Source organism: Manis javanica, chromosome 17, assembly GCF_040802235.1.
Source record: "Manis javanica isolate MJ-LG chromosome 17, MJ_LKY, whole genome shotgun sequence".
Lineage (NCBI taxonomy): Eukaryota > Metazoa > Chordata > Mammalia > Pholidota > Manidae > Manis > Manis javanica.
Genome location: NC_133172.1, coordinates 8,604,115 through 8,673,070, shown reverse-complemented (window position 1 = coordinate 8,673,070; position 68,956 = coordinate 8,604,115). Strand labels below are relative to the sequence as shown.

Below are 68,956 nucleotides of genomic sequence, written 5' to 3'. Positions count from 1 at the left end.
TTCTCAACTCCAAGTGTGAAAATTATTAATAAAGGAAAACCTAACTGACATGGAGTCGGGAGGCCAGCAGGGGGAGCGCTCGTGCCGTTCCACTCCTCAACTGCGGACCCAAAGGAGAGGGACTTCGCAAGCCCACACCGCTTTAGCTACTTTACAACCCCAGCAGGAGGAAGGAAGATGTCCTCCTCTCCAGGGAGCAGCCCAGCCAATGAGGAACGGTCACAATTCAGCCAAGGAGAAGCCACTGTACTTCAAACTCCCAGTTTCCTTCAATGGCCTTTTGTTTGTAACAGCCCTGTCAACTCCCGCCTTTCCTCTATGAAAGATCAGTCCTGTCCTTTGTTCTCCAGACTTGCCCATGGCTTTGCTACAGCTTGCTTACCCTGAATTGCAATTCTCTGTTATTCCTGAATAAACCCATTTTCGCTGGTAAAATAACTGACAGTTTTATTTTTGAGGGTAACACTAGCAACAGAAATCCAAGTCACACTAGTTGAAGCGTAACAGCCATGTTATTGTAACACAATTTGGTAGCTTAAAGAAAAAGAGAATCAACTTTTCTTTCCCATAGCAGCTCCAGGGTGAATGGTCAGGCCAGTAGGGCGGCTGTGCACCTGGCAGTCATCCAGGTGCCCAGGTTCCTTCAGGTTGTTTCTCCAGCGTAGTCCTGGAGCCAGCAGTATCACCTGAATATTTATAGGAAATGCACATTCCCAGGTTCCACCCCAGACCTACTGAGTCACAAGCTCTGGAAGTGGAGCCCAGCAAACTGTGTGCTAATAAACCTTCCCAGTGATTTAAATGCACACTTTGAGAGCCGCCATGTTACGGCACTGTCGTAACTAAAACTAGGTCACTGCCAACTCTGGGAAATCTAGTGCAAGGGAAAAAGGAGAAAGTCCAGAACAAGAGATTGCTGGTAAGCAAGTAAAGAGAAAGTGGCACAGATCATTTCTGCTTGTATGTCGTTAGGGAAGATCCAGTCATGTGTCCATAGCTAGCCTCAAGAGAGGCTGGGCAATGTAGTCTCCAGCCAGGCGGCACCAGGAGAAGTGGAGATGGGCTTTTCAGTGGACCAAAGTTTGCAATAGCAGCCTTCCTACTTCTCAGAGTCTTACGCTCTTCCTGGTTACCTGAAAATAGAAATGAAAGGTTTCCAGGTACCAGTACTCCTCATTGGTAACTCCCCAGTGCCCTGCCAAAAGGATCCTTCAAGGCCTTGTTTTAGCCATTTGGTGACAAGAGGCCAGGGGTGGCTGCAGGCACGAAGCATAGAACCTGGAAGGGATATGTGAGAAGGGGAAGTCTTTAAGAAGGTGAGGGGTGTACCTGCCATCCTTCCCAGTGTAGCTCTGGCAGTCATCAGCCTCAGTCTTCTCTGGGTCCTTATGAATAACAAATAAGGCCTTCTTCCCAGGGCAGCACCTCTGGGTGGGTCCCTGAATGACTTGGTGCAGCCCACAGCAACTCACATCAGAATTGCTCAAGTCAAGATCTGCCATCTCTGAAATCTGATCACCAGCACCAAATCTGGGACTGGGAAACCTCAGCCAGTATGAGACCCAAGGGGAAGTTCCTAGTCTGTAAAATATGGGTCCCTTCTAATACCACTGCCAGACCCTCCTTTGCCAGCTCAAATCCACACTTATTAGTAGAGTCTACAAGGCTGTATATGTCTAGCTCCTGCATAATAATCCAAAATGGGACAGAAACTGCTTTCTGTTCATTCAAATACATTTCCTCCCTTAGAATAAGATGCTCATGATGGTCCAGTTAGAAACAACATCTGCCAGTTTCCTTTGTTAGGTATGGCTGTATGCCTAAGTCAGGTCCTCATCAACTTGAGTGATGGGCACAACCTCTTGTTAGCTCTTTTTAAGTGAAGATGCTGTTCCTTGATTTCTTCTTTCTTCCTTTCTCCTGGCTGAGGAACAATTGCAACAGGAGCCTAACTAAATATAGAAACCATTTGTTGAATATCTAAAAGCAAATACACTAGCCTAAATGACCTCATGAAGAAAAGGTATCTACCTTTTCCAAAAGACGGTGACCCAGACCAGTCACCTACTTTTGGACAGAGAGAGAGAAAAAAAGTCTATCTTAGTAAAGGCACAGAATTTTGTTAGACTTTCTCACTGTCATAAACTCTCTCTTTTGTATTTTCCATCCTTTATTTTGTCTCTTGATCAGTCTGGGTATTTTCTAGGTCTGAATTCCAGTTCACTGATCCTATCTTCTACTGTATCTAGTCTGTTGTTAAACATGTATACTGAATTCTTTATTTCAGTTATGGTAATTTACATTCTATAATTGCCTACCTCTTCATCTAATTTCAGCATTTTTCCCTCTTTTGTCTTGAACATATTAGTTATAGTGATTTGAGATACTTGTGCACTAACTCCAATATCAGAACTACCCATGGTATGTTTATATGTTTTTTCTCTTGATTTTCAGTTATTTGGCCTTGCCACGGGTATGCTTGGCTATTGAATGATAGGCATTGAGTACAAAAAATTGCACAGGTTCTGGAGGATATTCTTTCTCTTCTGTGTAGATAGAGTGGGGAAGATAACTTTAACTGAGTGAAAAACTGGCTGAATCTAGGCTGACTTACAGTTTGGAAGGGCTCTATGTATATCTAGTGGATTTCCAATTTTGAGCCTGGGATATTAACTGGGGCTCTGCAGTCCTGGCAACTCTTTAACTCCACTTGTCTCCTTAGCATCATGACTCTGCTGAAAACTCCACTCTGCTTTTCAGTGGCTTTCCAGTGACTTCTTGGACTCTTCCTTGTGTGGCTTCAGAGTTCTACAATGTCTGAAAAGGAAAACCATCAGACCGGTTTTCACCCCAACTCTCTCACTTAGGAAACTCATCCTTTGAGCCTTAGTTTGTCTCTCCAGCCATGTGAGATGTCCAAAGTTCTTTTGGTTTCTCTGCCTCTTAGAGGGATCCCTCTGTACAACGCTCTGTCCCTGATTCTCAATCTCCTTCCTCATGCCTGGAAGCATCAAATATCCTGAAGGCAGCAGAGGGCTGCAGAATATTGCAGCTCACCCTTCTCTACTGTTCCCCTTTCCTGGGATTTTGTTCTTTCTTAGATGAAGGGATGGGTAATTTCACCAGAAAGAAAGCAATTATAGAATGGAAAGTACCATAATCTGTCCTGGTTGCCTCAGGAGGTCACAGATAAACACTGTTGCTTTTAACATTTTAAACTGGCTTCTAAAATTATTTTTGGCAGCACTATTGGTCTTCCATAAATGATTCCATCATACCCAAAAGCACAAGTCACTGTATTTTGAGGTCTTTTAGTATTAAGAACTTAGCCTCCACTCTGAAACAAAAATCCCACCTAGAAATGAAGAACTGCTGCAACAAAAACCTGAAATATGTGACATAGTCTTCAAAACTAGTCAGCAGGCAATAAAAAAAACAGATATTGCAAACTGCAAAGCTAATGGTCCCTTGGAGGCTGTGTGAAACCACATAGAACAATCAGCTTTGATAACATGGAAGACAGTCTGCGTGCTTATGAAGTTTGTGGTCTAGGGGACCTTTTTAAAATAGTTTTTAATTGTGGTAAAATATATCTTACATAAAATTTACCATTTAACCATTTTTAAGGGTATAATTCAGTAGCACTTACTGCACTTACGATGTTGTACAATCATCACCACTGTCTAATTCTAGAACATTCTCACCACTCAAAAAGAAACCGTATACCCATTAGCAGTCATTCCTTATTCCCTTTGCTCAATTGCCCCTGGAAACTGCTGATCTACCTTCTGTCTGTGGATTTAGCTGTTCTAGATATTTCATACAAATGGATCTTAAATTGTTTATTTTTGTTAGTCACAAAAAGGCCTTCACTTACGAAGAGCTGAATTTCCTTATTGCAGCCTTCTACCATATGTAGTTTTAAATATCAAGATGTTTATAGATTAAAAATAATTCTTGGCATCTCCTAGGGTCCCAAAGCACCACAGTCTTGCTCTTTCACCTTGCAACCCACCATTGGTTTGCACAAGCAGAAAGGATGCTGGGAATTGTAAGTATATTTGGTACGCTTCAATTTTTTTAATGATTCAACACAAATGTAAGAATGTGGTTTCTGAACCCACAATGTGGAGAAAACTGTCAAATTAAAAGGAGGGACTCCACAGCAAAGGACACCATCAGCAGAACAAAAAGGCACCCTACAGTATGGGAGAATATATTTGTAAATGACATATCCGACAAGGGGTTAACATCCAAAATACATAAAGAACTCACACACCTCAACACCCAAAAAGCAAATAACCCGATTAAAAAATGGGTGGAGGATATGAACAGACACTTCTCCAAAGAAGAAATTCAGATGGCCAACCAGCACATGAAAAGATGCTCCACATCGCTAATTATCAGTGAAATGCAAATTAAAACCACAGTGAGATATCACCTCACACCTATTAGGATGGCCAACATAGAAAAGACTAGGAACAACAAATGCTGGCGAGGATGCAGAGAAAGGGGAACCCTCCTACACTGCCGGTGGGAATGTAAACTAGTTCAACTATTGTGGAAAGCAATATGAGGTTCCTCAAAAAACTAAAATAGAAATACCATTTGACCCTGGAATTCCACTTCTAGGAATTTACCCAAAGAAAACAACTTCTCAGATTCAAAAAGACTTATGCACCCCTATGTTTATTGCAGCACTATTTACAATAGCCAAGAAATGGAAGCAACCTAAGTGTCCATCAGTAGATGAATGGATAAAGAAGATGTGGTATATATACACAATTGAATACTATTCGGCCATAAGAAAGAAATAAATCCTACCATTTGCAACAACATGGATGGAGCTATAGGGTATTATGCTCAGTGAAATAAGTCGGGAAGAGAAAGACAAATACCAAATGAGTTCCCTCATTTTTGGAGTATAACAATGAAGCAAAACTGAAGGAACAAAACAGCAGCAGACTCACAGACTCCAAGAAGGGACTAGCGGTTACCAGAGGGGAGGGTGGGTGGGAAGGGAGGGAGAAAGGGATTGTGCGGTATCATGATTGGTGCACATGGTGTGGGGGGGTCACGGGGAAGACAGTGTAGCTCAGAGAAGACAAATAGGGACTCTGTGGCATCTTACTACACTGATGGACAGTGACTGCAATGGGGTATGGGGGACTCGATAATAAGGGTGAATGTAATAACCACATTGTTTTTCTTGTGAAACCTTCATACGAGTGTGTATCAATGATACCTTAATAAAAAAAATAAAAAGAGGGATTCCACCTTCCTTTGATTAACTTTGTGGATCAAATGCTACTCTATGAATATTTTCCCAAGACTGTCTGCTTTTGCAGGATGGAGATTTGCTAATGCCCTCTGTGCCGTAAACTGGTTTTGCCCTCAAGGGAATCATATGTAGTATGCCCTAGGAGAGCACCCCACTGTCTTCTAATTGGGTGGTATTAGTCGCTGGAGTAAATTACAGCACTGTTCAGTTCTATCACCCATAGGTGATTTCTGCTTTCCAGACAGTTCAGCTGGAAGCTGCAGGCCAGAAATCGGATCTTTACAAAGGAGAGGTGAAGAGCCTCAGTGGATAGACTACCTGGTACTCTGAGCTCTTGATAGTTCAAGGAACAGACTCCGTGTGCAGGTTTCCCATGTAAACTGGTGTTGTTCCCCACATCAAGAGACCTTCAGACTGAACCAGGAGCAGAGCCAGAATTTCCAGAATTCTTTCATAACAGCCAACATCTGATAGAACAGACTTAAAAAAAATTAATACAAGATGAAATGAAACTGCAATGAAGGAAATTTATTTGTGGTTATTTTGTAAAAAGAAATATTACAGGACTTTTTTTTCAAATGTTTATCTTCCTATAGACAAGAGGAAGCTCTCTTTCGGATCTACTGCTAACTCTCAATTTAACACGTTTACTCATGGAAATTGGAATGAAAGCTTTCAATGGCATTTTTCCATCTGACCGGTCAGAATTCTAGAAAGGTATCCTGTGTCAAATCTTGATATAAATAAAAAGCTAACAAATCATCAGAGGAACTTTTTATTTGTAATATTATAAATATGATAGCAATTCTAATCATTGAAATACAAATGAATGCTTTTATGAGGGGTAAAGTTAGAGAAATCATAACTGCTCCTAGACAAAGAACATCAGACTGATCTTAAATTTTACTAGTTTCGGTTATGACACATCAAAAGATAACCAAACCATATTTATAGATATTATCTTTGGCAGAATCTATAATGATTCTTCTGGAAATATGAGAACTATCAATTAGCCCTGTCTTCAAACCACTTAGTATTATGGGCAGATATCATTACAAATGACTTCATCTTTCATGGCAATGTAGCTATTTGCATAGGTTTAATAAGCATCAGCCCGCTTTTTTGCAAGGATGTAATTGGACAAGTCAATTATAAAATCAAGGCTGTACTGGGAATGTCAAATCTGAGAATAAAATCCATTTAATCAGCTCTGACAAGCCCACCATTATGGAAAAGGGGTTGATATGAAGAAATTCGTATGTAGAAGTAGATCTTACAAAGACCTCTCAGGAAACTAGACCAGTGCCCATCCTGACTTACAGGGTTCCAGCCTTGCAGATAATAAATGGTGCCAGGAATTTCAGCAGATTTCAAGGATCCTAGGGAGGAATTCACCCACAACTGTAAGCCGTAAAAGAAAGAGTTCTAGACTAATAGAAACCAGGTCAGATACACAGTTTAATTTCTTACATAATCTCCAGATAGAAGCTAATTCTCTGGTTTTAGCAGCATTGAACACTATGCGATTCTAGATTTACTAGCCATACACGAAGGAGGCTTGTGTGTGCTAATGAACACCTCTTAGTTTATCTGTCTAAATTACCAAGCCAAATAGGATGGATCATACATTATATAAAGGCACAGTCAGCGACCACACAGAATAGCCACTACTGAATCTGTGCAATAAAGTAAATTGTATACAAATCTCAAAATCATTGAGATTGGGAATACATGCCATAAAGTAAGCTCCAATTGGGTTCCCACTTCCTGTGGGTCCTTCAGTATTTCAATTAATGATGTGAGTACAAAATTGACTTAGACTAGCCCTTTATTTTATCAGTAATTATCTTTAGAGGTTACTTGGGATCTGAGGGGCTCTATCTAGGGAAGTCATCCAAAACTTGGAAAATAAGATTACAAGATGATTTTCAGTGTCATGCTAGAGAATTTTCATAACAAGCTTTACTGAGGATCTCTCTGAAAATGTAACTTTTTTACTTACCTTTTGAAAAAGGTACAGGTGTTTCATAACTCTGTAAAGTTAGGTTAAGCTGTCGAACACTAATAAGATTACAAAAAGGTTTTCCTGTCTAATAAGGCAGGTAACGCCATAGGTTAGAGTTGAATTGTCCTGTAAGGCCTGAACGAGTTCTGTATCTCACTTGGCGGTCGTACTTCGCCGTCCTTACCTATTGACTGTATAAACCTCAGTCTCTCATATCCGTTTGGAATCAGCTTGCCATCCTTCTGATTCCTTCATGAATACGTTCAATAAAATTTGAACTTGGTATAAACAAAAAGCTAACAAATCATCAGAGGAACTTTTTATTTATAATATTATAAATACGATAATGATTCTAATAATTGAAATACAAATGAATGCTTTTATGAGGGGTAAAGTTAGAGAAATCGTAACTGCTCCTAGACAGAACATTAGACTGATCTTAAATTTTACTAGTTTTGGTTATAACACATCAACAGATAACCAAACTGTGTTTATCATTATCTATTTGCCTGAGAACTGCACTTTTGAACAATTTAAGGACGGCCCTCACAGAGGCTGTGGAGGCAGATGAGCCCACCTAGGAAAGAGGGTAAAAAAGGGCATGAACAGGGTCAAGAGCGAAACCTGGAGAACACCCACAGCAGGTGAGAAAAGTAGAGGATGGGAGCTCAAGAAGGATTTTGAGAAAAGAGGATTTTCAGGAGGACCAGGGTGGTGTGAAGTACAGCGAGAGAGTCTAGAAGCTGAAAGGACAGTGGCCGTGGAGAAGGAGGGTTTTTACCCATGCAACAACGGACATTTGCCAAGGGTCTAGGAACTAGACAGACAAAAAATTAGCAAGATCCCTTCCCTCAGTGGAGTTAAATCGCAGTGGATTACACAAATCCCTCACTGAGCGCACACTGCCCGGGGATCTCCACTCATCTCTGCTGTCCATCACCCGAAAGCCACCCGGACCTGGCTCGTGCCGACTCTTGCAGGCGACATGAACTGAGTGCAAAAATGGATGGAGCCGGGTTGGGGGTGGAGTGGAAGGGCAGCTGGAGATGAGTTAGCCTAGAGCTGGGTTCAGGCTCGGGGAGGGGCTGGGCCCAGAATGGGGAAGGTTGGAGCAGCGACCACCGTCCCAAGGAGGAGCACGTCCGTGGTTGTGGAGCTGTAGGCAGAGATCATGCCGGACCTGACGTCTGGGGAATCTGGCTGAGGGAGTCTCAGACCAGCATTCTTTATACCGGACAAGAGACTATGATGTATTTGGTCACACACTAAAATCACAAGCCAGTGAGTCACACGTGGTGTCACAGACCCGGGAGCTGGAAGTCCTCATGATTTGACCTGGAGTTTTGCAGACACAGGGCAGGCCCCAGTCCGTAGGAAGGAAGGGGACAGCATTCTCGGCCAGTGTCCCTAGCCTTGGGTATAGTGGTTGAACAGTGTTCCATTAAATTCGTATCTACCTGAACCTCAGAATGTGATCTTGCTTGGAAATGAGGTGTTTGCAGATAATTAGTTAATGATCTCAATATGAAATAATTCTGGATTTAAGGTGGCCCTAAACCCAGTGGAGACTTGGACACACATACACTCAAGACCCCTTTATACTAAAAAGTTATTGAGGACCCCAAAAACCTTTTGCTTATGTGGGTTATATTTACATTCCATTTGTTTATATTTACATTTATGCAAATATTTATTTATATATTTATTCATCTCATATGTGCTATAATAGAAATTAAAACTGAGGATTTTGAAAACATATGTTTATTAGTTCTCCTAACTACAACCATGATAAATCCATTACGTATTAACATAAATTATCTACTTTTAGGACAACATACCTATATCTTCTGGAAAAAAATACTGTGAGAGAAATAGCATTGTTTTACATTTCTGCAAAATGGCTTAATCGAAGATGGCTGGATTCTCATTTCTGCTTCTACCTTGTCTGTTGTGTAGAATGAGAGAGAAAGGGGCAAATAATAATTAATGACATCATAGTCTTATTAAGAATTATTATTATTGTTAGTTTTGATGTTGCAGACCCCCAGAAAGAGTCTTGAGAACTCCACATGGTTCCTCAGAGTGCACTTTGAGAACCACAGTTCTCCAAGCAATCCTCGGAGACCTGTGACTTCTTGTATTCAGTCACGTCTGTTGGCTTCTCCATGGGGTTCTTCATTAGACAGAAATCTCAAACTCAGACTCAAATTCATCAGTATTTTGCTTTAATGGATTATGTTTTGGGAATGTGGATTTAAAAGTCCTTGTCATCTCAAAGGTGAAAAGATTTCTCATACTTCTCCTATTCCCCTCATCATTCTGTCTCTTACATTTGGGTCTTAAATCCATTAAGAGTCACCTCTGATGGTGTTAAGGAGGGAGCCCCATCTTTCATCCCTTGCAAGAGGCCAGTATCCCACCTAGACTGTGACACCCCCACCCCCTTGGTGTGTACCGTCACCACATGCGTGGATCTGTCTCTGGGTGTGTTTTCTTCTGCATCAGTTGGCATAACATGATTTTTCTCTTTGACTCCACTAACGTGGGGAATTATGTTGACAGATTTTCTGAGAATGTGGCCATTTTGGCATTTCCTCTCAGAAACCCAACTTGATCATAGTATGTTTTTTCTGGTCGATAAACCATTAGCTTCCATTGTCAAATGCTTTCTTTTGAATGTTGGCATCTCTGGTGTGATGGTTCATTTTATGTGCCAGCTAGGTGAAGTTATTACATCCAATTGTTTGGACCAACACCAGCCTAGATGTTGCTGTGAAGATATTCTGTAGATGTAATTAACATTTTAATCAGTTGACTTTGAATAAAAACAGATAACCCTCCGTAATGTGGGTAGAGCTCATCCAATCAGACAAAGGCCTTAAGAGCAAAGACTGAGGTTTCTGGAAGACGAAGAAATTCTCCTTCTTTATTCAGTATTATTTGAATTTTTATGATGAGCATGTATTCCTTTAGTAACTTTTAATTTAAAAAATAGGTTTTTAAAACAGTTTTTTTAATCTCAAAGAGAGTCAGAACTGATATTAGTATTAGAAATGGAGTCAAGGATAACTCTTGGGCTCTTTAGGGAGGTTCTTGGGAACCCAGAGTCATCTGGCAGCAGTGTTACAGGGAAAAGAGGAAAATCCACAGAAGCAGAATGGAAAGATTTCTCCCGGCCTTAATTTCAGTATCCTCTCTGGGTAGTGTTCCTCTTCTGGGATTTCTGGGTTCACAAAGCTGAGCCCCACAACCTGCTGTTTTCCCTGCTTTTATTCATGTGTTTGGTGGTGCATCTGACAAACATTTATGGAGCACAGAGGACTCATAGGCCCCAGAGAGGCGAAAGAGACATTGCCATGACCACGCGTGATCAAGCAAGCCAACCAGTTGAGGAGATCGTAGCTGACTGTCATCCCGATGTCAATCCAAGGAGTGTGTGATGCCCATTAGACAACAGGAGACAAAGCGTATGGAGGAAAGTCATTCCTAAGGGGAACTCATCGGCCTCCACGACTTTTGTGAGCATAATTCTCAGCTGGTTACGAAGCATCGTTCTCATGCAAATAGATCATGAGCACATTTTCACCTTGATTGAACTTATTCATGAGGGACTCAGAAGAATGACAAGTGGATTCAAAAGGGGTATGAGAGACTGCGATTTATATAGTCAATAGGTAAGGGTGGTGAAATACGACTGCCAAGTGAGATACAGAATTTGTTCAGGTCTCACAGGGCAATTCAACTCTAACCTATGGGGTTACCATCTCTATTAGACAAGAAAATTTCTATAAATCTTATTAGTGTTCTACAGTTTAACCTAACATGACACAATGGTAAAACACCTGGGCCCATATCAACTGTGAAGACTATGTTTAAAAAAAGTTACATTTTCAGAGACATCTTCAGAAAGGCTCGTTAGAAAATTCCCTGGCATGACACTGAAAATCATCTTTTAATTTTATTTGCCAGGTTCTGGGTAACTTCCCTGCACAGAGCCCCTGAGATTACAAATTACCTCTAAAGGAAATTACTGATAAAACCAAGTGACTAAGTAAAGGAGATTATTTTAGATGATCTGGGTAGACCTAATCCAATCATTTGAAGGCTTTGTGAAGAGCAGAACTGGGAGTTCTCTGAGGAAGAAGTTTTGGCTTTGAAATACAGCACCCACTCTTGCCTGAGAGTCTCCCGCCTGTCTGATGGATATTGACTTGCCTAGCCAGCCCCCCAAATGACATAAACCAATTCTTAGCAATAAATAAATACATACACATATGGAGCATGAATATACACATATATGTGCATGAATATATGTGTGTGTGTGTATACATGTCCTATATACCATATGCATGCGCGCGCACACACACACACACACACTGTTCTGTTTCTACTGGTTCTGTCTCCCTGGTGGAACCCTGATATATATTACATAGAATATATATCTCAGTCCCAGTGGTACAGTTGCCCTCACTGAAGCCTGGTCTATACTCTGCTCTCCCTGGTGGAGAGCGAGGCTGAGGAGTCAAGTGTCCAGGGGGTGAGAGGATTCGAGATGAGGATGCATCTGAGATGCGGCTGTACTTGGATAAAAGCAGGGCTGAGAAGAGGGATGTCATTTGGGTTAAAGCTGAAATAAATTCTGTGGTCTCCTAGGAAACCAGAGTTCTGTGATAATTTTTTCCAGGGAGAGGGGAAGCTTTATATATGCAGAAGCAGAAGAGATATTTTATTTTACCCGTATCTTATTTTCCCACATGCTCTTGAGTGTCTGTCTTTCAAAAGCAAATATGGAGGCCTAGCACCTGTGGTCATTGCCTCCTCCATCTATTCCACGAGCCTTTTGAACACGCAACATGAGCAGGCCCTTGCCGTGCTGTGACCAAGGACACGGAGGTGAGATCCCTGACCTGTCCCTCCCCTCACAGATGTCACAGTCCAGTGTGGGGAGAAGAGCGCGCTACAAACAAGTATACTGGGTATCTACTGCGTGTAGCAAATTACCCCATAGCTTGGCAGCTTATAACCCTGAACATTTACTCTCTCTGTTTCCACGGGTCAGGAATCCGGATGTCTTAGCCGTGTGCTGTGGCTCTGAGTACTTCCGAGGCTGCCGTCAAGGGGCTGGCCAGGGTCGCAATCACCTCAAGGTGGAAGATCTGCTTCCAGACCCACTCATGTCACCATTGACAGACCTCAGGTGCGTGCTGACTGTTGGTGGGAGACATGAGTCCTGGCCTTGGGCGCCTCTCCATCCAGCAGCTCACCACCCGGCAGACGGTCTCCACAGATCAAGCAATAGAGTGAAAGAGGGTGGGCAAGACAGAAGCCGGTCTTTGTAACGTAATCTCGTCCCTTTTGCCATATTGTATTCGTTAGAAGCCAGTCACTTTGCCCAGTCCACAGGCAAAGGTGTGAATACCAAGAAGTGGGATCATCGAGAGCCATCTTAGCAGTTGCCTATCACGAGTAGACAATAATAAATATAATTATTATATAATAAATGGGACCACGGCTCCATCTGGTGGGAAAAGATGGCAAACAACGGTGTTTGTGACACCATGGGAATTTTTAAAATTAACAGTTTTAACTTCATGGTATTATATCGCCAGAGAAAACACAAGACTCCCAGTAATATTTGAATTTCATCAAATTTGAATTTATTGAAAAACAACAAATACTTGTATAATATAAGTACATTCTGTGCAACATTTGGAGTATTTGAATTTTTATGATGAGCATGTATTCCTTTAGTACTAAAAAATAACTCACTGAACATCCAGGGAGCCCTTGGCTATCTAAGCCTGGAGCTCAAGGGGAGGGCTGGTGGTAGGCAGAATAATGGGGTCCCCCTAATATAGCCACATTCTAACCCCCAGAACCTGTGAATATGTTATGCTACATGGCAAAAGTGAATGTGCAGCTGTGATTAAGTTAAGGCTCTAGGAATGGATTATTCTGGATTACCTGCGTTGACCCACGTGTAAAACACAATGGTCTTTGTAAGTGTTATGGGTTGAATTGTGTTTCCCAAAAAGATAGGTTCAAGTACCTCAGAATGTGACCTTATTTGGAAATAGGGTTGTTGCATAAATGTGACTAAATCAAGACGAGGTCTTACTAGAGTCGAGCAGGTTCCCAGTCTGATTTAACCAGTGTCCTCATAGGAAGATGAGGTGCAGACACAAGGAAAAGATGGCACATGAAGGCGGAGGCGGAGCACGGGCATGCAGCTGCAGGCCAAGGCCACCACCAGAAGCTGGAGGAGGCAAGGACCGATTCCCTTACAGGTTTCCAGGAGAACATGGCCCTGCTCACAGCTTGTTTTGGACTTCTGGCCTCCAGATCCGTGAGACAAGAAATTTCTGTGGATGGTAAATGTCTGACAGAGCACGGGACCACCTCCCCACTGTTCAGACATATACAACAAATGATCCTGCTATAGCAGACAGAATAATGGCCCCCAAAGATGCTATGTCTCAATCCCCAGAACCTAGGAATACATTAGATTACATGGCAAAGGAGAATTAAGGATGCAGGGGAAATTAAGACGGCTAAATCAACTGACCTTGAAATAGGGAGATTAACCTGGATGAACCGAGTGGGCCCGATATAATCAAAGGATCCTGCAAGGGGAAGATAGAACAGGGAGAGAGAACCAGAGGACTGGCAGCATTTGAAGGACTTGATCTGATGTTGCTGGCTTGGATTGGTGGAGGAAGGGGCCATGAGCCAAGGAAGGCATGTGGCTTCTAGAAGCTGGAGAAGGACAAGGAAGCAGATAACAGCAACCTCCGCTGGAGCACCTCCACACAGCCCTGCTGACACCTTGATTTTAGCTCATGAACACCCATTTTGGATGTCTGACCTTTAGGGCCATAAGAGGGTACGGTGGTGTTTTTTCAAGCCAGTCAATTTGCAGTCGTTTGTCCCAGCAGCCCAAGAAAATTAAGAGAGGCCCCAAATGTCGATAGAGTTGGGGTTGACAAAGTCTATCTGAGAACAGCTCCTGGCACAAGGTAGCTGCTCAGAAATGTTTCTTGAAGGAATGAATGATGGAAAGTTGGATCTATGCAAATGATTTCATTTGGGGGTCAAAATAGTGTTTCCTGGCTGGCTTCTTAGCCAACAACTTTTCAATAAGAGGTGCCTTTCACCAGAATGATCTGCATTCAGCACTGCTAGAATTTCATCTTTAACCTTGAGGCCAAAGGGGACCAAGGCTTGGCTTACATGTTTGCTCCAAAGAGGTGTGTTTTATGATCATGTGTTTTTGCCAGTAAATAGAACTTAGGCCTTAAACTTTTAATATTTAACCCTAACAATGTCATCAGTTATAATATGTAATGACAATATATTCAGTTATAATGAACTTACCTGGGGACAGGAACAGCAGAGAAACTCCTGGAATTATGAAAGGCATTCACGTGCTTTCCCTCTTCTCATAAATGTAAGTTAAACTAAAACAGTGTCAGGCTTTATTGACATATATCATGCACACACATAAAACCCACCCTTGTAAAGTGTACTATTTGATGGTTTTGAGTTTATTCGCCAAGTTGTGCGACCATCACTACAATCAATTTCAGAACATTGTCCTCACCTCGAAACAGAAATACTGACTAATGTTCAAACCAAAACTTCCACATCGATGTTCACAGCAGCATTGTTCATGACAGCCAAAAGGGAGAAACAGCTCAAATGTCCATCAGTGGATAAAGGACTAAAAAAAGGGTGGTATATCCATGCAATGGAATATCATTCAGCCATAAAGAGGAATGGAGTTCTGACACAGGCTTCAACATGGACGAACCTTGAAAACTTGAGGATAACTGGAACAAGCCAGACACAACAGGCCACATAATATATGGTTCTACTTAAATGAAATATCCAAAAGAGGCAAATCCATAGACATAGAAAGTAAATTAGGAGTTACCCAAGGCTGGGGGAGGTGGAATAGGATGTGACTGCTTAATGGGTACAGAGTGAGAAGAGAGTTCTAGAAATAGAGTGGCGAGGGTTGCCAAACATCATGAATGTACTTCATGACACCAAACTGTACACTTTAAAATGGTTAAAATGGTACAAAAACAACACGGTAATAATTAGCAGTCACTTCCTGCTCACCCACCCTCCAAGGCAACCACTCGTCTACTTTCTGTCTTAGCAGGGGCTTCTGTCCCCTTGATGTTTCCCCAGCACAGTGTTTCAGGCCTCCCAAGGTACAAGTCCCAAAAGAGAGACCCAGGAAGTGGCTGTGTCACCTTTCGTAAGCTAGTCTCCAAAATCACTGAGCATCACTTCTGCAGCATCTATTCATGAGAAGCCAGTGGACAGGGTCAGCGCATATTCAAGAAGATGGGAATATTAGAATGCACCTTCTTATGAGAGGGCTGTAAAGAACCTGTGAACATGTTTTAAAATCCTCACAAATAAGTACTGTTGTATGCCTGTTTTACAGATGAGCGCAGTGAGACAGAGAAGTTAAGAAACTTGCCCACCATCACACAGCTGGGGAGTCACACAGAAGCAGTCTGGCTCCAGAACCCCCATTCCATGGCACCTCACGTGATTCTGCATCTCTGCCTGTGGCCACACTGAGCACAGCTCCTCCGGGGAACTGCGGGGACACTGAGGAATGACCGCATGGTGTCTATAAACCGTTGAAAGAAAATGCTCAGAGCTCCCGCGGTAAACTTGAGGTCCGCAGGCCTGCCTTTTTGCCTGTGGTGTCAACCAAGGAATCTCAGAGCCAGCTCCTGAAAATGTAAAAGTCCCCAACTGTGGATACTTTATTTAAAAAATAATGATATTTTTTTGTTGTTTTTAAAAACGTTTAAAAAAATGATAAAAAAATTTTTAATAAAAATCATTTTAAAAATGTAAAGCAGAGGTGAAGATGTTCTCTCTTCCCTGCAACCACACACAGAGAGATGCTGTTTTGCATAGCAGAGCCCATCTGAAGAATCTGCCCCAGGAAGGTGACAAACAGAATATTCCCAAGAACACGCATCTTGTTTTCCTGGGCAGTCTGGCGAGTTGAATTTCCTGTCACCAACCTGGTCTGTCCATTTGATACTGTCCTTGGAAGGATCATTTGAACAAAAGAGTCTTGTGAGAGTCTTCTCGAAATTGTTGCCATATTTTGAGAAACATAACCTCCCAGACAAGCCTACAGTTCTGATTGGTCGTCTGCCTGGATCATTTGTTGCCATGGTGATAACATCTTCTCTCTATTATTAAATGGAATAAATGCTTGTGGGTTTTGTGCTCTCTAAATCAGAAAGAGGATCGTCAGCGCTCTCCCCACCCCACAAACATAATGGAAATAAAGCCTGTGACTCTGCTAGATTTCTGATTTTTAACAAAGGTTTTGAGAATCCTGTCTCATTTCAATGAGCCCAAGTTCTCAGCCCTGTGCAGTCAGACCTGCACAAACCGTGGTAGCTGCGGGTCTTGGCGGTGGCGGTGAGCTGTGATTTTAACTTTATCAGAGCACCTGCTGGTGAGAGATGAGATAACATCTTGAGCCCTTCCCCTCCCGCCCGCTCACCACCACCACCCAGTGAGTCAGGTTTGTGGTGGAGGACAGACCGAGGACAGAGATCCCTGGAGAGTCTGCAGAGAGTTGGAGGGAGTATCCCCTCCCTCTCTCAGCACACACTATGGGCACCTACTATATGCCAGGTATTGTGTTATGCCCTCTATGTTATCCATCCTCACTGTAACTCCTTAAAGGGGATTTATGACCTCCCCACTTTTTGCAGATGAGGACTACAAAAACAGAGAGGGTAAGTCTCTTGCCCAAGGTCACACAGCCAGAAACTGGAGGAGCCATGAGTTATTTAAACCCTGGTCTCTGATTCTAGGCAGAAAAATTCAGCATAGACCAAGTGTGGTGGCACCCAGAAAGCTCCTAATCTACCCTCAAGAGAGACTGTCCAGTAAGAACTTGGTTTGTCAGCAAGAGACTTTCGACATCCAGCTACGTAATAGTCATGGTAAGTCACGCTAATGGCTACCAAGTTCTTTCTATGTGCTATGTTCTTGGCTATGCACTTTAGATGCATAGTCTCACTAAGTCATCCTGACAAATTTCAGGAGAAAAATTATTATTGTGCCTTTTTCATGGAGGAAGAGACTGAGGTTCAGGAAGGCCCATTAAATTGCCCAAGGTCACACCACTGGGATGTATTGGAACTAGGGTTATGAACCCATGTTTGCCTGGCTCCAAAGCTTCTACTTTTCTGTATTGCATTACTTAGGAAGAGAGACAGGAGTTGGGTTTGACTGTGGGCCTGCCTCAGTTCAGCAAGTACTTTCTGGGCTCAGGCAGACGGTGTGGCATTTTCTGAGTATGGCTTGGTTTTGTTGTTCTTGTTGTTGATCCAGTTCTCTGTGGCTGTGTGAATCACCCCCAAAACATGGTTGCTCGAAACAATTATTTTGCTCACAAATCCACAACTAGGGAAGGCAGCGATAGTTCTCTGCTCCACGTGCTGTCAGCCAGGAAGCATCAGAATCTGCTTACAAGATGGGACACTTGTGCTGCCTCCTGGGGGCTCAGCAGAAACTGAGGGCTTGAGGCCTCATTTCTTCTCCAAGGGCCCCTCCCTCTGACTGCTCGAGCTTCCTCACAGCAGCTCGATTCCAAAGAGAACAATGCAGAAGCGTGTGGCATCTTTATGAGCTAGCTCTGGACTCACATGACATCCCTTCCACTTTATTAGTCAAGACAGACCCCAAGGCCCACTCCATTTCCAGGGAGGGGACACAGACTCCACTTTGTGATACAGGAGGGCGAGGCTCTAGAAGAGCATGGGAGATGTGGGACATTGTGGTGGCCATATTTGGAAAATAAAATCTGCTATACTCTAAAGACAACATAGGGTAGAGTGAAGTCCCCCACCTGTCTCCCCGTGCCCACCCTCTGGCATTAAGGGGTGTTTTACGGAGGAAGATGGGAGGCTGAAGACCCTGCATAGCCTTTTGGGGTCAGGGTATCTCTTTGAGAAGCCATCCACTCCAGGGAACTGGTGTCTGTAACACCCTTCCCAGGAAGGAAAAGAGGGTGGCAGAAATCTGTGCAAACGGCCCCATACACTATAGTCATAATTCCCTCCTTAAGGGATTACAATGAGGATGGAGAGTATAGAGAACACAGCGCAATGCCTGGGGAGAGAGTTAAAGATCCACGGACTGGACCTGCCTTTTATGGAATGACTTAGCAAAGACCTCCAGATAACTCAGTGAGTAATTCTGGAGGCAGAACAGCATGAAGGTCAAGATCCTAGCCTTTGGGGCCACAGTCACTAGTGTCCAAATTCTGGCTTTACCACTATCTGTGTATTCTTGATCCATTGCAACCTCAGTCTCCTTAGTTGTAAAATGGGGAATCTGACGAATATCCAGTGAGGTCAGATGACACCTGCGGCCCCAGGTGTATGGTCAGAGCAGGATCCGGGGCAAGAACCAGAATTGGTAGGTTGTGGGCAGGTGTGTCGGGCCCGCTATGCTGGCATTTATTTCCCTGTGGGGGGCACGACTGCCACAACTGGGTCAGCCTGGCTCACAGCCCCCTTCTCCATCAGGACTGTCCACAAGATGAGACTGACACAGTGTGAACGGAATAAACCACATCAGTGTAACCCAGAACAACACACGACCCAAGGTAGAAAGACACAGTGGGTGCACAGTGTACAAAGCCCCTCCAGAGAACTGGTGTCTCCAGGAAGGAAAAGAAGGTGGCAGAAATCTGTGCAAATGGCCCCATGCACTGCGATCTAATGGTCACAGACATGAATGGGGAGCCTGGCAGTACCTTTGCTCAGTATGATCCCAGCCGTTTTTGTGCTGGGAGAGGTCTGTGAAGGGTTTGAGATTAGGTTGTCCTACATTGCTGGGGCGAAACAGATACGATGAGGGTTACAATATATATAAAGACAGAAAGGCACTAATTACAACCCTGACTTCGAAGAGTTCTGTACATTTGAGGACCGTCATTTAGACTGGATGGTCCAGAGTAGCAGTCTATGAAGAAATTAAATAATCCATAGCTAGCAGCAGCAGGTTGGGGAGAAATGATATTTACACGGTGTTGGAGTGTTGGAGTATTCCCATGGATTACTTGTTAATTAAAAGAGAGAAAAGGTAACTTTACAGGAAGAAACCTCACCATCAGAAACGGGGTGAAGGGACAAACAGAAATCATCTACCTCCTGGTAAAGATGCACTGAGGACACAGAGTTACCCCTACGATGTTCCTTTAAAAAAAAAAAGTGTAACTGAATCTAGTCATGAGAAAATGCCAGACAAACCCAAATTGATGGACAGCCTACAAATAAATGTCACGAAATTTTCAAACAGGTCATTTCGTAAAACGCAAAATAAGACTGCGCAGAACTGTTCCAAACTAAAGTATATGACAGCTACGTGGAATATGCGATCCTGGCTGGATACAAACAAAAACAAAAACAAAAACAAGACTTTTTTTTCTACAAAGGACATAATTGGGACAACTGGCAAACTTTGAGTAAGATAGGTTAGATGATTGTATCAGTGTTAAATTTCCTGATTTTGACAATTGTACTGTGATTTTGAGGTGAGTATCTTTGTTCTTAGGAAAAGATCACATGGAAGTATTTAGAGGTCAAGTGATGTAAGGTCTGCCACTTATTCTCAGATGACTCAGGAAAAATCATATGGAAACCTAGGTTGGATAATAGTGCCACATTTAATCACGTCTCAGCTGCTCATTCTCACATATCTGGATACTGACTTCCTCTTCAACTGCTGTGAGCAGGCGGCGGGCACCTGTAAATGGCATTTGCTGTCCATGCACATCAAAATTTGTGCAATGGGTGACAATGACTTGGAAGAAAATCCTGGAGACAAAACAAAGCACCTCTTTAAACAATTCTGCATCACTAACACTTTGATGGCACACAGAGCAGTATCTTGACTAGCAACAACCCTGAGCAAAAAGTGAATCTGGGTCTATTAGAAGTAATCCTGTAGAGCGAACTGAGGTTGTCAGAGCCAACTTCAATGGGATCTGAGGTCACTAAAAAAAAAAAAAGGCATCACTTTAATGTACCTAGAAAATGTTCTGGGAAATTGGACCCAGACAATTCACATTGTCAACAAACACTTTAAAATATTTCCAAATAAACCTACCCAAAATTACTAGAAGTCATGTGAGGAAATTTAAAATGAGGACATGCCAGTTCTTTCCAAATTAATCCTTAAAGTTAAGACAATCATAATAAAAATATCCCTAAAATATCAGTTTCATAATATCAGCCTCCTTTTCAGCTAGTAGTCGCCATGAACAATATTTAGGCCAGTAGGATGTAAGCAGAAGTGATGTTCGCAATGCCTGGGTCATCTTGGGTGGCACAGAATATCCAGCTTTCATCAGATCTTGTTTCCTGTTTTTGGGCAAACAGCTAGATACGTTTCCCAGCCACTCTTGCATTTAGGTCTAGCCATGGGGCTGGGTTTTGGCCAATGAAATGCAATCAAAATACATGCACTATGTCCAGGACAAATCCCTCACGTGATCCCCCATGTTCTCTCTTCCCAAAAATTCTGGTTGGACAGAGGATCCAGAAGAGAATTCTGAGTGTGTAGGGGATAGCAGAACCATAAAGGAACCTGGGTCCCTGAAGGCATATGCCTAAAAGAAACTGGCACATTAGACAGTGTGTGAGGGAGATATATACACTTTTATTGTGTTAAGCCTCTGAGACATGGGAGCTTATTTGTTACAACTCGCATTACTTACTCTGACTACTGCATCTTCTCAGCGGCAACAGTAAGTGCCCTTCTTTCCCCATCTTCTCCTGCATGCTACCAGGAAGTAGAAAAAGCTGTAGCAGTTGCTTGACTGCAGACAGGGAAGCCATATGTGGAGGATGGCAAATTAATAAAAGGAAACATTTAAAATGGAATTGGCAGGCCAGAAAGGAAACCCTCATGTCCTACCGCTCACCGTCAATTATAAACCCAAAAGGAAAAGACATACCTTGCAATTGCAACGGAAGAAGCCTATACTTTGCTACCCGAGCAGAAGGAAGAAAGATTTTCTTCTTTCCTAGCAACAGCCCAGCCAATGAGAGGCCCACAGCTTGGTTGGTGAAAAGCCACTACACTTCCAACTCCCAGTTTTCTCCAATGGACTTTTTGTTTATAACATCCCCCCACCCACCCCCTTTCCTCTGTGAGAGAGTACTCCTCTCCTTGGTTCTCAGGACTTCCCTATAGTTTTGCCATAGTTTGTTTATCTCAAATTGCAGTTCTCTGTTATTCTCAAATAAACCCATTTTTGCTGGTAAAATAACTGAGTTTTATTTTGAAGGTTAACATGGTGTTTGTCCAGCTGATGGATATGAACTAGTGTCTTATTGTGATTTTAATTGGAATATCCCTGAATACAGTGGCACTGATCCTTAGTTTATTGATCATTCCTAAAGCTCAGAAATTTGACACCACTATGCTTTGGATGTGACCCAGACTCTTGCCTGGCTGAACCAACATGGCTATTGTGAGGACAACCCGAGGTCTGCAAGCCCAGGAGGTCCCCTGTAAGGTCCCTAAGATCATTTCCCAGTCCTGAAAAGGAGGGGCTTTGAGACTAGGGTCACCAGATTTAGCAAATAAAAATACAGGATGTTTGGTTGAATTTGTATTTCAGATAAATAACACACAAAAAAAGTAGTTTAGCATAATATGTCCCAAGGAAGTTTTGCTCAAAAATATTACACCAAGCAAAAGAATCCAAAGACCGAAAAATACAGGTTATATGACTCCATTTCTGTAAAACTTTAGATCAGGCAAAACTAATCTCTAATGACAGAAGCCAGAACAGTGGTTGCTTGAGGGAGACAGGAATTGACTGGAAAGGACCACAAAGAAGCTAACTTCTGGAATGATGGAAATGTTCTTTAGCTTGTCTCGGGTAGTGGTTCCACAGGTGTATGTAGTTGTCAAAACTAGACCTGTCACATTTTACTGAGTGTAAATTATGCCATACATGCAAACAGTAAAAAACAGCGCACACAGTGGGCTCTGAACCAGAGGCAAGGAAGTAGGATGTGCTGATTGGCTTATGCCTGAATCACATATAGGCACAAGAGTCGGCTTCCATTAAAGTAAGAGAAGTTACCAAAGAGAGTAAGCAAGGGGGGTGGGGGTGGGCATGGGGCTGGGGAGCAAGTATATGTTTGGCTGCTATAACAATGTGACCCAAAATAACAGTGGCTTAAGCAATACAGAAGCTTATTTCTGTCTTAAGTAAGTTTGGCACTAGGGATGGAGGTGTGAGAGCTTTGCTGCAGGAAATCACCAGGGTCCCAAGTGAGTATGCTCACCATTGGTCTCTTATCTAATGCCCACGATGGCTGCTCAAGGAGGACATGGCCCCCCCTTCCTTTAAAGGCTTATCAGAAGTTGCTTATACCAGTTCTGCAGAAATCTTTTTGGTCATATTCAATCTGATGACCACCCCTAACTGTAAGGAAGGCTGGGAAATGTAGTTTTTATTCAAGGTGGCAATGTGCACAGCTGAAAATCTGTTATTCTGGAAAACAGGGAGAATGTGTAATGGAAGATAAATATAATCTCTCCCACTGGTAGTGTAATGGTGCTTATAAGATTGTGAAGTTTTCAGTCAAATGCTTGGGTTCAAATCCTGTCTCTTCCTTCTGTTCAAATCCGTTGATCATGTGACCATGGGCAATCTACTTCTCTTCTCTGTTTTTGGTCAAGCTTTCATAATTCTCTGGTCTCATCTAATTCCTCTGGCAATAAAACAGTTTCATCAGGTAGAAAATGAAAGTAACAAACCCCTAAGGAGGCTGTAAGAATTAAATGAGCTAATGCACATAAAGTGCCTGGAATGGTGCCTAGAACAGTGTAGTAAGTGCTCAGAGGCATTAGTAGGAGTATATTTATCATCTCATTGCCCTAATTCAAAAATTGAAATCTGCCTGATAGAAATTGAGACTCGAAAAGGAGAGAGCATGAGCCTGCTTTCATTTTGCTTATTTGTTCAGCACATGTTTTCTGGATCCTTGGCCTTCTGTTTCTGAGCCAATGCTGATGATTGAGACATAGTGTAGTCTAGCTCATATCCAACAGGAATTCTTTGGTTCCAAGTTATAAAAATTCAACTGCAACTAACTTAGAACTAGTTAACTAGGATAAAAGGGAAATTTTAATGGACTATGTAATCAAAATTCTGGCATGACAGTGTATACCTGGCCTCAAGAGTACTGTAACCAGGGAAGGGAGTGCCAACAGGAGGCTCTCATTGCATCTCTTCCTTGCTTCTCCCTAGTGTCAGTTTATTCTCTCCTCCCAGTGTGGGAAGATGGCCACAGACAGCACTGAAATTATTCCTTCATAGCCTCACCACACAAAAGGAGAAGGCTTCTTTGCCCACACACTCTAGACCCAAAAACCCAGGGAAGGACTCTCATTGGCTCAGCCTACAGTCTGTACAGGGCGGGACGTACTGATTGGTCCAGCTTGACTCACTTGTCCATTCCCCAGCCAATCACGGGGAGGGGAGCGACACACAAGGGAGTGGCAGCTTCTATTCTAAACGAGAAGGGAGTGAGTTTCTGAGCTCCTGTAGACAAATAGTCTTCAACTAACCTTCGCATTAATTGTTTTCCCTCCTGTGGCTGGAAACTAGGAACAGAATTTCAAGAGTCAGGCGGTCTAGGAGATGACAGGAGAATCGTTGGAAGTATGGCCTCCCCAGCCCACACAGTACAGGTCCCTGCATACAGCAGGCCCCCGATACGTGCTTTTTGAATGAATGACTGAATTAATGCACTGTTAGCAGAAGGTGTCCTGGGACGGTCCCGGTTTCATAGAACCTGAGCTGATCAAGAGGGAAGCGGAATTGGGGAGGTCCCGCACACCTGCGGGGCGTGTCTCAAGGCGCAGACTACCGCCCTGACAGACGGAACCTGTAGGCGACGAGCGGGACCTTGGGGCCCAACTGGGGGCGGAGGCTTCCAGACCCCAGAATTTTGGATTGCACCATCTTCTATCTGTTAGAGGGGAGAGCCAAGGAGGCCCTTCTGCATCTTCCGCCAGCCTTCTTACCACTCCCTGGCCACGAAGACGACGTATTTGCCCAACATCCGCACAGTTCCCCGCCTTCACTTCGTTACGCCTCACAGCTCCACGCTGCCACACATCTCAGGTTTCCCCACCACCACCACCACGCAGTGGCTCGCCCCAATTTGACGCATTGCAGGGAAGGCCGGACCAATCGGCGCCACGCTCTCATTTCCGCCAGGACCCGAGCCCAATAGCGGCGCGGCTCACACAGGGACGCCTCACGCGCCGCCGAGCGGTGCTCCTCCGCTGGAGAGGAAAGTGGGGTGGCACAGGAAGCGGAGCACGCAGGGACGGAAAGTAGTCCCGCGGCGGGTGCGCGCGCGCGCAGCCCGTGGCAAACCCCGACCCTGGGCAGGTGACCGCAAGAGGTCTGCGGGCCCGTCAGTGCGGAGTGAGGCGCGGAGGGATCCGTGAGAGTCGCAGTGCGACAGCACGCGGACCGGGGGGCGCGCCCACCGGGCGGGGCGGGGCCGGGCTAGGCGGGGCGCGCGCGGCGGCCTTTGGGGACCATTGGGGCGGGCGGCGGCAGCGGCGGCGCGCGCTGCGGGCAGTGAGCGTAGAGGCGCGGACGCGCGGCGGAGCTCGAGCTGGTGCAGCTGGTGCAGCTGCTGCCGCTGCCGGAGGAACCTCGATCGCCGCGCTCCGGACACCCGGCTTCGCCATGGTGAGTGAGGCTGGGGATCTAGGGTGGGCGCGGCGGGGCAGGACCGCTGAGGGGCCTAGTGGACCCAGAACGGGGGGCGGCGGGGCCTCGGCGAGTGCCTCCGGACCCCTCTCTGCCCCCGCTGTCGGGGGAGTGGAGCCCAGAGCGGGACATTTGGATCCCAAAAGGGGGGTTAAGGACCCCCAAAAGCGACTTTTAGCACCAAAGAAAGTGTTTAGACTTCGAAATGGGCACCTGAGCTCCCAGAGGGGACATTTGAACACAGGAGGGAGCATCTGGATCCTCAAGGGGGGCGTTTGCACCCCAGAAAGGGCTTTTGGACCCATGATGGGGTTTTTGGTCTCCGAGGTGGGAGTCCGGGGCCCCGGGAGCGCGATAAGAAACCTTGCCTGGAGAAGGGGTTATTGGGCCCTGTGGGAGGCTTGGGGTCCTGAGGATGCAGGGAAGGGGATCAGGGAGGCCAGGGTGCTGGGGTGCTCCGGGAGAGTCCGTGGGTAGCTCGGCCTTGGTGACGAGGGGTGTCCCTGGACGGCAGCGTTCTGCAGATCAGACCCGTGAGGACAGAGAGGGGGTTCTCGGAAGACCGAAGACAGGCACTGCAGAGGATGGAGGAGGAGGGTGAGGTGCAGGCTTACAGAAGGAAGAGCCTGGAGTGGGTGGTGGTGGAGGGTAAAAGATGCTCTTGAAGCCTGTGGGGACCGAAAAGGACTGGGGTTGGGGGGTGATTAAGACAGGATGGTGAGACTAGAGCTTGCCTATGGTGGGGACCAGGGACTTCGTGGTTCGGAGAGAAGAGGTTTCTAGGAGTGGGTTAAGGCTGTTGAGCTAGAAGGGAGGTTGGATTTGGGAGGGAGTTGGGGAGGAGTGTTGTATTAGGGTCCATGAGAAGGTGGGTTTCCAAGCTGAGGGGTGGAAGAGGACTTTCGGCTTGGGTGCTGGGAGGTGGGGTGGAAGGGGGTCTGGAGGGTGTTGGAGGTGAAAATGAATGGCAACCGAAGTGGGCCTAGGTTTGGAGGTGGATGTGGGTAGCTCCCTGAAAGTCTCCAGGGAAAGGCTGGGACAAAGACTGGGCAGTCTGCATGGGGAGTGGGCTGCTGAGGCCAGAGGGAGTGGCTTTGTGGTCCCCTTCCCTAGGAAGAATGGGGCTGGGCACAAGGCCCCCAGGGCAGTGAGAGCAAGTGGGCGGAGTTGTTCAGGCCCCATTGCGCACTGGAGCTGCATGAAGTGGGGGTGGGGGATCAAAGTTTGGGATGCATCAAACGAGCCAGGTTTTTAAGCCTAGAACCTCACCCCCTCCCTGCTGCCCCTGTCGGACCCAGAGAACTGTTTTTTCCAACCCGGAGTGCTGGTTTTCTCGTGATGCCCGGCTCCACGCACTGTTCTGCATCTCCTCACTGTGCCAAATGACAGTGCAGTACAGTGTGGCGTCAGTGACAATCAGACGTCTGTTCCTGTGGCCTCGGGGTGGGAGCTGCAGAGCTTGAACAGAGAGGACCTCCACAGGGACCCCATCACCAGCCTGAAGGCCACCTGTTCCATTGAGGGCCCCGACTGACTGCTTCGGTTAACTCGCACAGCTAGGACTTCCAGAGAAAGCCAGCAGACTAGTTCTTTCCCACTCCCTGCCACCCACAACACCCACAGGCCCCCAGGCTCAGCCTCAGAACCACGTGGCCGACCTCTCTGGCAGGCCTGGGGAGCACAGCCAGCCGCTACTGTGTGTCAGATCTCATGCTTGCTGACACAGACCTGATGGCTCCTCTTGCTGCTGGTCCATTTTCCCCCAGCAGAACCTTGCTAAAGGGGCCCCGAAGCACGGCAGATGCCAGGAGGCCCCCCACTCCCAAATAGGACCCGAACTTTGGTCCCTGCTGGTTTCTCTTTCCATTTGTAATCAGCAAGATGTGGGTGGAACAAGTCTCTGTTAACTGGCCTTGGACTTTGAACTGGCTCTGTGGCTCCTCCTCGGCCCAGTGAGGGGCCCTGGCCTTGGTTTCCAATCTCATCTAACACCGTTCTCTGACACTGGCTTGGGGGCTGGGGCAAGGCAGAGAAATAATACCGTCTTCCTTCCCCCACCCCAAGATGTTTTTTCTTGCCTAGCCCCTTGCTGTAGCCTAAGATGAGAGACAAGGAAGCAGTAGACCTGCTGGGTTATTTTGGAGACAGTTTTTGGTGAAAGCTTTTAATCTTCAGATCTGCAAAGGGAAGGACGGGTCCCGGGCACTGATCACTTCTCAGGTGACCAACTTCCTGGGCAGCAGCCATGCTCAGAGATCTATAGCTTGGAACTGGGACCTTACATTCTCCAAGTGGGGCAGTCTCCTAACAGGAGGGAGTTTCTGACAGGCCCTACAGGCAAAGCCACGCCTATTTGCAGCATCTCTGTAACCAGTGTGGCTGTAGCTCACCTGCGCCTTCCGGCTGGGCTGTGGGGAGGCCTCCAGAGCCACTCTTGGGCATTCTGCAACCTGCTCAGCCTCCTGGCCCCCAGCGCAGCCCCGCACAGTGCCACCCAAAGGTGGGGAGAATTGGGCTTCTTGCAGAATGCGGTGGGAAGGGTGGGAAGGGCCCTGGCTGGGCTAGCTCTTCCCCTTCTGGTCCAGGGGAAGAGAATGAAAAGCAGCTGGAATGGCAGCCCTCCTCCCCGACTGTTCTTCCCCCTCCCCAGCACGGCCTGGCATTGGTACCCAAGAAGCCCATCCTCTCTTCACACTCTTCCCCCGCAGCAGCTTCCTCAGGGTCAGGAACTAAGGGACTGACCCAGGCTTCTTTGCCACAGGAGCCAAGGGAAGCAGATAGAATAAGGGGCTCGTGGGCCCGGGGCTGCCAGGTAGGCAGCTACCAGCCCAGCAGCCCTGAGGCTTTTTTGAAGGCAGTGCAGAAGTGTCTCCATTTGACCTCCCAACTTTCCCTTTAGACTTCGGACTTTTCCAGAATGTCCATGTGTGGTGTGGTGTTTTCCTTCTCTGCCTGCCTTCTTCCTCCTCCCTTAACCATCTCCCCTCTGTCATCATCATTTTGATTTCCCCTCCCATCTGCCTATTTGGGGCTTGGCCTCAAGTTCCTCTTCTCTTAGATTAAAAAGCAGAAGAGTGCGGGAGGGCATTTTCGACAGGTTATAATGTGACTGGTTCTTAACATTTGGGGCGGAGTGGGGGTGGAGGGTTGTTTCTGGCTTGCAGTGGAAGCTCTGGAACCTCTCTGTAGAATAATGCAAATACATACAGTAGTTGACATTAGTTTGGGAAGCTCTCCATCTTCTTAAAGCTAGAATCCTGCTATAGTCTGAGAGCCCCTTGCCCTGACTGTAAAAATAAGTAAAGGAGGAGGGGCAGTTGTGTGAAGCCACAGTAGTGGTAAAAACCATCAAAAACTCATCTTTCTGCGCCTAAAAGCTCTGATGGGGTTCAGCTCCCCAACCTGGCTCCATCCCCAGAGGATCCCAATACTGGCTGATTTCCAGCACACCAGCGCAGGAAAAGCTAGCCTTTGCCTGTCCTCTACCCCTCCCCTAAACCCCCCCTGCAGCAAGGGCTGCCTGCCCCTGACTGGCCAGTCCCCAGAGTGGCCAGGGCTAGAAAGGGTTAAAAACTGTAGCGCTGCCTGGGAGGCTGGCTTAGTCCTTCAGCCTTCACTCAGCTGCTGCTGCACGCTACAGCCCCCTCCCTGACATTTGCCCCTCCTGCCCAAAAGAAACAGGACAAAAAGATGCCCTGTGCCTGTACCCTGCCTCCGACCGGACCAAGGTTCTTTTAGGCACTCGTAGCAACTCAGGTCCCCCAGTTAGGAGTATTTCTGCCATTTGGGTCCACTGAGCTTGGACCCAGCGCCTCCAAATAGGGGACACAGGAACTAGCAAAGAGCCCAGGACATCCTTGCCCTGGCCTACGCCCAAACTGGCCCGTTGCAGTTTGGAGCCTTCTAGAGCTGCTTAATTAGGCCTCTGGGGTAACTGCTCCCTTCACTCAGCCTCTGGGGCTCCCAGTGGCAGCGTTTGACACCAAGATGTGGACCTGTGCTGGGCCAGCCCCCCGTGGTTGGGGCTGGAGCAGCATGTCTCCCTGCCCACTCCGGCTCCAAAGCACTGGGTCAAGATTGGAAGCCTTGGGTCTAGGCAGCTTCATCAGACCCTGTGGCAGGTGGGCCTGTGTTTCCAGCCCGCCTTAGTCCCCAGCTTCCTGAGTCACCTGACTTTGTCCCAGACCTTCACTGTGCCTCATTCATGCCGCCTTGCCCGAGTACATGGAATGCCGTGTGGAGGGGGGTTCACTGGAAGGGGCTGGGCTGAGCCAAAAAATGATGGCCACCTAGTCCAGTGACTCATTTCCTCTTTCCTTCTTTTCCAGGCTGACCAGCTGACTGAGGAGCAGATTGCTGGTAAGCTCGCCCACCCCACTCCCCTCATCCCACCTTGGGAAGAGCCCTGATTCCCAGCCAAATCTTACTCCGGCCAGGAGTAACATCTGACAGATAAATGTGTCCCCTAAATCGCCACCTAATGCTATGCCTGGTGCTTAGGGTGTTGACAACTGTGTAGAAGAGCACACTCGTGCCCCAGTAACACCGAATCTCATGATCCTGTGACAGGCCTTTACCAGACGCCAAAGCCTGTGTTCCTCTCCTGGCCACGGGTCATCTGGGGGCCTTTTAGTAATCAGTGGCTGCAGGGTGAACCTGGCTGGCTGTCCCAGCTCCTGTCAATCAGGCCCTGCAGGTGAGCTCCCTGCCTCTCTGTGGGGCTGCAGAGCTCCTGTCCCACTTTAGGAGCCGCCCAGGAGATGGCTTGTCACTCCCACCTCTGCACCTCCCTGCGCTTTGCCCTCCCCTTTGCACGTGCCTGCGCTCACTTTTCCTCTGCCAGAAATGTGTTCTCCACTCTGCATGGGCAGCTCCTGTTCGTGTCTCAGCAGCCGTGTCATTGTGGAGAGGCCTTCCTGACTCTGTCTCTCCGACAGCGTTTACATCACATCACTCTGCTTATATCCTTCATAGACTTTTGTCACTCTCTGAAATTATTTTATGGTGTCTTTACTGCTGTATCTCTTTTCACTAGGTGTGAGTTCCTTGAGCTGGGGACTGTTTGTTGGTCCCTGCTCCATCTTCAGTGCCTAGAACATAGTAGATGCTGTGTAAATTTTTGTTGGGACAATCGCATATCTCCCAGTAAGCTAAAAGAAATCTTCAGATCCTGTCTAACTCATTTTTATGGTGCCCCTCCAATCCCCAAAAGATCACAGCTTTGGGAAATAGCGTGTGATTGAGTGTGTTACTGTGTCCCCCTCTCCACAGGCTGTGAGCTGCCTGAAGACAAAAATCACCTCTCAGTTTATCTCCATAGCCGTGGCTCAGCACCAAGTAGACAGGAGGAAGGGTTCAGAGAATGGGCCTCTGGGCCCCAGCCACCACCCAAAGCCCGGATCTGCTGTCAGGTTCAATGGGCCTCATGATGAGTGCTGAGTGCTGGCTTCTGAAGTGGGAGGAGGCAGGAATGGGCTTGCTTTCCCTCCTAAGCTCTCCTCCCCTCCCCCCAACACACAGAGTCGCACTTTCAGCTTCTGAGCTTGACCCCAGGTGGCTTTGGAGACCCACCAAGGAAAGCCCGAGAACTGCCTTGCTGTTTAGCAATCATGGTCTCAGGGTGCCCGTGTGACCCATCCCCTGCCCCCCACCAGGGACAGCAAGGCCTCAGTATGAGGAGGTGGTGGCATTCCTAAGGGGACTTTCCGCCTCCCCAGGACCCAGAGGCCCCGGAACACAGCTTCCGGGGCTGTGTGTGGCTCCCACCGCACCTGCCATCTACACCCCAACACTCTGCCCTGATGTAACACAAACACACACTCCACTCACCACCGTGTCCTGGTTAGCAAACTGTCCACCACCTCATCCCAGCCCACACCCGCTGGGAATAGGCTGCCAGGCATCTGTTCTCTGAGGGTTTGGGGGTAGGGAGCACCAGATGCCAAAATGGGCCCAGTGGGAGGGCAGGAGCCACATGCTTCCCTCCCCACTCCTGATGCGTCCCCAGCTGTGGCCTTCCCACTCAGCACCACTAGCTCTTCATCCTGGCTTGGCAGCCATCCCTTCTTCCATCCCCCTACCTACCCCACGCACCGTCCGTCAGCCAGGCTCTGCTGCCGACCACCCCCACACTACACCACACAGCCACTCACTCCTCTGGAAGCTGAAGCTGCTAGCCTCCTTGCGGGGAGCCGGGCTGCGGGACCACTCAGGAGAGAGACAGTGCTGATGCAAGGCACTCTGTGGCCTCTCCTTCCCTCCCCTTCCCTACCAGTTGACCTCGGCTGGCGTACTGTAGGTGGAGACTTCTCTCAGCTTTCATGCACACCAAGACGTGGGTCCATTTCATCATTTGAAGGAGAGGCCAAAAAGAAATGTAGAATGTCTGAGGACAGCTGTCAGCCCTTCTTCCCCTCTGTCCTCACTGAGCTGGGTTGGCTGAACAGGTAGCCTTACCTGGCAGAGTAAATGGTAACTGAAAGACGAAGGAATCTGCCCTGGGCACTGAGGCGAGAGGCTTAGGCTGGAACCAAAGTCCGTTCTTCACGTGGGACTGACTCCCTCAGCCTTCTTCCAGGGAGGGGTCAGGACTCCTCTGTGTTCCTCAACCTCTGATTCACTCACTTCCTTCCCCCAGAGTTCAAGGAGGCCTTCTCCCTCTTTGACAAGGACGGAGATGGCACTATCACCACCAAGGAGCTGGGGACGGTGATGAGATCCCTGGGACAGAACCCCACTGAAGCCGAGCTGCAGGACATGATCAATGAGGTGGACGCGGATGGTGAGGGCGCCGGGGAGCGGGTGGGCAGCCCCACTCTTGGTCACTGTGCCTCATGACTACAGGGAGCCTTCTTGTGGGTGATGGGTGAGCCAGCGTGCCCTCCACCAGGGCTCTGGCCCTCTCCCGGGCCAGTACTGTTCCCAACTCTCCCGCCTGCTCCCCAGGGAATGGGACCATTGACTTCCCAGAGTTCCTGACCATGATGGCCAGGAAGATGAAGGACACAGACAGTGAGGAGGAGATCCGAGAGGCGTTCCGCGTCTTTGACAAGGTGAGCAGTCCTTGCCCGGAGCGGCTCTGGGACTCGGCAGAGACGCAGAACAGCCGGGGCCCCAGGATGCCTGGGTCCCAGCACCAGCCCCGCTGCCCCCCAGCTCTGCGACCTCAAGGCGCCCCCCTCCCCTGCCGAGTGAGGGTGGCCGCCAGTCCCTGCCCTGCTGCCTCTTTCCCACTACCCCCCAGGGAAGAACTGAGTGAAGGCCTTGAACTCAAAGCCTTTCTCTATCCCCCAACACCCAGGATGGCAACGGCTACATCAGCGCTGCAGAGCTGCGTCACGTCATGACGAACCTGGGCGAGAAGCTGACCGATGAGGAAGTGGATGAGATGATCAGAGAGGCCGACATCGACGGGGACGGCCAGGTCAATTATGAAGGTGAGCTCCTGGGGCTCTGTGGAGTAAGCGCCAGGGCCGCGGCTTGGGTAACCAGGCCCTGGGTCCCTCGGGTCAGGGGGGCTGCCCTCTGCTGACTTCCTCCCTGTTTCCTTCACAGAATTTGTACAGATGATGACCGCAAAGTGAAGGCCGCGGGCAGCTGGTGATGCCCATTCTCTTGATCTCTCTTCTCGCGCGCGCTCTCTTCGACACTCCCCTGCGTACCCCGGTTCTAGCAAACACCAGTTGGTTGACTGAGAATCTGATAAAGCAACAAAGGATTTGTCCCAAGCTGCATGATTGCTCTTTCTCCTTCCTTCTGGAGTCTCCTTCCATGCCCCCTCATCTCTTCCTTTTCCCTCCGCCCTTTCCATCCACTTCTCGCAAGGCCTGATGCATTCATGAGATGAACCTCCCCATTCCCCTTGGGAGCCTCTGCCCTCCTCCAGCCCGGGTGGCTCGCCTCCATTTTGATCTGCTTCCTTTCATTTGTCATCTTCTTTGGGGTGCTGGGGTGGCTGCCAGCCTTGTCCTGAGACCTGCCAGCAGGGCGGAGGCCCTCACCCAGGCAGAGGAGCATGCCTCTGGCTGTTGCATGTGATTGCGTGTGCAGATCCCAGCAGCCCTTTGGGGCAGGGCTGCCAAAAGGCATTCCAGAAGGACTGAGGGGGGTTGAAGAATTGTGGTGTTGTCTGGCTGTGGCCCAGAGACAGGGTCAGGGGCCCGGGCGTCTTGGAAGCTGACATTCTTCTACCACTTGAGGAAGCTGACTAAGAAGGGGACTGACCGAGTGGACTACACTCAGATCCCACAGGCTGCTATCCTGAAACCCTCGGGTTGGCTTCCTGAGGTTAGGCTGGGTGGGGGCTGATCCACTGGCCACTCTGCGAATTGTACAGGCCCACGTTCCTAAGGCGGTCTCACGCTGTTCTGTAAATACCTGGTGCTAACATCCCGCGCTGCTCACTCATGACACACCTGCCCACCCGCACCGAGGGCTCCTCTTGGAACGGATGTTGGGATGGTCGCTTTGTAATGTTGTGGCTATCCTTTTATTCTCTCTTTATGCTCCTTAAAACTTTAATTTTGTCAAAACCATGCTGGGCTAACTGAAGGGTGGGGAGAGGGAAGATGCGCCCCACCTCGCTCTGGAGAGAACACACCTGCAATAAAACAGTCTTGTCCGCTCGGCCCGCCCCTCCCACTTCTCTGCGTGGTGGCCCCTCCGCAGCCCCTCCGCATCCGTGCTGTGCCCATGCTGCCTCTCCCCGCCTGTCCCCTCCCCCGCCTGCCTGCCCCCACACTCCCCCAGCGGAGAGCATGATCCGTGGCTTTGCTTCTGACTTTCGCCTCTGGGACAAGTCAATGTGGGCAGTTGGGTCGTCTGGACATTTTTTCTCCTTTTCTGTTGGTTTCATCGACCCCACCCACCCAGACTGATCAAGTGGCTTTTCCTGGGACCTGCCCAGCTTGGAGAATCTCTCCTCATCCACCCCCTGGCACCCAGCCTCCAGGAGGGAGGGGCAGGGCATAGTGGGAGACCCAGCCAAGAGCTGAGGGTGAGGGCAGGTAGGCAGGAGGCTGTGGACGTTTTTGGAGTGTTTTGGTTTCAGTTCTGTTTTGTTTTTTTAAACCGGGCAATATTGTGTTCAGTTCAAGCTGTGAAGAAAAATATATATCAATGTTTTCCAATAAAATACAGTGACTACCTGACTTGACTCTTCCCCTTGCCTCGGCCTTCGGGCCGCCCCCTTTCTGGGCCCCACGGCCCTGCCCTGGGAAAGCCTTTCCTCTGTGCTCTCAGAAGACTTGTCCTGCTGGCACAGCCTCGGCTTCGCAGGCTCCCCTCTGCCCCAGTGGGGTGCACGTGTGAGAAGCTAAGCCCACCCCTGGGACACGGTCTGTCACAGATAACTTCAAGACGAGAACTGAGAAGGCCTGAGGCAGGAGCATCCCAGCTGGGAGGGATGCGGCATGGAGCCCAGCGGTCACCCTGCTGTGCGGGGTCGGGGGGCGGGTGGAGTCCTCCAAGGGAACTGGAAAGGCAGGGCCGAGGCCAGCTTGGGGGTTTGAAACGGTGCTCTAGGCAAGGGGTGGCTTTCACCGAACCAGCTGATGTTAGACAGGCAGCCTAAGTGTTTTGTGTGGTCCTGAGCTCTCCGAGCTTCAGTAGGTTCTGGCAGAGGGCACAGGACTTAGGAAGACTTGAAACCAAAAGCCCAAAACAATTGCAAACTCCAGGAAGCTCCTTAACTTCCCTGTGGTAAGTGGGGATTTGAGGAAGGTGCTAAAGAGAACTCAACAGAATCCTCAGGGGCTTTTCCCAAAACGTGCCCTGCCCCAGCTTCCAATCCCATCTGCCCCCCATTCAGGGGAATGAACAGATAACAGTGTTGAACTTCCGTGCTGCTCACCCTCAACCACAGTGGCTGGGAAGGAGCCAGAGACAGTTCAGTGGAATAAAACCTCCTTCTGCTCATCTTTACCTGGCCTCGGAAGGATGGAAAAGCCTGGCAGGGCCCAACCTCAGGCACCTTCCTTGTGGCAGAGATGAGATGAGGCCTGGGCTGGATCTCCCTGGTGTCTACCAGTTGCAGAGCCTAGCACTGGGCAGGGAAGTCAGGAGCAGCAAGCCACTTCAGAGTGCCAGCCTCCATGCCCCCCTTTTCTGCCATCTGGTCACGGTTTGGCCTTTGGTACAGAAAAGATGGTAGAGCATAAGGAATAAGAGCCTGGTGTGGGGCCTGGAGCTGACCACAGGCTCTCACAGTTAACTGCCTCCATGGCTTCAGGCAGATGACCCTGTCTATATAATGGGGGTGTGGCACTTACCTCCAGGGACCTCAGGAGCTAGGCCTGGACAGTGAGCCTCGGCCAGTCTTTGTGGGGGCATCCTACTCCACAGGCTGTCTTCTCAGCCCTGCATCCACGATCTCCAATCCTTCAAGCAACCATTTGGGCTACATCCTGTTAGTATCCATTTTACAGACAAGGAAACAGGCCCAAAGAAGTGAAGAAACTGCCAGGGTTATTAAAGCAAAGTGGCAGAGCTAGAATTTGAACCAGGTCTGACTCCAAGGACTTTGTTTTCTCCACTGCCCAGCTTAGAGAAAATGATTGTTTAAAAAAAAAGACTGCAGGCAGGCCAGAGACAGAGCCTGTGGGAAGCCTGGGCTGAGTCTGGGGTCACGGCAGGCTAATCTGAAATGAGAGTGGCTCTCTGAGCTGCCAGGGTACCTATGGAAAGTTCTGGTCTAGCACTTTAGAGGAAGACAGGTTTTGGTGACCCACAAAATTGGGCTCCAAGCCCATGTGACCACTAGCTGCAATGAGTCTGCCACTCACTAGGCCTCAGGGTCCACCTCTGCCACTTCCGACTTGCTAATCTTGGCGCAGTGACTTCACTTCTCTGGGCCTCAGTTCATCAGTCTGCAAAATGGAGAACAGTAACAATCTATAAAAGGAGTATCATAAAAATAACCACCTCAGAGGTCTGTGCCAAGCAATTCCTAGACATCATCTCATTTAATTCCTATGAAGGTCAGATTTGAGTCCTAATAAACTTGATTATGGTGTGCATGCTCTCTCGTGGGCATATAGGCATGAGGTAAGTTACTGAAATCTGACAGTAAAAGAATGGAGGCCGGGGCAGGAAAAGCCTCGTGCACCACAGTTGCTGGAAGCAGCTGAGCTGGGTCTCCAAAGCCCACATCACTGGGATTCCAGACACCCATGCTTTTAACCCCTGCGTCATGCTGCCTGCACTGCCATACGCCAATCATTATTTTTTCCCCTTGGGCCCTATGTTTCGAAAGACTTTTACTCCCAGACGCAGGCTGCATTATTAAATAATCATGGCCTGCTTCCCTTTCCCATTCTTTATTAATCAAAGACACATGAATGGCGCTCAGAGCTTCTAACGGACGCCGGGCGGACACTGAGGGAGCAGGCTGGCACAGAGCAGATGCTTGTGTGGGAATCGTTTCCCATCCAGGCTCACAGACCAGCTAGACTGGCTCAAAGCCTGTCTTAAGACGGTGACTAGAAAGGGACACACCGGGAGGTGCCCAAGCAGGGCCCACGTGAGGGAAATCCAGGTGCCCCCACTGGGGTACATCCAGGGTACTGGTGCAGTCTAGGGCAGCAGCTCTGGGACCATCCTAAATGTCACTTCCAGTGTGACCAGCAGGTGGGGCAATGACTCCAGAAGGCCCAGGGCTGAACTGAGGACCAGCCAGGGTGTGAGTTGTGGGTCCCCTCTGCGCCAGGCCCAGCACTAGAAGTCACCAATGAATAAAGAAATGAAGTTAAAAATGAGTACATCTCACTGAGGGAGCAGGACCTGTTCCTAGTGTGTCGCTTCCTGATCCCCACCCTGGGTGAGGACATTCACCGCGTGTGTGTCAGAGATCCTTGCCCTGTGCTCTCAGTATATATCACAGACTGTGAATTTTGTACATTTGCTGCTGATTGGAATACATCTCTCTGTGATTATTAAATTGTTAGGCCACTGAATGAATTGTGAACAAGGCAGTGTCAGTCACTGCCATATCCACAGCAAGCACAGGGCAGCTCTTGGGCCCAAAACAGGCTCAAGGGAATCTAGGTTGAATTAATAAGTGGACAAGAGGCTAAAGAAAGGAGGCAGTAGAGGCCAGAGTCAAAACTGTGAGTGTGACAGAAACATTCTTTTTTAGGCTCAATTTCTTCCAATCCTCAGTTCCTGCTTCAGCTATCCCCTCCTCTGAGAAGCCCTCCCTGATGTCCCCCTAGACTGTGCTCTGTCCCTGTCTCCCAGCTCTGCCCACTCCAAGCCCCAGGAGAGCAGGGCCAGGGCCGACTCTGTTACTGCCATGTCCCCAGCATCGCAGGGACAGAACCTGACAGACAGCAAGCCTTCAGTAAGAGCTGCTGAATGAATGAGCAAATGGCTGCTCTGCAGGCAGAGAAAGGATTTATGAAGTGTTCGAGGAGGAATGTTTTAATCAAGACCTCAATGGCCATGGGTGCTTTTGACAAACAGAGAAGGGGAAACACTGTTCCAGGAAGGGTGAGCTCAGTAAGCAAAGAGGTGGAGGCCCGATGGGTCACAGGCTTCGGGGGGAAACTCGGTGTCGCTGCGGCTGAACAGGGAGCATGGGAGTTGGCCCTTGGCCTCCAGACAGTGGGAGATCTTGGAGCTTGGCCAGCAGGGTGTGACTGCTTAGGACCTTCTAGACAGCACCGCGGCAGCTAGCAGAGAGGACACACAGGCCATCGGGTCCAGGACACCGGCTGGGAGGTCGGAGGGTAGGGGGGTGGAGAGGTCGGGGGAGAGTGTCCAAGTCATCCTGGAGGGGCTGGGCTGCGGGGAGATGGAGCAGGAGTTGTTTGAGAACCTCTGATCTGGCAGACGGTGTAGACATCCAGGCCAGAAGCTGGGGGAGTGAGGGGGTCTGAGATTAAACAGTGGGATGCGCAGGAAGGGACTGATTTCTTGGGATGTTAGGCCTGGTGGGTAAAAACCAGCAGAAAACCAGCTTTGAAACTTAATCCTCTCTTCCCCTGAATGTGCGTCTGAAAAGCGGGAATGATGATAGCGCCCACTTCAAGCGTGGATGCTCTGGGCACCAACGCCCGGCCATGGGCTGCCATTCAGTGAGCCCTAAACAGTGGGGTGACAGAACTGACCCGCCAAAGGCGGCGGCTCAGAGAGAGGAGGCGAGGGCCCCTGGGGGGTCTTGTCTGGACAGGCAGGCCCCTCTTTCTGGGCTCCTGCAGACCCTCCACCCCCATCCCTTCTCCACCGCCCCCCAGAGGCCCTTTGGGGTCAGTTCCCACAGAGGCCAAGCCAAGTTTGGTGACAGCAGCTGGACCCCACCTTGTGTTTCTCGATCTGTTTGTTTTGGTTAAATATAACCAATATAAAATTACTCTGCTAAAAAAGGTTCTAAACACCCTTTTTTTTTTGGTATTACATGTTTTTTATTGTGGTACAATACCCATAACATAGAATTTCCCATTTTAAAGTATACAATTCACAGACATTTAGTATATTCACAATGTTGTACAACCACGATCTAGTTCCAGAACATTGTCATCCCCCCAGAAGGAAGCCCATGCCCATCGAACAGTCATCTTGACCTATTTTTAACTCATCCAGACACCCCTTGTTCTTTGTGATGTGATTTGAATCACAATGACTGAAAACAAAAGTCAAAACAATGGAGCAAAGCATTGCTTTTTCGAACCACGTTTGCCCAGAGAGCCAAAGACCATAGATAGCAAGGACGGCAGCGGCAATAGCCGTACCATTCATCTACTGTGGGCTTTACTCCAGGCCCTGTGCTACATTGCTTTTCAGACCGTTTAATCCTCGCACAACTGTGTAAGCAAAATTGTAGGTTACAATCTCTGTTCTACACTCAAGGAAGCCAAGGCACAGAAAGGCAAAGCCACCAGCCAAACACACAAGCTGGGCGCTGGACATGGAAAGTAAGATCCATCAGCTCCACCCTCAAAACGAGCTTCCTCCTCACTGTGTGACCTGGAGCCAGTGATTGCCCCCTCTGGACCTTGATTCCAGCCTCCGTAGAAAGGCTTTAATAATAACTGGGGTGAGAGGGTGCACCAGGCATGGAGGGGGGCTCACCGATGTTAGCAGTCATTATCTTTCTAGGACGCCTCACCTACCTCACCCCTCCCAAGGTGCAGAATTATTAATGAGAAAGGGGAACTGGGTGGGGCTAGCAGCGGGTGGGGAGGAGGACTTTCCCATTCACCCACCACCCTAAGCATCACTTCCTTTCCTGCTGATTGGCTCACTCCCGGGCATCCTTGATTCTGGGCCTCTCTGAGCCCCAGCAATGGCAAGAAGGGTGAAGGGTTGGGGGCTGGAAATCACCCTGAGGTGGAACAGAGACTGGTCTGTGGCTCCAACACCTGGCACAGCCAGGGCGCACTATTTGTTGAGTGAACGAATGAAATTTCCCCACGGGCTCCAAGGACCCAGGAAGTGAAGGCAGGCCTCATAGGGAGGTGGGCCCAGGACTAGGACTGTGTCCCTGGCTGGTCCCTAGGATCCACACCTCCCACCTCTTCATCCTCCAGCTCCTCTATCTTCCCCTACCCGTGCCCCCATGGTCTTGCAGCCCGCCAGCCATGCTGTTTCCCAGTCACGTGCCCCAGCAGCATCACCCCCAGTGCGGTAGTCTCCCCTTCCTCCGCCCTCCCTCAGGGCCAGAGCTCCTGAGGCTGACAGGGAAGCAGAAGTGAGCAGGGCAGGGAGCTGGCCCAAAAAATCCCTGGTTCTCAGGAGGCAGACAGAGGGGTGCTGTAGGAGTGGCCTGGGAGAGGGCAGCGCCATCCCCTGGAGATTTGGGGTGAGCAGCCAGGACACCCCAAAGGGAGAAGCATCAGGGCTGGAACCCTAACCGGGGCAGACCTGTGTGCACAGAAGCCCTTGGGAACTTCTCCACCTTCTAAATATTTAGACAATGAGATGGATGGACAAGTGAAGGCTAGACCAGGCTGGCCAGGCCCCTGGGTATTTTGAGAGAACTGTTCTTTTTGTGCTCCAGGGTAAATGTTCCCTCTCTCCCTCCCTCTTCTCCCACAGCCTGTCTTGGCTGCCCTGAAGGAGAAGAAATAGCAGCTGATCACCCCTGAATTCAGGGGGTCAAGTTTCTGGCAGGCAAGGGCTCCGGGGTGCATCTCTACTTGTCCACCGGAAGCCACTCGCCATGCCCCGGACTGTCTGGCTCCCGACCCCAGAACACAGCGCAGGATATCCTGGGCAGCTCAAGATGTCAGCAGAGGGGGCAGGCTGCTGAGGACCCCGCTTTGGACGGCACTCCCACGGTGCTGCCAGGTTGCTGTACCAGAGGCAGAGGAGCCCCCTGCCCCTCACCCCAGACTGGCAAAGGCACCCAGCTCCCCTCCTTCCCCCCAAGAGCAGGACTGGCCCTTGGGTCCTTCCCCTCTGTGGCGGGCTGGGGCAGGGGGGTCTGCAAGTCGCTGCGGGCATCAGGCCTGGGGCACAGGCAGCAGAACCAGACCTTGAGCCGCTGGAAGATGGCCTTGCGGAAAAGAATGAAGACCCAGGGGTCCAGGATGGGATTGAAGGCGTTGAAGCGGAAAGCGAGGAGGTCCCCCATCTCACTGCCGTCTGGGGCGATGGCCTGGGTGAAGCCCCGGATCTAAGGGCAGGGCAAGGGCGTCAAGAACACCCCTGAGCTGCCTGCCCTCCACATACCCCCCCCCACCCTCTCTCCCCTCCTCCCATTGCCCATTGGAGGCGGCCTGTGGGAAGGGGAAGGAAATAAGATAAGATGAAAACTAAGAAAAATATGCATGGAGGAGGCAGAGGGAGAGAAAACCCCAGGAGATAGCCAGCGGTGCCCTGGAGACAGGGCGTGCGGGTGGATCCCAGGGCTGGGCCTGGGTGTGTCTCTCCATGGCTCCCAGCCTCTGAGTCATCTGTAACCCCCAAAAGGCTTGATGACCCTCAAATCTAGCCCAGCCCTTGCATTTTACAGAAAGAAGCATGGTGCCACAGCGCCAGGGGTCCGCCCGTATCCAATTTGCCAGAGGCAGGGTGAGCTCTCCTCCTGGAAAGGGGGTGGTTGGGGGGTTCAAAGGGTAGATGGAGGGTGGGGCTGGGTGGGAAGCAGGGAACAAAGTGGCAGCAGGGTGACCAGACTCCAAAATAGGAGGAGTCTGGGGTCCAGCCTGGCAGGGGACCCTGACCCTCATCTGTAAAAATAGTGACAGGACAGGAACTCTGTGCTGCATCTTGCTTATGGAGTGAGCACATAAGGTCATTTGCGAGACCATCTGAGAGAGGATTTGTGAATTGCTAAGCATGGGGGCGCATACAGTGAGTACCCAGTGAATGCCCAATGGATGTTATTTTTTTGTTACAGGGGTGGGAGAAAGTTGGGGGTGTTCAATGGCGGGGATCTGGAGACATGGGAGGGGGAGACAAGGGGCAGGAGGGGTCAAATGGGACAGAAGCAAATGGGAGAGACTCCCCAGAAAACTTGGGAGCTGTTTTCCAGTGGACAAAGCCTCTGACCTCTGAGTCTCAGTTTCCCCATCTGTGAAATGGGCACAACCAATGCAGGACCGAGCAGGGCACTGCCCTCCTCCCCGCTGCCCACCCCAGCTGCAGAGGGGACTCACTGTGAGCGGCAGGGAGCACACAGCCATGACGCCCGTCATGAGGGCCAGCAGGATCAGGTGGTCCACCTCATCCTCTCTGGCGCGGGGGCTGGGGGCCAGCGAGCCCTGATGGCGCCTCTGCTGGCGGTACATGTGGCAGAGGCTGAGGGTGACGGAACCATTACAGAAGACGATGGCGGCCACCAGCAGGGCCACAAGGCTGGCATAGGCCAGTGAGAAGGCACAGCCACCCAGCTGGGCGGACCTCATGCGGATGAAGCACCAGCTCCCCGGGCAGTACTGCTGGTGCTGGCCCAGACCCAGCAGGGGCAGCGAGCAGAAGAGGACGCAGAAGGCGTAGACAGCAGGCAGCGCCAGGCGGGCGCAGCGCGGCCCATCCAGCTGGGCGTAGAGGTAGGGGTGGCTGAGCGCCAGGCAGCGCTCCACGGCCATGGCGAAGAGGATGAGCGTGGAGGCCAGGCCGAAGAAGGTCATGGCAAAGGCGAAGGCATCACAGAGCGCAGGGCGGCCCCGGGCCAGGCCCAGCAGCGAGCTGTTGCGGGCGTAGGCCACGAACACTGCCGGGCTCAGGAAGCACGTGCCCAGTAGGTCGGTGACTGCCAGCCCAGTGACCAGCACAGTGAAGGCCGAGGGGCGGGACCGCCGCCGGGTCCCCAAGATGCCCAGCGCCAGCCCATTGCCCACCACACCCGCCACAAACATCAGCGTGCTGGTGGCCGGGCCTACCGAGTCCCGCACATAGGTGAGGTTCCGGCACGAGTCTGCCATCCCAGCCTCTGCCTGCCGCCTGGACTGTGGGTCCCAAGGGAGGGGAGGGGGTGAGGGGAGCCGGGTCTGCCCCTGAGGCCCACTCAGACACCCGCCAGCGCCCTCCGCATGGTCCTCACCACAGCTGGGGTCCCCCACTCAGCTCTCCATGTGTGCCTGTCCTCTTGTCGCCCTACGTTTCTTTCCTTTTCTGTCTGTCCCTCTGTCTGGTCCTTCCCTCTCTGTGGCGTGTCCCTGGCTCTTTCTGACCCTGCCTCTGTGTCTTGCAGTGTCTGTGTCCCTGTCCCCTCCCCGGCCCGGCCCCTCTGTCCCTCCCTCCCTCCCTTCGGGTCTCCCTCCTCACCTCACCTCTGCAGCCTCTCTCAGCCCCTCCTCTGTCCCCCGGCTCTGCTCAGCTGGGTCTTGGGTCCCGTTGCCTGTGTTTGTCTCCGTGTGTCAGCGTCTCCCTCCTCCCCTCCCTCCTCCCTCCCTTCCTACTCATCTTGCCTGCTAGCCCCAGCTTTTTCATTTCCTCTCTGTGCCCCGCCTTCCCTCCCCCTGCTTTCTCCAGAGGCCCCCTGTGCTCCCTCCCTCCCACCTTCCATGGCTGCTCGCTCTGTACCCCCTGCCCAGTACATCCCCCCCAGCTCTGCCCCTTCCCCTGCCCCCTCATGGTCCCCTCACTGAGCCACCTGCCACCAGGGCACACGCAGGCCTCTCTCTTCCTCCCTCCGCCCTAACTCCCTGGTGGCCCTGGGTCAGCACACACAGAGTGCGGGGCTCACCGGTGGGGTCCAGGTTAGGACCTAAGAGGCACAGCTGACCAGTCCCCGAGGCTGTCTGGGGTGGCCTCTGGGATCTATTCTGGGCTCCCGGCCCCAAGGTTAGGACATTGCCCAGGGATTGAGAAATGACCAGGAAATTCCTCCCTGATGTAGTGTTTTCCAGGCACTACTGAGATTTCTGTTCCCTGGACACAATTTGCTCCTTCCAGAATGCTGGGGAAGGAGGTGGCTGGGCCAGAGAAAAAACGCCAGTCCCTGGAGCCCGTCCTCGCACTCCCAGCTCACAAGCGCCCCCACTGCCCTGGGAAGAGGCTGTGGAGCTGAAGGCCTTGGCCTTCAGTGGGGTGGCGGCTGGGGAGAGGTCCCGCGACTTCTAGGCTAATATCAGAGGAGCGCATCCTCCCGCCCTCTCACTTCTCACCCCAGCACTCCCGGGGCTCCAGGCCAGCTCTGGCGACCTTGATTCCAGGAATAATATTTTGGCCCGGGACAGCGGCCCAGGGCTCCAGCAAGGCTGTCAGGTTGATGTCTCCCACCCCTCCCCTAACACGCCCCCAGCCGCCACCCCACCCCCAGGCCAGTGCAGTCAGCCTGCACACGCCCACTGCTGGCACAACAGCCACCAGGCCCCAGGCCCCTGAGTCCCTGAGCTCCTGGCTTCCCGTGCAGCTTCCCAGGCCATTAGGGCCAGAAGGGACCTCCAAGACTCTCTCAGAAACCCCTTATTCTTCACGGAGGCAGGGCAAGTGTAGAGATCACAAACTCAGGCCTCACGCCATTTGATTCGAGCTCCTGTCCTCACGCAACCACCTCCTTGCGCTGATCCCGGCAGGACAGGAAGCCGACATATCTCGGTTTCCTCATCTGTACAATGGGCTGCCTTCAGCTTCGTGGGCCTGCCCAGGGCCCCCTTTGTAACATGGAGAGAGCCTGTTTAATGTCGTATCATTTACAAGGCCAGGAGGGCTGCCCCTGGCCTGAAGCCGGACACCGGGCAGCTGCAGACTTCCCCTCTCTGCCCTCACACCCCACAGTGACCACACCTCCTTGTCCCTTCTCCCCCCACCTCTGTTTCCCTATCACCCATGCCCAGATGGCATCCCCAGCTTCCGTCAGGATGGATGCCCCAGCTTCAGCCACACCAGGGTGTCCAAGAGTGACCACACAGCCTGGCTCTGGGGGTGTCTGTGTGTGCAAGTCTTGGGTCTCCTGGCCACGGGCCCCCACCCCCTTGCTCTGCAGGCCCCAGGCAGACCAGAGGGAATGCAGGAAGTTATATCATATTAATGAAGGATGATGCCTGGCAGACTTGCATCCTGTCTCAGCATCAGCAGAGTTGTGGGGTGGGGGTGGGGGTAGCTCTGGTTCCCAGAGCCTCCTACCCCCTGGCTTCCTGTCCCCACCAAGGACTGTTGAACATTCAGGAAGTCCTCTGTGCTTCTATGCCTGGTGGGGCCTTAGACAAGCCCCTGCCACCCTCCAGGCCTCAGTTTCTCTACTCATGCCACTGAGGGCCAGGAGCCCCTGCAGCCCTGGGCTCACTTCTGTGCTCTGGAGTGTCAGTGACTGTAATGAAAAGAACAAGGGTCCCTAGGGTCCACGTCAGTGCCAGACACTATGCCACTCACCTTCCATGGACCCAGCCAGGGCTGCAGGGCAAGCCCACAGCTAGGGCTACAAGGGTTCCTCTTCCATCCAGATTCGTTGGGGTGGGAGGCCACCCCAGATGGGCTATGGGGAGGTGGCTTCCGGGGTCTGTGGGAAGGACCTGCTCTGGGTGGGTGAGTTAACAGCTCACCCCCTCCACCTACTGCTAGGAGCAGATCCTGCCCAGAGGACCATGGGCCAGTGGGCAGCAGAACAGTCCAGAGACAACTGGAAATGGACACCCAGCACCTAGGAGGCAAGGGAGATGGGCACCCAGGAGGGTGGTTGCAAGGGACTGTAGACATGTGAACTTCATGTGTGGTCTGTGTGAAACTGTTGGGGTCTGTGTGTTTGAATGAGCATTTCATTAGCACGGTGAGTGACTCTGTGTGTGTGTGTGTGTGTGTGTGTGTGTGTGTGTGTGTGTGTGTGTGTGTGGCAGTAGGTAGGCATTATTTTCTCTAAGGTCTATTTGTGCATCTGTGTCTATTGGTGCATCTGTGTGGGTCTGTTTATTTCAGGCTCATGTGTTTCTTTATGCCCGTACCTCTCCATGTGTGCTTGAATGTGGAGCAGCTGCCTGCTTAGTGGGAAGAGAAGGTTTGGAAGCTCACCTCCACCACTCACTTGTCACTGGCTGTGTGATGCTAGAAAACAGCTTGTAGCTAAGCCTTAATGTTCATCAAATGGCTATCTTGCACTTGTTGGGGTGTTGGGCGAAGATAAGAGACGAAACTCACCCCGCCTGCCTCTACACAGCCCTCAAATAGCTGCTGGTATTACTATTCATTCAACAAACTCTAACCCTCTTACTGTATGCCAAGAGCTGGGGATGCAGAGGGGCTGAGATGGATGGATGGCATGGATGCAGGTGTGTTCCCAAATGGCATGGGACAAGTGACAGCAGACATGGTGAGAGCCGGAGCCTGGGCAGGCAGGCCCTCCACTGAGTCATTCCACACCCACGGGCCTCTCCCATGCCTGCCGACCGGCCATCCAGCTGCCTGCCCAGGCCTGCATCTGGACCTGCCGCTGACCCGAGATCCCAGCCTGCCCTGGGCCTGACCCTCTCCTGACTCCTGGTTTCCGTCCTCCAGGCCCTGCTCTGGGAAAAGGCCAGCCCTGCTTCATAACCTCCACCCAAGTGCCACCAGCTGCTGGTTCCCGCCAAGCCTGACCGTCGGGTATGACCGTCTGAGAAGCTGCCTTGTGTCCATCCTGACCTGTCCCTCCTTGGCAGCGACCAGTACCTACAGCCAGAGGCCATTTTTCTCTGCCCACCACCCTTTTCTCCACCCCAAAGTGGCTCTTGTCTACCTAATGGGCTCTACTTCTCACCTCTGCTTCAAGAGGCTCTACCCTGTCATCCCTGCCCTGCTTTTGCGTGGGCTGTGCCCCTCAGCTGGGACACCCTCACTTCTGTCCTCCAAGCCCCCCAGAAAACCTCTAGCCCCTTCTGAGCACTCACCCACTGACTCCACTGGCCATGTGATGTCACCCCTCCGTACCTCTTTTTCATGTCTGTAAAATGGGGATACATGGTCCTGTGGGGGCTATCGGAGTATTAAGTGAGATGGGGCGGTGCTGGCCACGGCTCTGGCTCATTCTCCCTTTGGGCTAGCCTCCCCCAGGCCCCTTCCAGGAGGTAGGCACAGCTCTGAGCATGTGGGTGCAGATGTGAGGAAGGCACCCTGGGAGGGGCATCCAGCAGCCCTCAGGATCCGGGGTGAAGTGGGGGGCTGCTAAGAGCAAGCACTTCCCAAGGCACTCACTGCTCTGCCTCTTGGCCTGGCCGTGACCCCAGAGCTGACCTCACAGCTAGGGGCTGAAAGAGCAGTGGATGACCAGAAGCTGTTGCTGCAGAATCATCTCCACTAACAAGATTACCCAGGTTTGCCTGCTGGAGGCTGGTCACCGGGGACCTGCCCCGTCCCTTCTGGCTTCTCTTCCTCCCCAGCCTCAGTTGTGACCAACATTGGGTCCAGGCTCACCCAGTCCTCTCACTCCTTCCCCTCCTCCTCCTCCAGGCAGATCTCTGGTCCCACCTGCTCTCCCTTCCCTACACCAGGTGAGCCAGCCCTGCTTGCTTCATCTCACTTTCCACTCCAGAGACCAGGCATGTGAAGGAGGAAGGTTGGGCGCCTGACAAGATCCCAGGGCTGAAAGGATCTAAACCCCAACGGTCCAGGCTCAGGACATCCTCACACTCATGAGGTGCAAGCTTTGGCTTCTAGCTGGACAGCAGTGCAGGACCCCCAGAGTCATGTCCCACAAGGGTGAAGGTCTCCAGAATTCTAGCCCTCCAAGGCTTTGGGATTCTAGATTCCTTTGCATTTCAGGTTCGAAGATACAAGAATGCTGGGTCTGAGAAACTCCAGAATCCTTCTGGCAACTTCCCTCCCAGCATCCTTCCTCCCCACCCCAGCTCATCCTTGGCTCTCTCTGTCCCCTGTCTCCCCTGGGGCTCCCACAGACATGATGCAACCAGGCCGGAGCCAGCTGAGAGGTGGGAGGCAGGAGGGAGATGTAATTACAGCCGTTCCTGCCTCAATCCGACAGGAAGCTCAGAGTTGGGGCCCAGGGGACCCTAATCCGATGTGAATAATGGAGCACTTGCCCAATGCGTGCATGCCACCCCCACCCCCGGGAAGGAAGGCCAGTGAGCCATCTCCCTCCAGATAGAGGGGTCCAGCCCCCCCTCGGTCCCAATCTGGGGAGCAAGGACAGTGGGGGGTGAGGAGAGAGGAGAGGGTCTCAAACCAAGTGGTCCTGGGGCCAACCAGGTACAATAATTAACCAAAACTATAGCTCATCCAGCATGCATTTCCTCATTTTCAACCCACATTCCTAGAGATTTCACCTCTCCCCAAGGCAAACTCCATGGTAAATGGCAACTAAGCCCCAGCCTCCTGGGAGACAGGGCATGGTGGGGACCTTGGCGAGCTAGAAAGCCCCAGTCCTATCTCACTGTCTACTGTCACCCTGCAGGATCGTCACCAGACCTTCCACTTCATGAGAAGCTGGAAATACGGACTTTTAAGTGAAGTACTCCTATTTTTTGATGTGGCAACCAAGTCAAGAACATTTTTAAACATTATGTAGGCCAAAAGTGGAAAGCCAGAAAATACATAACTGCAAGCTACGTATGTTCTGCAGCCACCTCTGGGTGCAGTGGGAAAAAGGGCAGGACCCCGAGCTACCACCCATCACCCCTGTGTTCCAGAGCAAAGAAAGTGTTGAAAAAAGGAATGTACGCATTAATTTGTATCCTGTCCCCCTAGGCATGCTTCTCTCACCTCCCGGTCCCCAAGTTTTATTATTAGTACCCTGTCCCAGCTCAGATGTCCCTGCCCCTGGAAGCTTTCTGTGACCCCCCAAACTAAGTCAAGGAAGTCCCTCTGAACTCCCGCACAACATACTCTGGGGAGTCATTATCTGGGGGCAGGTCTATGTCTACCCTGGATTCTGAGCCCCAGGAGAGAAGGGCTAACTTGGTCACAGCCACGTCCCCAGCTTCACCCAGCAGTGCTTAGGGAATGAACAAATGAATGAATGCATGAACACAGTTCAGTGCTCAGGGACAGAGGCAGGCCTGTGGCAAGGAGGTAGCCAGATGTGAAAAGGGGGAGCAGAGCCATTCAGAGCACGAGGCAGGTGGGCTGTACAGGGGCCCCCAAGACTCTCTCCATCCCAGAAAGGAGAGGAGAGAGGCCAGCGGAGGACTTCAGGGTCACTGAAGTCCACAGTCTTCACCCCATGACCTCCTGGCTGTGTGACTTTGAGTCAGGGACCTCCTTTGCTCAGTTTCCTCATCTGTAAAATGGCTATTAGACAGCTGCCTTCTATTGGGACGATTAAACAAATGTGGGACTGTGCAGCGCTTGGGGAAGGCAACAGCCAGGGGTGCTCCCTTCCTCCTGCATCCACACCGCCACCCCCACTCAGAAGGGATGAGAAGGGACACAGGCTCCCCCACGACAGCCCCGAACTCTGCACGTGCCTCAGTTTCCCCAAAACCACAGGTACCACCACAGTCACCAGGTTTATTGGATTCATACTTTGACAGGGGTGGGTAAGCTGTCGGGAAGGCTCAGAGCAGGACGCAAAAGAGGCGCTTGTCGCGGAATGGGTTCTCTGCGGCGGGTACCGGCGTCACCAGCGGGTCGTCTTTGGCGTGCGTTTCGCAGAAGGCCAGGAGCTCGGCCGCAGCCTGCGACACCTGCGGGCGCGGGTGGTGTCCACGCCCCGCCCCCTGGCACCGCCCCTGCAGGCTCCGGTCCCTTGAGGCCCCGCCCAGGGTCCCTCCCGGGTCCCGCCCTGTTCCGAAGGGGACCCTCCCACTGCGGCTGCGGGCCTCACCCCAACACCGCCCCGCGCAAACCCCGGCCCCGAACCCGCGCCTTCCTCCCCGCCTCGACCCGGCACCTTCATGCGATCGATGTTCACCTCCAGCTTCAGTTGTTCCACCGTCTTGCGGGCCTCCGCGATCTTGGCCATGTTGTTGGACATGGCTGCGGCGGGGAAGGGGTTAAAAGCCGGGCGGGAGCTGGGCAGACGCGTAGGCTGGGGCAAGTCTGGGTCCCCAGGTGGTGCGGGTGGCGGTGGGACCCAGCAACAGGGGCGTGGGTTGATGGGAGCACGAATTGGGTGGCCAGAGACAGATGGATGGAGGGCCAGGAAAACACAGGGAAGGGAGAGGAAGAGACGCGCCGATGGGGGTAACCCAGAGGCAGGCCAAAGGAGGGCCAAATGCGCGGGGAGGAGAGGGGCGAGAGAAGGGAGGCGGGGGCACACAGAGGCCGGTGAGGGGGAGGCCAGAGAGGGGCCAGGGAAGGCTGGAGGGAAGCACGGATGGGAGGCTGAGGGGCAGGTGGAGGGAGGGACAGAAGGACAGGGCCACAGGTGCTGGATCAGGGTGCAGGTGTCCTCAGACTCCGGGGACAGAGCGGGAGCCAGGAGGGGGCCCTCCCCAGGCCAATTAGCGGCGCTCCGGGGAGAGCCAAGAATTAAGATCGCGGCGGGAAGGACGCAGAGGGGGCCTCATTAGGGCCGTGGCAGCAGCTGCCCCCTCCGCCCCCCTCAGGGAGCTCCACCACCCAGCCCCGGCCACCTCAAAGGCTCCTCTGCTCATTAGCAGCCGGGGAGTGGGGGGGGGGGGCAACCCAGCCAAGGCTGGCAGCGGGGCGGAGGATGGGGAGAAGGACAGGTGGAGGGGCGGAGGGAAAGACAGAGTGACAGAAGGAGAGACTGAGGCAGGGGGCGAATAAAGAGACTGACGGGAAGAAGAGGGGACAGCATGGAGAGGTCGAGAGGGAAGGTCAGGAGAGGGTACAGAAAGGGACAGATTGCCATGGGGCAGAGAGGCACAGAGGGGACAACAGGACAGAGGGGAAGACAGAAGGGGACATGGAGTGGCCGCGAGGGATGGAGTGCTGAGGGTGGGAGAGGACTCAGAAAGGAACGAATGGATGGAGAGGGACGGACGGAGACAGAGGGTGCAGGGCAGGACAAAGGGTCAGAGGAGTGAATAGTCGGGGGACAAAGAGGGAGATGAAGGGGGTGCGGGAGACGGGCTGGGGAAATCATTCATTCACTCCCTCATTCATGGGTTCCCGGGCGGACAGACTGTGGCGGGGATGGGGCAGGGGGCCGGCTGCCAGGGCCAGGACAGGGGCCTCCTACCTGTTGCTGCTCGTGGCTGGGATGGCGGGCGGCGGAGACCAGGAGACAGCGTCCGGGCCCCCCAGCCCAGCCCCGCCCCCTCCCCTGGGGCGCAGCCCCTGCGGACCGCCTCCTCCTGCCGCCGCCGCCATCCCCGCCGCCCCACTGCCCTGGGTCTGTCACTCCGGTCCTCTCCTAGACTGTTCGCCCCCGTCTTTGTCTGCCTGTTTCTGTATCTCTGACGCTTCTGTTCACTGTCTCTTTCCCTCCCTCTGTCTCTCTCCCAGTCTCCCTTCTCAATCTCTGTCTCTGTCTCTCACACACTCACACAGAAAAAGACAGTCTCCTCAAGGTGTGCCCACATCCTGCTGCATTTATCCCACATCACTCCAATCTCTCCTGTGTGCCCCGCACAGCCTCTCACCCCATCATACATGCTCTCCTATCCTGCCGCACCCACCACCTCAGTGACACCCCATCACAGATGACCCCTATCGGCACACAGACTCAGCTTGCACAGAGATGCACGATATCTCACTGTGTCACACAGCATTGCCACACAGTCTCAGGAATGACTTGTGCTCACCACACAGTCCCCCACAGTGCCATGGTCACACGGTCTGCCACCCACAGTCCCTCACAACCTCTCCTAGCGTAGCACGTCATCACCAATGACATCTCTCACAACCGCAGACTATCTCAGAGTGTCACATGTATAAACAGAGTTTTGCACAGTGTCACACACAGTCTCTCAAGATGTCACAGGCACTCACAGGCAATTGAAACTTCTCGCTGCTTCACACACATTTTTTCAGGGTCTCACATGGTGACATGTAATTAGTTGCACAGCTGCTTTGTCAAGCAGTATCACACAATATTTTATAGTGTCACACCCAGTGACCCCACAGTCACACTCATTCTTGCACAATCTCCCAGTGTCACACATGCTCTTAGACACAATTTGCTCACCCACAGTCACCCAGAGTCTGTCCCCTGCATGGGCTGTCGTGTACAGAATCTCTTGCTGAGCCTCATGCAGTCCGTACCACACACAGCTGTCGCCCTCACAACAGCAACCTCCCAGTGTTGCACACTTACACACTCAGGCTCTCTCATTTGCTCATCCCTGAATGCCCTGCACTCTCTCAGGCACTGTCACAACACCGTGCCATTCTCTTAATCTCTCATACAACCTGTGTCACAAAGTCACGTGCAGTTCTTCAGTGTGGCTCAGTCTCTCTGTCACACCAAGGACCTTTGGGCCTCTCCCACTGCCTTCTCACTCCATCTCCTGGTGTGTCGAACACATTCAGGCTCACCCCCTGTCACACATTGCCTGCCAGAGTGACACACACCGTGCTCGTGTCCTCACCATGTTGCACACTGTCACACGTAATCTCTCTTTCCCACATATGGTCTCTCAATGTTCTAATCCTCCAAATAGTGTATCAGGCACCCCCAACCTCACGATGTCACACACGATCACTTTCAGGTAATCTCTACCATCTCACGGACAGTCACACACCTCTCCATGTAACATACCATTTTATCGCCACCCCTAATCTCTGGTTGTCACACAAAACCTCACAAGGTCACACAGCCACACCCAACCTCAGGCGTCACGCACAACCTCACAGTAGTACACTCTCACACAGACTCTTGGCGTCACACGCCATCTTTCGGTGTCACCCACGGTCCTCCAGTGTTGCTCCTGCCCTGGGCACACCCCCGCGGGTGAGCACAGAGCGGGCATCTCCTGGCCGCCCCGACGGCCACACGGGGGCGCCCGCGGCCCGCCGAGCCACCCACCCCGCCGGCGCCTCAGCCGCAGGAGGCGGTGGAAACCCGCGGGCTGGGAACACTGACACGGTAGGGACCGAGATAGACAGGTAGAGAATTGCAGAGACTGAGACGCAGAGACATGCGGGGTACAGGAGAGATACACAGACGGGAGTGTAGAGTCAGAGACAGGGACCGAGAAACAGACTCGCAGAGACCCAGACGGAGGCGGACATGCAGCAGCAACGTTAGACCGCCCTCCCACCCGGACAGGGGCGGAGGCGGGGCCTGCAGAGGAGCGCCCCAGGGGCGGGGCCTGCAGAGGAGCATCCCAGGGGCGGGGCCTCGGGCCTTCGAAGGGGCTGTCGGGGCGGGGCCGTAAGGAGCGGTGTCTGGGTGGGCGGGGCAGGTGGGCGTGTCTTGAGACTCAATTCGGCCGAGCCACCGGAGCAGGCTGCGGGAGGGGCGGAGGGGCGGAGGGACGGAGGGGCGGAGGGGCGGAGGGGCGGAGGGGGGAGCCCACGGAGGAGGTGGGGGTGGGGGAGGAGCGTCTCTACCTCAACCAGCCCTTCCCAGTAGGATTTTACCGCCCCGACCGAGAAGCGAGGGGGGTCGGGAGGGGGACGCTAGCCCGGGTCCATGGCAGCGATTTGATGGCGGGGTAACGGACCCTGGCTCTCCTCCCCCTCCCACGCGGGAGCAGCGGGGCCAGGTGGAGGAGGGGCACCAGGCCCACATCTGGAAAGCATCAGGCGCTCCGGACGTTCCAGGGCCCCGGGCCCGGCTGCGGAAGGCGGAAGGGGAGCTAGGGCGCCCTGGGCCCCCCCAGCGGTGTCTGCCGGCGCCGGGGAGGAGCCTGGGCGTGCGCTGGGCCTCGGCGCCTCCCGCAGCTGGTTTCCATCAGCAGTTTTGGCCCGGGCAGCCCCCGTGGAGAAAACCCAGCTTAGAGCGGGGGAAGACAGGGTGAAGACCCGATTGCCCCTCTCCCCCTCCCCAACGGCGGCCAGAGGCTGGGGGGCGCGGGAGACGGACAGACGGGCTCCGTCTGAACCGAGCATAACCTGTAACTCCGTTTCTCTCCCAAGCTCCGAACCTCAGCCATCCTTGCAGCCGACCCAAAACTTTAGTATCCAGGTGTGCGCGCCTACCCTGGGCTTCCACAGGACTCGCCCAGCCTCACGACAGCCTAGTAGTCAGTGATATTGTCCCCATTTTTTTGGAGGGGGAAAATGAGACCCTGATTCGGATTCAGTGCTGGCTTTAATTATTCAAGAACTGTGCAATGAACGCCAACAGTAATTGTAGGATCAGCCCAATCACCTACTCTGTTCCCACCTGGATGTCTGGTGGGTGATTCAAACTCAACGCATCTAGAGCTGAGCCCGATTCCACCGCCAAACCCACTCCTACTGCAGCTCTATCCACCTCGGTAGGTAGTAAGTCTCTGGGGTCATTCTTGACTCCCCTTGCTCTCTCACCCCGCATCTGATCTAGTAAGAAATTCCATTAACTCCATCTTCAAAGTCTTTCCATAATCTAGTCAGTGCTCACCTCCTCTGTGGCTCCCACTCTGGCCCAGCCACCATGCCCTCCTGTTTGGACTATTTCAGTCGCCTCTCACTGGGTTCCCAGCTTCTACCTCGGCCTCCCTCCTCCTGGGCCCCACAGAGCAGCCAGAGAGACCTTGTTTGAAATGAAGTGCCCAGATAATAGCAAGTGTTAATGAGGATGTGAAGACATTGAAACCCTCATATACTGCAGGTAGGAATGTAAAACAGTGCAGGCACTTCAGGCGAGTCTGGCAGTTCCTTGAAAGGTTAAACTGAGCATATGACCCAGCAACTACACTCCTAGGTATCTGTCCAAGAGAAATGAAAACCTATGTCCCCACAAAAACTTGCAGATGAATGTTCACAGGAGCATTATTCACAACAACCCAATAGTGGAAACCCAAATGTCCATCAGCTGATGAATGGATAAATAAAATGTGGTGTATCCAGTCAATGGAATACCATTTTGCAATAAAAAGAAATGAACCACTGATTCATGCCACAACGTGGATGAACTTTGAAAGCATGCTAAGTGAAAAACACCAGTCACAAAAGGCCACACATTGTATGATTCCATTTGTGTGAAATGTCCAGAGCAGGCCAATATGTGGAGGCAATGGTAGATAAGTTGTTGCCAGGGGGCTGGAGATATTGGAGGGTGACAGCTAAGAGGTGCAGTTTCTTTTGGGAGTGATAGAAATATTCTGAAATTAACTGTGGTGCTAGTTGCACAACTCTGTGAATACAATAAAACCATTGGAGTCTGTATATGGGTGAATTTTGTGGTATGTGCATTATATCTCAATAGAACAATTAACCCTTCCATTCCTTCCCCCTCCCCCTATAAAACCTAAGTCCCTCTACTGCTCAGAATTCTCCCATGGCTCCCACCTCCCTCAGAATAAAAACCAAAATCCTCACCATGGCCCCACAAGGCCCCACAATGTGATAGACCCTACCATTCTCTGCCCTCACCTCCCCCACTCTCCCCCTCACTCCTGCTACTCCAGCCAGGCTGGACTCCTAGCTGTTTTGCCAACACCTCCAGCACTGTTTTGGCCTCAGGCCCTTTGCACTGGCTGACCCCTCTGCCTGGAATGTTCTTTCCCAAGAAATCCACAGTCTCAGTCCCCCACCACCTTCAGGTATCTGTTCAAATGTAACCTTCTCAATTAGACCACCCTGGATCACTCTACTTAAAATTACAGACTCCTCAATCCCACCCAACCCCTCATATCTCTGCTCACTTTTTCCCCATAGTCCTTATCACCTTAAAAATATATATATAGTATTTATCTTGTCAACAATCCTCCCCTATCCCTGTGAACAGTTTCTTGGGTATCCTTCTACAGATAATCCATATGGCAAATAGGCTATGTAGGACAGTGGTTAAGAGCATGGACTCTTTGACAGCCTGAATTTAAATTCTGGCTTTGCTGATCATTAGCTTCACTGTGTAGCTTTGGTGTCCCATCCCCCTTTCTGGCTTCAGTTGCCTCTTTTAGGGAATGGAGTTGGGGCAAATAATCCCAAGGGTCTGACAAACAATGGCTTTTTCTAGCAAACTTTTAAAAATAACTTTTATTTATTGTTGCTGTAAAAGAAGTATATGTTCATCCATACACACACACACACACACACACACACACACACACACACACACACACCACTAGAATGGAAGCCTCAGAGGACAGGGCCTCTTTTCCTGTTGCTCCTTGCTGTTTCCCTAGAGCCTGAGTGGGTACTGGAGATACAGGTGAGCAGAGCAGACTCGGTCCCACCTTTCTAAGAGCTCAAAATGACACAAGGTGGATCCACGCATATAGGCCAAAGCAGCAAGAAATCTCCATTCTTTAGACTGCGGTGTCAGATGGGGGTTGGGTCCTAGCCCTCCCTCCCTCCTTCTTGCTGTGTGACCAGGGCAAGTAATGGTCCCTCTCCAAGATTCTATTTACCATCTATGAAATTAGTATAATCACTGGGATTACCCAATAGAAAAATGGGCAAAGGGTATGAACAGGCAATTCACAGAATTACAAGTGAACCAATAAGTTTGGTTATCATCACATATGAATGATGTGTTGCCACAAGGAAATAGGCAGGGAGAAACACTAATTAAAACAGAAAACAATCTTTTCCCCATAAGATAGGCAAAATGAAAATGCTTAATAACATCTGTTGTTTGGTGAAGGAGTGGAAAATGGGCATCTCAGAAATTGCTGTTGGAAATGTCAATTGAGGGCAGTCTTAGTGGAAGAATATGTGGCAGTGTCCATTCAAGGTTTTTAAATGAGGATACTATAGCGACCAATTATATTTCCAGTTGTGGATCCTACAGAAATAGATACATACATGCACATAGAGGCAGTAAAGGGCATTACCTCAGGAAGGGCCATAAGAGCACGGGAATTGAAGATAGGGGCTAGATTATGGGACTTCACACATGGAATCTTCTACAGCTACTAACAATACAAAGATAGGAAAATATGTCATCTAAATTTAGATGAAATGGACACATTCCAAGAAGAATACAACTTAGTAAAAATGACACAGGAAGAAATAGGAAAGCTAAGTCATACTGTAACAACTGAAGGAATCCAATTCTTACTAAAATCTTTCTCATAAAGAAATCTCAGGCGAGATGACTTAATAACAAAAAAGAATGATAAACAATGCATACATTATAGTTCAATTTGTATATGTAAATACAGTTTTACATGTATATAGCACTATATGTATATGCATTATATATGTATTTATATAGTTACTTAGATTAGTATGTGTATGTAAATACATAAAGGAAAATATGCAAGGATGCACACCAAACTGATTACGATGACTTCCAAGAGAAGGGATCGCTCCTGTCCCTTCACCTATATTATTTCCATTTCTCTGAAACCATATTTATGACTGAACAAAACTCAGCCCTGGGTCAGATTCATCTAAGTAACATGGTCAATGGTAGGAAAGTGATGTAGAGACCCACTTGGGATCTGCCATCTGGCTCTGGACACTACCATATCCAAAGCAAATAGTAGTTCCTCGGTAAGTGGCAGTCCAAAGGAAAAGCATTTCTCACATTTTACCACAGAAGAAGAGCCCAACACATATGTACCCTTGTGCATTTATTTACAAAGAGGTTAGCGAAACACACAGAATCTGGCCCCCCTGTGCACTGGGGAGTCACCATCGTCATAATAAATACAGTGATTTTTTAAAAAGAAAAAAAATACTGGATTGGAACAGCTGGGGTCATCCTGGGCTCCCCCCACTCCCTCTCTCATGGCGGGGACATGAGATAGCCATCTTCCTTCCTTCTTCTACCTCCCAATCCTCCAATTTGTCCATAGACAGAGGTAAAATAATCTTTCTTGCCTGGTGTTAACTCCTATTTGACCCTCAAAACCCCAAAGTCAGTGCTCCTTCCCTTCCCAGGGCACTCTGCAGGCACCATCTGGGTCAGACAGAGAGTCTCAGACTGATGTTAAGAGGATATCCTAAGGATCCAGGAACTTGGAGAGGGGCACTTTGTGAATGGTTCGTGGGTGGGGGCATATCTAGGCATGGAAAGGAGGAATAAGAGCATCGGTGTAAGAAGTGAAGGGGAACAAACAGACTGAGTGCCTAAACTAAAATGGGGAAATTCAAATTGATTACCCCTCCTGCATACCATAGTACACGCATAGTATAGATGAGGGAAGTCAGGCCCAGAGAAAGTGAACTTTCTTGCCCAAGGGTTGCACAGCCAGCAGCTGAACTGAGCCAAACAGGCTCCTCCCCCATTCCTCCCTATGGTGGAGGGGGAGCCTTTTCAACCAAGACTGCAGTGGATGGGCGGCAGTGAGGAAGGGTCTTTGGAAGCAGAGAAAATGGTGGTCTTTGGAAGGGAGGTGTGGAAGGGTCAGTGATTGGGAGTGTGGTGGTGCAGAGGCCATGAAGGGGAAGCCCAAGCAAACCCCCAAACTCACACTGTAGTCATGACTTTGAGTGAACCCGAACGGAAACGCAGTATCTTCTTCTTGAGCGCGTGGGAAGCCTTGATCTTCACAAAGACTTTGGCGGGACCCGCGGGCGCCCCTCCACCTGCACCACCCCCTGCCCCAGAGGCCGCGGTAGCTGCCACCAGCTGCTGAGGCCACACGAGGCCACCACTGCCGTCTGAGTCGCTGGATGCGGAGCTGAAGGCAGGCGATTCCCCCTCGCTGGCGCTCGATTCACTCTCCCCGTAGCCTCCGCCAACGACGCCTGTAGGCCCCCGGCGTCCAAGGGGCCCCAGGCGCCCAGCCGAGCACTCCGAGTCGCTGCCCGCACAGCCGTAGAGCAAACGGCGCTGAGGAGCTGACGGGGATGGGCCAGGACCCGGACCACGGGCAGCCGGGGCGCGGGGACGGCCGCGGCGCCCATCCGCAGCGTCGATTTCGGCGGTGGAGCGCCAGCGACGGCAGGACCCCGCGGCCTGGGCCGCGAGCGTGGGCGCGGGACCGCGGCGGGGCCGGGGTGGCCGAGGCTCTTCCCGTTCAGCCGTTGGGTACTTGGGGGGCCCCGGAGGAACTGCGGCCGCGCGGCCCAGCAGGCTGGTCTCGGACTGCGAGCGCGCGGCCTTGCGAGCCCTGGGTGAGCCCCGACGGCCCGACGCCTCGGCCATGCGTCCGCGGCGGCCCGCGGCCCGGGGACGCTCGCGGGGTGGGGATTGCTCCACACTGCGGCCACGGGTCAGTGGTGGCGCCTTGCGGCGCGCCGCGCGGCCAGGAAGGCCGCGGGTGGCGGCCTGCGCGCCTGGGATGTACTGCGCCTTAACCAGGCGGCCCTCGGCCGGGCTGTCGGGGGGCGAGGGGGCGGCGGGTGGAGCGGCGGGCTCCGGCGCCACCTCAGCCTCCCACGGCGAGGCCCAGGCGCGGCCCAAAGCGGCCGGGCTGGCAGGACGGCCCCCCGCGCGCTCCAACTGGGCCTCAGGCGCGGGCCGCGCGCCCCCGGGGGGCGGGGACGCGTCGGGCGGCCGCTGGCGCACGCTGTTCTGCCGCCGCGGGCCCCCGTCCGCGCCCCCGGGACTGGTCCGGGGCTGACCCGCCCCCCGGCGGCGGCGCCTGCGCAGGAGCGCCGAGATGTAGCCTTCCAGGGGCCGCCCGGCGCCCGGGGCTTCGGGCAAGTCCGCAGGAGGTCGGGCGCACGGCCGCGGGCTGCGCAGCGCCACGGCGTGCAGCGGGCTGGGCGTCAAGAAGGGCCCCGCGCGGGCCCGACGCTCCGCCGAGGAGCAGGCCTCAGGGCCCGCAGACCCCACTGCCGTCGGGTAAGGCGCTGAGAAGGACCGCGGCACCGCTGCCCTAGCGCCCACCGCCTCAGGCGCGCTGGGACTGGCGTCTCCTAGGGGAGGGAAGGAGGAAAGGAAGCGTGCAGAGGCTCTCCAAGACCTTTCTCAACGAACCTGGTAGGGGCAGGCTGCCTACCGCCCGCCCCCCACTCTTTCGCTGCCTCCAAACACCCTGTCCTCAGCCCTTTCCTCATATCTACTGATAAAATCTTCACAGTGGCCTACAAGACCCTGCATGGTCTGCCATGCCTCTGCCTCTTTAACTTCCGTCCCTAAACCCTCTCCTCCATAGTTTAAGTCTCCACTTACACTGACCTTCTGAATGCACACGCCGGTCGCGCTCCAGCCTCAGGGCCTTTGCACTTGTGTTCTGGCTGTCTGGAACACTCTTGCCTCAGGATATCTGCGTGGCCCACTTACTCACTTGGGGTGTCACTCAAATATCATATAGTCTCAGTGACACCTTCACCAGCCATATTTTCTAAAATTGCAATTCCCTCTAACTTAAAGGGGCACGTCCTAGTTCCCTTCCCTACTTTCTTTTCATCGTACTTGTCAATATCTAATACCCCATATATCTTATTTATCTTGTGCATTATCTATTTATCCCACTAGAATATCTGCTTCACAAGAACAGGGATTTTGTTTACTGCTGTATCCCTCACCCCTAGAACATTGCTAAGATGGCGCATAGTAGGGACGCAGAAACTTGAATAACAGCAGCTCCTGTTTACTGAGTGGCTACCATGTGCCAAGTCCAATGCCTTAGGGCAGAGGATCGATCACTCGATACCTAAAATGTCCCTCTGAGGTAGGTGTTCTTATTGATCCCATTTAAACAGAGAAACAAAGGCCCCGAAAGAAGTGACATGCTCAAATCACATGAAAAGGAAATGCCACAGCCAGAATTGAATCCAGGTCGGTCTGACTCAGAAGCTTGTGCTCAAAACCATCCTCTTACTGTCCATTCTGTGGCTCTCAGGGCCCAGTGCCACCCACCTTACCTAGGGACTTGGGCCTCTCGCTGGCATAGATGCCCCGGGGTTCAGAGGGACCCAGGCGTCCATAGGAGCCAGATCCGGAGAAGCCGCTGTCCCCACAGAACGTCGAGGGTGGTGAGTCCGGACCTCCTGTGGAGCTGGGGTCTTCATAGAAGCCTGGGTTCCAGGGAGAAGGGGAGAGACGATCAGGAGGCCTGGATGGGGAAACCAGGGGTGAAGAAAGGAGGCCAAGAGGGAGAGGTGGAGGAGGCGAAGAGATAGGGGACAGAAGGACAGATTGGGGTGTCCCAGGCAGACCCTGCTCCCTCTCCCCATGCTCACCCGAGCTGCGCCCACTCTCCTGTTCCAGACCCCCAGACTCCAGGCTGAGGTCTCCCAGCTGCTGGCCCAGGTCCCAGATGAGCCCAGGCAAGGCCTCCTGAGGGCATGGGGAAAGCAGGATGGTCAGAAGGCCCCTGAGCCTTTGCTGACTGGTTCCCCATTCCAGCTCAGAAGCGGAGTTTCCTTTTGACAAGGCACTGATTTCAAAAGGGGTAAAGCAGTGCGCAAGACCCAACATCTCCCTCAGTACTCATGTCCCTTGATCCCATCAGAAGTTCTTCTGGCTGTCTAACTCCAGTCCTTCATACTGCAGCCACCTCATTCCCTTTTAGGTGGGATAAACTTCGGAAGGCCCCATCCCTTACCCCCTCCCTATCAGCTATTCGCCTTAACCCCTATTAGAATGTCCCTCTTTGAGTCTAACTTCAGGTTCTCTTGCTGTAAGGGTGATTCGCTGGTAAAAGTTGGTGTCCAGGACCTAGCAGATCCCTTAACCATTGGTTTGCTTTCTGTCAGCCCTTGACCCTCCCTTCTCAGATGCTCTTGTCTTCCTCCACTGCCCCTTATCACCAGTAGAAAGTTCTTTTGCAAGTCTTCCTTAAGTCATTCCTGCTGCAGACTGACTCATAAACTAGGCTAACCACCACTCATATGTCTTTGCTCCTCCCCTCAGAAAGAACCCCACCCCCTGCCAATGCCTCTGGAAAGTCCTTCTGTGAATCTACCTTGGTGGTACTGCAGCAACAAGCCCCATCAGGGTCTTCTGCCAGGGACCACATCTTCCTCCTCTCCTTGATCCATTCCTACCCAGAAGCCCCCGGTGTCCGCCCACTGCCTCTTACCCCCATGGGAAATTTCTGTTGAGTCTACCCTGGACCCTTCTTGCTGCAAGAAAAGACCATTTCTTGCCAGGTGTGAGTAAACAGAAGGTAAAAACCCTTTTATGGGTGTGGCAGTGATGGGGGTGGGGGCAGGGGCTGAAACAACACTGATGGGGTCTCCAAGACACTAGAACTTAAGTTTATTTGGGGAAACAGGGCCAGATCCAGGAGTCTCACATGGGTCTGAGCGAGGCCAGAGGTGGTGGCAGCCTAAGGCTGACGGTTGACCCTCAGACAAAAGTGGCTTGTCTGGACGGCAGGAGGGAAGCAGGGAAGGAAGGAGGAGGGGCTGGGAGGGCAGGCGCCCAGCCCGGCCTATTTAGGGCAGAAAGACTGGCTGGCTCCCCCACAGACACCCCCACCCCCATCACCACACCCTCCGCCTCCGCCAGCTTCCTACTCCTGCGGCTGCTCTCCTGGGTCGGTCCTCCCCCCTCCCCCCAAGAACAGAAGCCCCCATCTGGGCTTGTTTATGGGAGGAAAGTCAACAAATCATTCCACTTTTGGCTCCTGCCCTGGGTGTGCAGAGATGCTCAGGGTGGTGTTAGCTTGGAGCAGAACCCAGGAAAGCAGCGGCATTGTGCAGCATCAGGGGTGGCTAAATAACAATCACACACACACCCAGTGTGACGTCCCCCAGTAATAGCCCCCTTACTCACTCTGCTCCAGCCACGCTGGCCTCCTCACTGTTTCCTGAACTTGCCATGCATGCTCCTACCTGCGTAGGCTGTGTCCCAGGCATCACCTCCTGGCTCCTTGCTTCATTCAGATCTTTGCTTGCACAACCCCTTCTCTGACCACTCTTTCCAAAAAAGCTTCCCTGTCATTCTGCACCCCGTTGCCCTCTTTTCCCCACACAGTAGTCATGACCTCCTGACTTAAAATGATAACGCAGATTGTCCTTTGTTTATTTGTCTCTCTCACTAGAATGTCAGGCCCCGGCAAAGATTTTTGTCTGTTGTGTTCACTGCTGCACCCTTCTCCCCACCCCCACTAGTGCCTAGAACAGTGCCTGGCACAAAGGAGGTGCTAAGGAAATGTTTGATAAAGGGATGAATGTATACAGCAGAAAACTATACTGCTGTTAAAAAGGAAGGAGGCATCTGCTATACAGAATGATCACCAAGATATACATGGCGCAGAATGGAAAAAGTGTATAGTAGGTGCTGGTGTCAAAATTACCTGGAGGGCTGTTAAAACCAAAATTACTGGGTCCTACCTGCACAGCCTCTGATTCCAGCCTGGAGCCCCAAAATGTGCACATATAACAAGTTCCCCTGTGGTGCTGCTAGTCCGGTGGCCGCACTTTGAGATCCATGGGCATGGTCTCTGGGACCTCACCCAAGAAACTGGAATTTGTAAAAAGCAGAACAAAACTCTACATGACTTGGTATGTAAACTGTTTCAGGGAGTAGATGCATTGAAAGGGGTCGGAAGGGACTCATACCAAGGTGACAATGGTGGTGTCAGGGGAGAGAGTGCCTTCAGGGGCTCAAGGAACAGAAGAGAGGACTGGATGGTAGAATGAAGTGCTTAAGGAGGCCTCACTTGGAGCCAGACTGCCAGCTCTGCCACTTCCCAGCTGTGTGACCTTGAGCAGGTTATTTCACCTCTCTGAGCATTGGTTTCCTTATCTGTAACATGGCATATCATTTGATTCCCACTCATAGGATTGCTGTGAGGATTAAATGAGTTAAAACAGCAGTTCTTTGTAAGCATTTAATAATGCTAGCTCTGTTACTACATGAAAGCTATGCATTTCTAAAAAATAAAATCATGTTTCACTTGTGTGATTAAAAATAAATATGAAAGGATGGGTTTGTGGGGGTACGTTCTGCAGGTCTAATTTCAGTTCTTCCACTGCAGGGAAGAGCAGGGTTTAGAGGGACAAACAGGAGATGCCTCCCTGCCTCCTCCCCCACCCATGCCTGGACCCCCAACACAATCCGGGTCCACACCTCACCATTTGTAAGTCTGACCTCATCCCTTCCAGCTGCAAAGGGATGAATCTTTAAAAGACTGGAAGGTCCTTGGCCTGAATCTGGCTCCCTGCAAGCCACAGTACCCTTCAGCCCTTTTTTGCAAGCGGGCTGAGCCCTGCAGCTCAGGCAGATTTAATATGAATGGTTAGAACCCCTGGAGACCTCTTCGCCCAAACTTTCCCAGACTTTTGTCCCCCACCCCTACTCCCATCCACACACACATATACACACGCTCACATGCCCTAGTCTGTGTCCAGTTCCCTTTGTCTCTGATAGGAAGTCATTCCGCAATTCTAACTTAAGTCCTTCTTGCTGGAGGGGGACCATTTTCCTTGGTGGGAGAGAACAGGTCTCCTGCCCCCATGCAGAATTCTTGTCTCTTTTCTCTAAGATACCCCTATGTCTTTACCTGTATCCCCATCATTCCTATTAGAAATGAATCAAGTTTGGCTTCAGTCTTTCTTGCTTCCAAGGGAGTGTATTCCTGGGTGGGAGTTGGGGAGGGGAGAATCATAAGACAGAGGCTCCGGGATCAGAGGAAGCCCTACCCCCTCTTCAGAAGGACCCAGGAGCCCCCAGCACCAGAGTTTATATTTAGCGCCTCTCTGTTCCTCAGTGCTGCTGTCTCCCTCCCGCTGCCTGCCACCGCCTCCTCCCTGAAGCTGGGACGGAGCTTTGCCTGGGGACTCTGGGGGGAAGAGGCCTCTCCACTATCACTTCATGGGGGTGGGGGAGATGGAGGCTGAGGTACTAGACAGAGGGGCAGAGGAGGGGGAGACTGAGGGGCAGAGATTGGGAAGGTGAGAGGTGCAGACAGGGAGACTGAGGCAGAGAACGGGAGAGACTGAGGGATGGGAAGGAAGGACACAGCTTGCCCAACCCCAAGCCTTCTCCCTTTCCTTCTAGGGGTGGGAGGTGCCTTCCTGAGCCCAGCCAGCTTAGGGGGTGGGAGAGCTGGTGAGGGCCCCCACAATGCGTCTCTAACTTTGGGAGGGGGTGGGGCCTCCCACAGCTGTTTCTGTTTCCAGAGAAGAATGTGCAGGGTCCCGCTCCCGGCCGGGGGAGGGGCTGCGCCTTGCAGCCCCAAAGTCTGCCTTCAGCCCCCCTCCCCATTGCCCATCTGGGGAGGGGGCAGTCGAGGTCAGCACCAGGGAGAGCCCCCTCCCTTGCCACCTCGGCTCAGGTTTCCCCAAACGGGAAGCTCTGACCACACACAGGCTTGGGGATGGGATCTGCAGGAGGAGCCAGGGTCTGGGGCCTGGCAGGCTGGGGGAGGGGAAGAAGGCTAGGGGCAGGGACCTAGGCCAGGAAGCGACAGAGGTGCAGAAATGCAAGAATGAGACCAGGAGAAAGAGTGAGACACACACACAGAGAATTAAGAAAGACAGAGGAACAGACACAGAAAGTCACCGAGATGTGACAGTAGGGAGGAGTAAGAGAAACCCAGGAAGAGATGGAGAGAATCAGAAATGACACAGAGAGGAAGAGAAGGATGGTGCTCCTGAGATAATTCTGGAGACCTCTGCCTCATCGTCCACCATTAGAACACCCGAGGCATCCAGAAGTCAGACCCCCGTGCCGCTTCAGCCTGCTTCCTCTTGGGTTAACCCGGGCTGGGACCATGTAGGAAAGGAGGGAAAATGTCACTGGACGGTCAAGATCACCGTAGGGCCCTCTGGGACTGTGAGCTTCCTCTCAGCAGTGATCCCTTCCTCAGGAGGCCTAAGGATCCCCTTCCCCCACCCCGCCCCCTCCAGAGATCTCCAAGCACAGCAGGATTTAGGGAAGATGGAGCCCTGGGAGCAGGCCGGAGCGGGACATGTTTGCATCCTGACTGTGTGACCTTGGGTGAGTCGCTTGCCCTGTCTGAGCTGCAGTTCCTTTCTCTGTAAAATGGGGACTATCACCCCCTATCCCCCAAGCTGCAAGAAGACAACACATGCCAAATACTCAACCCAGCTTGACACAACTTGGTTCCCAGAAGGATTTTTCTTTGGGTAATGGGTGGAAGCGATGGGGCCCGTGCATCTCACGAGGCTTCAGCAGAGGCTATGCAGTGGCCCCTTCCTCAGTTTGAGGCGGGGGGGAGGGGGAGCCAGATCCTGCCCGCCGCCCAGCCTCTGGGGTCTCCAGCCCCACCCCCTGTCCTTTCCCATCCCCCATCCCTCAATCAGGACGGGTGTCTGAGCACCAAACCCAGACAGACGGACACAGACGGGGGTGGAGGGATGGACGGACAGGCGGCCCCTCACCAGCTGCTCCTCCAGGGCCGCAGCGGCCCGGCGCGCCGCCGCCGCATCTTCGTCCTCGTCGGCGTCCTCCTCGTCCTCGGCATCGGCGCCCCCCATTCCGGGCTGGGCCAGCCGCAACGCCTGCTGCACGCGGTACTCCTGCCTCTCCCGCAGCCAGTGCAACTCGCAAAGCCCGGCCAGGCTGCCCTCCAACCAGCCCCGCAGCCGGCCCCGCTCGGGGCTCACCGGGAACGAGAAGGCCCGGATCATGGCTGCGGCCCCCCGCCCCAGCCCGGCCGGGCCCCGCGGCCACCCCTCTCCCGGTCCCACCTCCCCACCCCAACAGCCCGCCTGCCCGCCCGCTGGCCCGGCTGTCACCGTCTCATCTGCATAGGCGCCCGCCCATTGGCCCGCCCACCCGCGCCTTATCTGCATGGCCACGCCCCCAGCGCCAGAACCATGGTCTCCTATTGGAGGGTGCCCTTCCTTACGAAGACGCACGACTTTTCACCCGCGCCCCTCACCGCGACGCATGCTCGCAGCTGCCTACTCTGCCTGAGGGCTGCCTCACCACGCCCCCCACTCCCGCCCGCGTTAGCGAGCCTCTGGGCCTTGGACACGCCCCCTTAGCGATGAAACAAGTCCGCCCTTGCTCCAATGCCATTGGTCTGCTTTTCCCCTGTCCCCAATCTCCGCCCCCTTGCGTGAGAGCTCTAGCTACCATTGGGCAGTCTAGCCCGGAGGGGAATAGGGGATCTATAAATAGAGAATGGATCCGCTTGACAGTGTGGCAACTGCTCCTCCCCACTCCGCCGCACACACGACCCTTAGCTTCTGAGCCTGCTCAGTGGGTGGAAAAGGTTAGAGTTGAGTCCTGATTTGTCTCCTCTTCCACGAAGCTTTCCCAGACACTCGAGAGCCAGGACAGCTAGCAAGCGACATCTCCCCATAAAATTGTGCTTCACAAGCGTGCGACCGGCTTAGAAGGGCCCCATGCTTGATTTAATATTCTGCTGTTACTGTCCCGAAATTCTTATTTTTTGTGCAAGGGTCTCCGCATTTTCATTTTAAACTGGGCCTCACAAATTATGTAGCTGAGAATTGCTTCTAAGATGCCAAGGCCGGTTATATCCCAAATTCTGGAATTCTAATTCCCTGGGTACAAGATTCTATGATTTGACTAGAACAGAATCTAAGCGTCTTTTGTCTCCCAGATGCTGTGAGGCTTTGCGCTCACCATTCTACGATTCCAGGGGCCTTTGTTCTGTGTTCTAAGAGGCTTTGTTCTCAGCCTTCCAAGATGCTCTGTTCTCAACGTTCTGTGGTCCTAAGAGTCTGAGTATGACAGTTGTTTGCAAGGTTAACCTCCTCCCTCTCCTGGCTCCATGAGCGGGGCTGGCGCCCCCTCAGGCGGCTAGCCTGTGTCACTACGCCGTGTGCTCCCCTCCAACCTTCACCTTCAAGATCTAGTTCCAATGTTCATACCCATTTCTCAGATCTTGACTCTCTGAAAACCAGGGCACATAAGATCATGTGAGAACCTCTCTCTTTTATGATTCTCCCGTGCACCAGGGACCTGTTCGTGAGCTGGAGGGGCATTGGTAGAGGAGAGAAAAGACTCAGGAACCAGACTGCCGTGTTGTTGAGCCCCAGCTCTGCAAATTTCTAGCTGTGTGACCCTGGGAAACTTGCTTAACCTTTCTGTGCCTCAGTGTCATCTGTATAATGGGGGTTATAATGCTGTCTACCTCATAAAGTTGTTATGAGGATTAAGTGAGATATTTGTTATTGGAGCAGTGCTTTCCATCTATAAGGAGCCACAGATGGGTCTGATACATAAATAAAAAACAATCTAGTGAGTTCCGAGGAGAAAAATGAGTCTGGACTTTAGTAGAGACTAACTTTATTCAATCCCCCTCTTGTTTAAGGTAGACCTAGACTGTCCTTAAATGGCCTCAATTTTCCAACAATGGAGAGATGGTTGGGTTTGATGATGGGGATTTGGAGAGCTCACTCTCAAACAACCTTTTCTTAGAAGTTAGTGTCTGGTTGATGTCAGCATTGGCTTTTCATCTCTGCTGTTTGTGCAAGAGTTGAATCATTTGCTGCATAAAAGGTTGGATCTGGAGCTGACTTAGGGTATTGGTCACAAGGGATTTGAAGATGGGTATTCCTAGGAAGATAAATAAAAAGAGAATTGCTAATGGTTGAATAAGGGGGTGACAGCAAGATTTGAGGCCAGAGGGCAGCCAGTTAGGGGGTTACAGGAGGTGAGGAGCCCAGTTCTGCAGATTTCCCTGCTGACCTCTGGATGTTCTTACTGATGAGGATGATGTCTGTAGAGTTCCTGAGACTGAGCACACAGCAACTGTTTCCAGCTACGGCACACACATCTCTCCCCTAGACTCCCCCAATCTGGGTACAAAGTGACTGAAACATGGTCAGAGGCCATATTAAATCCTCAGTTTACTTCCAAGCATTTGACTTCTTGTTCCAAGGCTTCTTTGGGTCCTAATGGAAAAGATCACAGTCATCCTGGCTTGTGTCTGGGTGGTGATTTTCAGCCTCTACAGGAAAGGTTTGGCAGGTCTCTTATGCTTGTGAGGAGTTGGGGGTTTGAGGGGAGAAAGAGTGACGCTTTAGAATGAAAGAGAATCAAAATTCTGATAACAGCTTACAGGATTGGCAAAATAACAGGAACCAGTCCAGCTGGTGGGTAGATACCAATCTGCCAATCTCCGTATGTCAAATATGCACCACTGAGGCAATCCAAGACTCATGGAAATAACTGTTTATTTGAAGCGTCAGAAAACAAATGCTGGTTAAAGGGGGAAAGCCAGGGAGAAGATGCAGGGACAAGGCTGGGTCCCTGAGATGAGTCACAATAGGAGTGGTGCCACCAATACCAAGAAAAATTGTCAGCAGCCTCAGTTGGGTCAGGATCAGTAATATTTTGATAGCTGGGAAACCTGAGTGAGTTCACTGAGGAGGTAGGTCCTGCCATTAGGGTTGTTACAGTGTCATTACTGCATAAAATGTTCAGCGATTAAAGAGACTGAGTCCCATGAAGGAGCCGTTGGGGGAGTTGTGGAAGAAGCACATAAATCCTGATTCATGGATGCGCGGGGGTTGGGAGGAGGTTGGTTCCTGTAAAGGCAGAGGTGTGTTGGGAGGGGTGCCTGAGGTTGGGCGTGGGACAATGTTCAATCCAACTGCAACAATCCTAATTCCAATTCCAAACCAAGTCACATTCTGGGGTCCTAGGGGATGAGATTTCAACATATCTTTTTTGGGGAAACACAATTCAACTCACAAGAGGCCCAGAAGCCACTGGAGTTGAAGTTTTATCCTGGGTAAAAGG

The 68,956-nt window shown here is 51.5% G+C and overlaps 4 protein-coding genes and 1 long non-coding RNA gene across 10 annotated transcripts; 2 read left to right on the top strand and 3 right to left on the bottom strand.

Annotated features, from left to right (window-relative positions):
• Positions 1-24,900: 24,900 nt before the first annotated feature.
• CALM3 (calmodulin 3) lies at positions 24,901-34,253 on the top strand. Its single transcript, XM_037005005.2, has 6 exons — positions 24,901-25,083; positions 29,433-29,463; positions 31,742-31,885; positions 32,050-32,156; positions 32,405-32,540; positions 32,659-34,253. Exons 1-6 carry the CDS (start codon positions 25,081-25,083, stop codon positions 32,685-32,687), a joined length of 450 nt encoding a protein of 149 aa, XP_036860900.1. The 5' UTR covers positions 24,901-25,080; the 3' UTR covers positions 32,688-34,253.
• A 3,263-nt stretch (positions 34,254-37,516) lies between these two features.
• On the bottom strand, positions 37,517-42,915 carry PTGIR (prostaglandin I2 receptor). 4 transcript variants are annotated; one of them, XM_037005032.2, is made up of 3 exons: positions 41,703-42,781; positions 40,577-40,717; positions 37,517-37,957 (listed from the first exon to the last, which is right to left on the bottom strand). In XM_037005032.2, the coding sequence occupies exons 1-3, from the start codon at positions 42,468-42,470 to the stop codon at positions 37,754-37,756; spliced, it is 1,113 nt and encodes a 370-aa protein (XP_036860927.1). In that variant the 5' UTR covers positions 42,471-42,781; the 3' UTR covers positions 37,517-37,753. The 4 variants fall into 4 exon arrangements, with proteins under 4 accessions (XP_036860927.1, XP_017530170.2, XP_017530168.3 ...); XM_017674681.3 differs by having other exon boundaries at positions 37,517-37,884; XM_017674679.3 differs by lacking the exon at positions 37,517-37,957 and adding an exon at positions 42,814-42,915 and having other exon boundaries at positions 38,490-40,717; positions 41,703-42,494.
• LOC118969930 (uncharacterized) lies at positions 42,327-48,105 on the top strand. Its single transcript, XR_012126609.1, has 3 exons — positions 42,327-42,444; positions 45,979-46,065; positions 47,870-48,105. It is a non-coding gene; the product is annotated as an uncharacterized lncRNA (long non-coding RNA).
• An 807-nt stretch (positions 48,106-48,912) lies between these two features.
• Positions 48,913-52,512, bottom strand: GNG8 (G protein subunit gamma 8). 2 transcript variants are annotated; one of them, XM_017674666.3, is made up of 3 exons: positions 50,564-52,512; positions 49,307-49,392; positions 48,913-49,100 (listed from the first exon to the last, which is right to left on the bottom strand). In XM_017674666.3, the coding sequence occupies exons 2-3, from the start codon at positions 49,388-49,390 to the stop codon at positions 48,972-48,974; spliced, it is 213 nt and encodes a 70-aa protein (XP_017530155.1). In that variant the 5' UTR covers positions 49,391-49,392; positions 50,564-52,512; the 3' UTR covers positions 48,913-48,971. The 2 variants fall into 2 exon arrangements, with proteins under 2 accessions (XP_017530155.1, XP_073081797.1); XM_073225696.1 differs by lacking the exon at positions 50,564-52,512 and having other exon boundaries at positions 49,307-50,434.
• A 4,471-nt stretch (positions 52,513-56,983) lies between these two features.
• On the bottom strand, positions 56,984-65,884 carry DACT3 (dishevelled binding antagonist of beta catenin 3). Of its 2 annotated transcripts, XM_037005022.2 has the most exons (5): positions 65,617-65,884; positions 63,774-63,848; positions 60,502-60,598; positions 60,184-60,336; positions 56,984-59,232 (listed from the first exon to the last, which is right to left on the bottom strand). In XM_037005022.2, exons 1-5 carry the CDS (start codon positions 65,863-65,865, stop codon positions 57,836-57,838), a joined length of 1,971 nt encoding a protein of 656 aa, XP_036860917.2. In that variant the 5' UTR covers positions 65,866-65,884; the 3' UTR covers positions 56,984-57,835. The 2 variants fall into 2 exon arrangements, with proteins under 2 accessions (XP_036860917.2, XP_036860918.2); XM_037005023.2 differs by lacking the exon at positions 63,774-63,848 and having other exon boundaries at positions 65,617-65,883.
• Between the last annotated feature and the right edge of the window lie 3,072 nt (positions 65,885-68,956).

Coding starts and splice junctions, on each gene's coding strand:
- CALM3 (XM_037005005.2), top strand. Junction 29,464..31,741: donor GACTGAGGAGCAGATTGCTG/GTAAGCTCGCCC, acceptor TCCTTCCCCCAG/AGTTCAAGGAGGCCTTCTCC. Junction 32,157..32,404: donor CGTTCCGCGTCTTTGACAAG/GTGAGCAGTCCT, acceptor CCCAACACCCAG/GATGGCAACGGCTACATCAG.
- GNG8 (XM_017674666.3), bottom strand. CDS start 49,390: ATGTCCAACAACATGGCCAAGATCGCGGAGGCCCGCAAGACGGTGGAA. Junction 49,101..49,306: donor TGAACATCGATCGCATGAAG/GTGCCGGGTCGA, acceptor CCGCGCCCGCAG/GTGTCGCAGGCTGCGGCCGA.
- PTGIR (XM_017674679.3), bottom strand. CDS start 42,470: ATGGCAGACTCGTGCCGGAACCTCACCTATGTGCGGGACTCGGTAGGC. Junction 40,718..41,702: donor TGTGCTCCCTGCCGCTCACA/GTGAGTCCCCTC, acceptor CCCTGCCCTTAG/ATCCGGGGCTTCACCCAGGC.
- DACT3 (XM_037005022.2), bottom strand. CDS start 65,865: ATGATCCGGGCCTTCTCGTTCCCGGTGAGCCCCGAGCGGGGCCGGCTG. Junction 60,599..63,773: donor TAGGAATGATGGGGATACAG/GTAAAGACATAG, acceptor CCATGCCCTCAG/GAGGCCTTGCCTGGGCTCAT. Junction 60,337..60,501: donor GGAGAGTGGGCGCAGCTCGG/GTGAGCATGGGG, acceptor CCTGGAACCCAG/GCTTCTATGAAGACCCCAGC.